The following is a 72,089-nucleotide window of genomic DNA, read 5'->3' as shown; positions in this document are numbered from 1 at the left end:
GTTGCGTCTGTCCGGCTCACGCCCGTCCTCCCCGCCGTCCCCTAGGAGCGTCGTCCCCGCGGTGCCCCGTGTCGCCTTCCGCCCTCCCACGCCCTATCCTAGGGGTGTGGCGCCTGTGGACTCGCCGGCCTCCGACGCGCACCGCTCGACCACAGCCTTTGGTGGCTCTGGAGCCGGCGACGGTGCGCCCATGGCGGCCCGCCGTGATCCCCCTGCGACGCTGCAGCCGCAGCTCCCTCTTGGTGGGCATGACGTTGCCGAGATCTTCATGCCGCCCGCTTCCAACGTCTCCATCAGTCGTCGCCTCGCCTATGCCTTGTTTGAGCCTGCTGCCACGTCCCCCGGCTTCCTCCTGCGTCGAGCTTTCGAGGAGATCGGTGGCAACCCGCACATTGGGCTCGCGGCTAGCGATTACGGCGCACTCATGGTGCTCTTCGCGTCGGAGCAGGAACGGGCCGCTGCCATGTCCCGGTTTCCCCTCCCCTTCGAAGGCCACACCATCAGGCTGGAGCGCCCGGAGGAGGGGGGCAACCGGTTCTTTTGGCGCTTCGAGCGCCTCGCGCTCGTCACCGCCACCGGCTTCCCCGTTGAGCACTGGGACGAGGGCGGCATCCGCAATGCTTTCCGCTCGATTGGCAGCGTGTGCTGCATCGACCCGCTTTGCCTCGCGGAAATCGATTTTTCCGCGGTTAGGCTCGTCCTCAAGCTGGCTGAGGGCGGCGAGGTGCCGAACACGCTGATCATGCGTGACTGCCATGGCCAGAGCTCGGCGGAGGTGCACCTTCGTGTCGTGCGATGCTGGCCGTTCGAGGAGGACCTGTCCACCAGGCCTTTTAGCCACTTCGACGACCTGGCCGGGGGCGGCGGGCGTGGCGACGGAGCTCGGACGACGCGCATGGATGACATCGATGAGGACTCTGTCCACGGCTCGCCTCCGGCGGAGCGTGGGCGCGGCGAGAACTCTTCGGTTGCCTCTCTGTGGCGGCGTATCGTGGAGCGTCGTCAAGCCAGCTTCGCGCGCGCTGCGGCGCTCGAGGACATCGACGACGTGCCTCCTGCGTTCGAGCTTGGCCACTTCTCCCCTGCGGCCCAGAGCACACCTGTGGCGATATGGGACCGCATCCTGGCCCGTCGGCTTGCAGACCAATTCCCCGAGTCTGGGCTTGATGCTGACCAGGTGAATCCTGTCCCCCCTCTCTCTGTTGATCACCTCGTTAAAACCTGTGAAACCCTGCCTAACCCTCCCGTGCTCCTCATCCAGTGGTATGATACCCTGGCCATCCCGGCCACGCCTCTGGACAACGCCGTCGTCGATGACGGGCATGGAGTTACCCCCCTGTCTGCTACTCGCGCGCCGGCTGCTCCATGCCACGCGGAGGCCGATTTTCCCGATGGCGGCGATGACCATGAAGATGCGGCGCGCAAGCAAAGGGTTCGCTCCAAGCGCGCGGCCGACTCGGCGTTCAAAGCCCGCCGTAGCTCTAGGTTGGCTGCCAAAGAGCCTCCCATGTTCACCAACATGCTGTCCAAAGCCAAAGCCGTGAAGGCCTCCCGCTTCGACCTCACCGGTGGCTCCCCTCAGCTGCGAGCTGCGGCTAAGGCTGCTGGCTTCGTGGGTGATGGGGTTCCTGATGCTATCCCTGCCCCGCGCCTCCGTGCCCTTGCTGCTGCTTGCGGCGTCGACCCCGACGCTCTTGACAGCGCTGCCCCGGTGTCCTCCGGTTCTGGATGATGCCGCTCCGTCGTCGTGTTCTTCGGGAGCTTTCTCGCGTGAGGGCCGCCCGTGCTCCCCGATCTCTGATCATCTACCTTAGCTTAAGCAGCAGTCCTTGCTTCCGTCAGTCGGATGGAGCATCGCCCCCTTTTTTCCTTTATTTGTTTCATCTTAAACCTGTAACGGTGTTTACCTCTAATTGGACTGAGCTGCCTACCTATGATCGTATGTGTTCCAATCGGTGTCCCTATGTTACGATATGAGTACGCTTTGCTTTGCTGTTGAGACCTGGAACGTTCGCGGGCTGGGTGAGGACGACAAGTGTACCTCGGTTTGTGCTGACCTTGCCGCCGCCAGGCCCGGCCTGGTTGCTCTACAGGAAACCAAACTGAGCTCTCTTTCGGCCCAAAAAATTGCTTCCCTCCTTCCTCCCAATCTCCGCGACAACCGTGCCGTCGATGCGGTGGGATCCTCTGGTGGTCTCCTCTCGGCTTGGGACCATAATATTTTTGCTTTCGTAGACTCTTTCTCCTCCCGCCACACTCTCTCGCTCGACCTTGTGTTTAACTGCGACGCCTCGAGTTTTCGTTTCACCAACGTCTATGCCCCCCGTGATCGCGCTGAAAAAGAAAATTTGCTGACGCACCTCGCTACTCACGAGCCTAGCGATAATGTCCCGTGGATCATCGTTGGTGACTTCAATCTCACCAGGGATCCCTCCGACCGCAACAACGAAAATTTTGCCCTCTCGGAGGCTACCATGTTTAATGATGCTATTCACGACCTCTGCCTGATTGAGCTTCCCCTGTCTGACCGCAGCTATACCTGGTCAAACCGTCGTGAAAACCCTACCCTTATTCGCCTCGATCGGGTTTTCATCAATCAGGCTTGGAATGACCGCTTCCCCTCCTCCTCTCTCTCTTCCCTCACCAGAGACACCTCTGACCATGTTCCGTTAATCGCCACAATTTCCACCGCTATCCCCAAGCGTGGCATCTTTCGGTACGACGTTGCCTGGGGGCTCCATGCCAGTTTCCGCAGCATCATTGCTTGCAACTGGCGGGGAACCTCCAGAACCGACCCCACCTCCCAGCTTGTTGCCCGTCTACGCCAATGCAGATTTCGCTGTAAGGCTTGGGCAAAACGGCGTTCCCCTTCTCTCCTCAGAGAACAGGACTGCAGGCTTCTTATTAATATCCTGGACATTATGGAGGAATCGCGCCCCCTGTCCTTTCTTGAGAACCGTCTGTGCACTCTCACCATGGACTCGCTCCACCTGGCGGTTAAGGAGAGGTCTCTCTACTGGAGGATGAGGGCGAAGATTCGCTATGCCCTCGAAGGGGACGAGAACACCAAGTTTTTCCACACCTCGGCCACCTGTCGCCTTTGCCGCAACTCCATCGCTTCTCTCGTGGTGGATGGTGTGACAACCATGTCCCACCCTGGTAAAGCGGTCATTCTTAAGGCCTACTACTCTGAGCTCCTAGGTGCCGTTAGCCCTACCTCCTGGCGTTTCGACCTTAGGTCGCTCTATCCCGCCGGTCCCTCGCTTCCTGTGTCCCTCAGCGCCCCTTTTACCCACGATGAGATTAAGTTGGCCTTCCTCTCCATGAACAGGCTGTCTAGTCCGGGTCCTGATGGTTTTGGTCCATCCTTTTTCTCCTCCTTTTGGGATACGGTAGCCCCGGATGTTTTTGCTGTCTTTGACTCCTTCTACAAGGGCGACATCGACCTCACCCGCATAAACCGAGCCTTCCTCGTCCTCCTCCCAAAAATCGACGGTGCAAATAACCCTTCCCTTTTTCGCCCTATCTCCCTCCAAAACTGCATTATGAAAGCCATCACAAAGGTCCTGACCACAAGGTTACAGGTAGCCATCCACTCCCTGGTTGACGCTGACCAGACTGGTTTCCTCTCCGGGCGCCGGATCTCAGAAAACATCGTCTATGCGGCTGACATCATCAGATGCTGCCACCTGCGCAAAGCCCCAACCCTTGTGTTCAAAATCGACTTTAAAAAGGCCTTCGACTCGGTCAACTGGGATAGCCTCCTGACCATCCTTCGGGCTCGGGGGTTTGACGACCTCTGGTGCGATTGGATGGAACGTATTCTCCGTACCGGCCATACTGCGGTGCTCCTCACCGGGGTTCCCGGGGATTGGATCCGCTGTAAAAATGGCCTCCGTCAGGGGGACCCGCTCTCCCCCTACCTCTTCATCATCGTTGCGGATGTCCTCCAGCGCCTGATTCGCAACGCGTTTACCCTCGGCCTGCTGTCACACCCCCTATCCCCCACCACCCCCTGCCCCGTCCTCCAGTATGCTGAAGACACGCTTATCATCTGCAGAGCGGATGTTGGGGCCGCGTCGCATCTCAAGCTTGTTCTCGACGATTTCGCTGCGGCCACCGGGCTCGCGATTAACTTCCACAAATCCTGTTTTATCCCTATGAACGTCCCTCCTCAGGATGAGACTCTCATGGCATCCTCCCTCGGGTGTCCCGTCTCCTCCTTCCCCCAGCCCTACCTCGGTCTCCCGCTTTCCCCTACCAAACTCCCCATCTCGGCCTACGCCCCGCTTATTCTTTCTTTTGACCGCCGCCTTTCGGGGTGGCGTGCTCTCCTCCTCTCTTCTGGTGGGCGCCTTGTGTTATGCAATGCCGTGCTGAACAACCTTGCTACCTACTATATGTGCTCGTTTTTGCTTCCACAGGGTGTGCTCGAAAGTATAGATAAGAGGAGGCGCGCCTTCTTCTGGACCGGCAAGGATTCTTGCTCGGGTGCTCGTTGTCTAATTGCTTGGGATAAAGTTTTGTTGTCTAAACAGGAGGGTGGCTTCAGCGTTAAGAATCTCCACCGGCAGAACAGGTGCCTTCTCTTAAACTGTGTCCATAAACTCCACCAGACTGACTTGCTTCCTTGGAAAGATTGGTATCGGCAACACTCAGGGCGCGACCTCGGCGACACGACTTCTACCCCGTCCTTCCTCGACGGCATTGTGCGGGAATGCCTCCCGCTCTACCGTGCCATTACACGCGCCGACGTTGTGAGTGGCACCACCACCTCCTTCTGGCTTGACAGGTGGCTCCCCGGTGGGCCGCTTGCCGAGCGTTACGCGGCGCTCTTCTCCCACGTCACCAGGCCACATGCGACTGTGGCCACGGTCGTCACCTTGGGCTTCTCGCTGCAGCCCCGGCTATCCTCCGCCGCCGTGCGGGAGCTGGCCATTGTCCAGGGCTACGTGGACACCGTCACCCTCCTCGACGGGCAGGATCTCCGCTTCATCGGCTCCCCCTCGACCCCTCCGTTCAGCTCTCGCGAGGCCTACCGCATGCTCTCTCCGCGTCGTGTTCCTGATGCGTCGGCATGCAAGGCTTGGGAGCTGAAGCTTCCCGCGAAGATCAGCATCTTCGCGTACCTCGCCGACATCGACAGGCTCAGCACGAGAGCCAACCTCTTCTACAAGAACTGCGCGCCTACCGACTCCTGCGCGGATGTTCTCACACTGAGACCCGGAGGCATCTCTTCTTCGACTGCCCCATCTCCGTGGAGGTCTGGGCCAGGCTTGGGGTGTCCATCCCTCGCGACGACTTCTCCATTTGGGACCTCCCTTCCCCGACTGCCGTTGACTCTTCTACTTGGCGCGCTGGCATCGCAGCGATTTTATGGTCGATTTGGAAGGCGAGGAATGACCTCGTTTTCAACGCCAAGCCCTCCACTGCACGCCTTGTGCTCCGTCGGGCCGGTGATGATCTTGCGATTTGGCGCTGGCGGTACAAGATCGAGGACCGTGGAAGCTTAGATAGTCTTCGGAACTCTATCCTCGTTGCTGCTGTTTAGTTTTTGTATGCCATGCTCCAAAAATCCCCCTGTACCCCCCCCCCCCCCCCCCTTCTCTCTCTCTGTATGTAAGCTGTGACCGCTAAAGTCAACTCGAGTAATATAACAAGCGGTGGGGAATTATCCCCCCGTAATTCTTGAAAAAAAAATCTCAATGCCGAGGCACTGCACGAGTTCTTCCTCGCACGAGAGAGGACTTTTATAGTGCACCAGACCCAACTCAGGAGCATGCTATGATTTGGAGATGAGAGAATTGTTGGCCTATTCTTTGCGCTCGGCGTACAATGCCTTCTTCGCCAAAACGAGTTGTAGGGAGTCTCTTGCCCCACAGAGATGCCGGTTCTTTGTCTGGTTAGCACCGAGGAAAAGATGTTGGACTGGTTTTCGGCTTCTGAATGTTGGACTACCCACACCTATCTGCGTGCCCACTATGTGATTAGCCGGAGACACCATGCAACACCTCTTGCCGGAGTGTGTGGTGGTGCATTGGGGAAAGCCGGAGTGGGAGCCCGAGGCGGACACACCACTTAGGGCATGTCCGGTTTGAGCGGGTTTGACATGGATCGGAAAATATTAAAAGGAAATTGACCTGCGTTCCCTGCATTCCATGCCAACTAGGATGCAATGTTGGGTGGGCCGAACAACATCGAGGAAGGGAAGACGAGACCTATGGTCAGCGATCACCTTGTGTTTCTGGTTTCTGTAGAAACGCCTGAATAATATGTATTCTAGAAGAAGAAGAAAAAAAGGCACATTTCGGCCGACCCCTACGGCCACCAGTTTCGTCAACGTCTTGCTCTGAACATTAAGAATTGCAATTTCTCTGACTCACTCCTCGCTATCTTCTTAACAATGATCAGCTTTTTTCGATAAAGGATGCTTTATTACTTTTGGGAAAGCAATTACATCCAGCCTCTGCATAACCAGGATGCACACAGCCGTTTATGAATGTCAAGTCCAAAAAAAATGCCAAACTAAAAATAACTAGGCGAGATACATATCGGAACGATGAATCGCAAAACGCCTAAGGTGTGGGTGGGGCTTCAATCCGTAGACTATGCTGCCACCTATGTAGGGAAAAAGTATCCCTCGCCGTAGCCTCCAATCGTGTACAGACCTCCGTAAATAGGTCTCGGTTCTCCATACGATGAAGAGGTAACCATGAACGAAGAATCTCTGTACATCTGTAGATGACCTGCAACAAAGAGGAATTAATGTCATTAAAAATCTTGTCATTTCTACCCAGCCATAGCGCCCAGATAACTGCTAGCGCCCCCACCCTAAGAAGCAACTTGAACCTTGAATCTATACTATGAAGCCAATTACCGAAGACATTGGCCACACTAGTGGGAGGATACAAGGTAGATGCTACTTGGATGATAGACCAAATAGATCTCGCAAACTAGCACTGAAAGAAGAGGTGTTTAATAGTTTCATCATGATGAAAAAAAACACATCGAGAACTTCCTTGCCAATTCCGCTTAACAAGATTGTCTTTAGTGAGGATGACTCCTCGACGAAGATACCAATTTATTTTTAATGGTATCTTCATCTTCCAAATTTTCTTATTATTATCAACCGGTAAATCAGAATGAATTATGGCGCTGTATAAGGATTTTACCAAAAAAGAGCCATCTACATGTAAATTCCACCTAAATTCATCTGGCTCAGGCGATAGGTTAACATCCCCCAACCTATGAATTAAAGTGTTCCATGTCACTAGCCTTTGTCCAAGCAAAACACGTCGGAACGTCACATTCGGTGGAGAGGTAGCCATTACTATGGCAATGGTATCTCCTTTGCGACGAACGATACTATATAATGCAGGATACTGTTCACTTAGAGGTGCATTGTCTAACCAAGCATCTTCCCAGAAACGTATTTGTGCCCCATTCTTAATTGAGAAAGTACCATGACGAAAAACGACATTTTTTGACGCCATTAGACCAGCCCAGAAGTGTGAATCTCCAGGTTTCCAAACCACCTGAGATAACGTCTTGGAGCCGATATACTTTCTCCGGAGAATAGTTTGCCAAATCCCATCCTCGGTAAGGAGCTTAAAAAGCCATTTACCCACCAGGGTTGTATTCTTGACTTCCAGGTCATGAACACCAAACCCGCCTTGATCTTTGGAACTACAAACTACACTCCATTTAACCATTCGATATTTATTTTTCTCGCTATCCCCTTGCCAAAAGAATCTGGATCGATAATAATCGAGTTTATGCAGAACTCCTTTTGGCAAAAGGAAGAATGATAACATATACAGTACCATATTTGTCAGTACTGAATTAATGAGTACCAATCTTCCTCCCAGGGATAGCAATTTGCCTTTCCAGCTACTAAGGCGCTTCTGTAATCTTTCTTCTACTATTTTCCATTCAGCGATCGTGAGTCTCCGGTAATGAATCGGAATACCCAAATAGCGAATAGGAAAATGGCCTTGCCCGCAACCGAACAACTCTGTATAGAGAGCTGTATCATCTTGGGTATCACCGAAACAGAACAATTCACTTTTATGGAAATTGATTTTCAATCCCGGCAACTGCTCAAAAGCCACCAAAATTAATTTCAGGTTTTGGGCTTTTTCGAGATCATGATCCATAAACAGAATTGTATCATCGGCATATTGAAGGATAGATAAACCACCATCAACCAGATGAGGAATCACCCCTTCAATTTGACCATCAGACTTGGCCCGCTCTATGAGTATAGCCAGCATATCCGCCACAATGTTAAATAACATCGGTGATAACGGATCCCCTTGGCGTAACCCTTTTCGTGTTTGGAAATAATGGCCGGTGTCATCATTAACCCGAATTTCCACACTACCTCCATACACAAAATCATTTATTAAAGCACGCCATTCAGGAGAAAAACCTTTCATCCTGAGTGTCTGTTGTAGGAAAGACCACTTGACCTTGTCATAAGCCTTTTCAAAATCTAATTTTAAAATAACCCCATTTAATTTCTTAGTATGCATATCATGTACCGTCTCATGCAAAACCGCCACTCCATCAAGGATATTTCTTCCTTGCATGAAAGCGGTTTGAGATGGCCGAACTACATGATCCGCAACCGTATTAAGTCTAATGGTGGCCACTTTCGTGAAAATATTGAAACTTACGTTTAAAAGGCAAATAGGTCTATATTGTTGAATCCTTTCTGCCTCATTAACTTTTGGTAACAAGATTACTTCACCAAAATTTAGACGAAATAATTCTAGTTGTCCAATATGCAAAGCACTGAACAAATCTAGAAGATCCACTTTAATAGTATCCCGGAAGGTTTGGTAAAACTCCGCTGGACAACCATCAGGACCCGGTGCTTTGTTGCATTCCATTTGGAAAATAGCCTTCTGCACCTCTTCCTCTGAATAAGGTGCAGTAAGTAAGCCATTTTCCTCAATAGAAACTTGGGGTATGTCGGCTGTTAAGTCCTCATCTAGAGAAAAAGAGCTTTCATCTGGAGGACCAAACAAGCCTTTATAATAATTAGTAATGTAAGATTTGAGTTGCTCATGACCTTCAATCAACCCTTCATCTTGAATAAGAGAGTGAATACGTTTTTTCCGATGTCTCCCATTGTCTATACCATGGAAATATCGCGTATTTGAGTCTCCTTCCAAAATGAATTGGGCCTTGGAACGTTGGTACCATTTGAGTTCCTCCTCGCGAAGTAGACTCGCCATCTGCGCATTGGACTGATTCTTAATTTGAATCTCGTGCGCAGTCAACGGTCTTACCTCAGCAAAAGCCTCAAGCTCATCAATCAAGGTTGATAAGCGAGCCTTTTCTTTCTTAAGAATGTCTGTCATATGGGTAGCCCAACCAGAAAGATGTCTGCACATTGCACGCATCTTATTATTCCATCTCAAGATTGGAGTACTACCACCAACTGGCCTTTCCCAAACCGACTTAACCATCTCATGAAACCCTTCTCTCTGTAACCAGCCAAGTTCAAATTTGAAAGGCCGCTTACAAACAGGTCTAGGGTTCCCAGTAGTTAAGAGGATAGGAGCATGGTCAGACAATTTTTCAATACGTTCTAGTGCACGGACAGACACCATGGGGTATTTATTTTCCCATTCGGTATTCATCAACACGCGATCTAGTTTTTCATATGTGGGCTCAGGCAAGCTATTGGCCCAAGTAAACTGTCGACCGGACATAAACACCTCTCTCAAGTCAAGACTATCAATGACAGCGTTAAACAAGAAAGGCCAATGTCCAACAAAAAGACCTTTACTTTTTTCATGAGGAAATCTTAGTAAATTAAAATCACCACCGATCAAAATCGGGTATGGATTATCTTTAGTAAGATTTACCAAATCACGTAAAAAGTCAGCCTTAAAAGCGTCTTGGGCAGCACCATACACAGCAACCAGACTCCACATGAACCCATCAGCCTTATTCTGAATGTCGAGCTTAATGTGATACTCGCCATCAGAACTAGCTAGAACAGTCATGGTGTCTATGTGGACGCCAAGTAAAATGCCCCCAGACCTACCACGAGGTGGGCGAGAAAACCACTGATAGTTAATCCCGCCCGATAAACGGTCGAGAAAACTCTGGGAGAAATTCCGCCTACCCGTCTCCGATATTGCAATAAAATATAAATCATAATCTCTACAACCATCGGCAATGTGAGAATGCTTAGCCAAGTCACCAAGACCTCTGCTATTCTGAAACATGCCATTCATTGAGAAACTATTTTAGATTTAGACCTCTTGCAATATCTACGAGACTTCTTACCAGGTGAAGACCTAGAACCTCGTGCTGACGCTTTTAGGTCATAAACTGAACTAAGCTCCGAGTGTTCTAAGTCGACCTCTGAGATATTACCAATGATAGCCGAGAGAAGCTGACCATCTAGGATGTCATCCTCTTCATCATCGGCTATGACGGAAGTTTCAGGCCCAGTGGAAACGTTCGAAACAACCGTTAAACGGTCAAGTTCCGTCAGTCTCAACACATTAGCCGAAACCGAGATCTCATCAGATGTAGTACCCAATGAGACCCTGATGCGTGTAGTTGACACGTCCGTTGGGAACCCCAAGAGGAAGGTGTGATGCGCACAGCGGCAAGTTTCCCTCAGTAAGAAACCAAGGTTTAATCGAACCAGTAGGAGTCAAGAAGCACGTTGAAGGTTGATGGCGGCGGGATGTAGTGCGGCGCAACACCAGAGATTCCGGCGCCAACGTGGAACCTGCACAACACAACCAAAGTACTTTGCCCCAACGAAACAGTGAGGTTGTCAATCTCACCAGCTTGCTGTAACAAAGGATTAACCGTATTGTGTGGAAGATGAATGTTTGCAGAAAACAGTAAAACAAGTATTGCAGTAGATTGTATGCGATGTAAAGAATAGGACCGGGGTCCACAGTTCACTAGAGGTGTCTCTCCCATAAGATAAACAGCATGTTGGGTGAACAAATTACAGTTGGGCAATTGACAAATAGAGAGGGCATGACCATGCACAAACATATTATGATGAGTACTGTGAGATTTAATTGGGCATTACGACAAAGTACATAGACCGCTATCCAGCATGCATCTATGCCTAAAAAGTCCACCTTCAGGTTATCATCCGAACCCCCTCCAGTATTAAGTTGAAAACAACAGACAATTGCATTAAGTATTGCGCGTAATGTAATCAGTAACTACATCCTCGAACATAGCACCAATGTTTTATCCCTAGTGGCAACAGCACATCCATAATCTTAGAGGTTCTTGTCACTCCTCCAGATTCACGGAGACATGAACCCACTATCGAGCATAAATACTCCCTCTTGGAGTTACTAGCATCAACTTGGCCAGAGAATCTACTAATAACGGAGAGCATGCAAGATCATAAACAACACATAGACATAACTTTGATAATCAACATAACAAGTATTCTCTATTCATCGGATCCCAACAAACGCAACATATAGTATTACAGATAGATGATCTTGATCATGTTCGGCAGCTCACAAGACCCAACAATTAAGCACAATGGGGAGAAGACAACCATCTAGCTACTGCTATGGACCCATAGTCCAGGGGTGAACTACTCACTCATCACTCCGGAGGCGACCATGGCGGTGAAGAGTCCTCCGGGAGATGAATCTCCTCTCCGGCAGGGTGCCGGAGGAGATCTCCAGAATCCCCCGAGATGGGATGGGCGGTGGCGGCGTCTCAAGAAGGTTTTCCGTATCGTGGCTCTCTGCACCGGGGGTTTCGCGACGGAGGCTATTTGTAGGCGGAAGGGCAGGTAAAGAGGCGGCACGAGGGGCCCACACCATAGGTCGGCGCGGCCAGGGCCTGGGCCGCGCCGCCCTAGGGTGTGGCCACCTCGTGGCCCCACTTCGTCTCCTCTTCGGTCTTCTGGAAGCTTCGTGGCAAAATAGGACCCTGGGCGTTGATTTCGTCCAATTCCGAGAATATTTCTTTACTAGGATTTCTGAAACCAAAAACAGCAGTAAAACAAAGAATCGGCACTTCGGCATCTTGTTAATAGGTCAGTTCCAGAAAATGCACGAATATGACATAAAGTGTGCATAAAACATGTAGATATTATCAATAATGTGGCATGGAACACAAGAAATTATCGATACGTCGGAGACGTATCAGCATCCCCAAGCTTAGTTCTGCTCGTCCCGAGCAGGTAAAACGATAACAAAGATAATTTCTGGAGTGACATGCCATCATAACCTTGATCATACTATTTGTAAACATATGTAATGAATGCAGCGATCAAAACAATGGTAATGACATGAGTAAACAAGTGAATCATAAAGCAAAGACTTTTCATGAATAGTACTTCAAGACAAGCATCAATAAGTCTTGCATAAGAGTTAACTCATAAAGCAATAAATCAAAGTAAAGGTATTGAAGCAACACAAAGGAAGATTAAGTTTCAGCGGTTGCTTTCAACTTATAACATGTATATCTCATGGATAATTGTCAACATAGAGTAATATAATAAGTGCAATATGCAAGTATGTAGGAATCAATGCACAGTTCACACAAGTGTTTGCTTCTTGAGGTGGAGAGAAATAGGTGAACTGACTCAACATAAAAGTAAAAGAATGGTTCTTCAAAGAGGAAAGCATCGATTGCTATATTTGTGCTAGAGCTTTTATTTTGAAAACATGAAACAATTTTGTCAACGGTAGTAATAAAGCATATGAGTTATGTAAATTATATCTTACAAGTTGCAAGCCTCATGCATAGTATACTAATAGTGCCCGCACCTTGTCCTAATTAGCTTGGACTACCGGATCATCGCAATACACATGTTTTAACCAAGTGTCACAATGGGGTACCTCCATGCCGCCTGTACAAAGGTCTAAGGAGAAAGCTCGCATTTTGGATTTCTCGCTTTTGATTATTCTCAACTTAGACATCCATACCGGGACAGATAACGGACTCCTCTTTAATGCATAAGCATGTGGCAACAATTATTATTCTCATATGAGATTGAGGATATATGTCCAAAACTGAAACTTCCACCATGAATCATGGCTTTAGTTAGCGGCCCAATGTTCTTCTCTAACAATATGTATGCTCCAACCATTAAGGTGGTAGATCTCTCTTACTTCAGACAAGACGGACATGCATAGCAACTCACATGATATTCAACAAAGAATAGTTGATGGCGTCCCCAGAAACATGGTTATCGCACAACAAGCAACTTAATAAGAGATAAAGTGCATAAGTACATATTCAATACCACAATAGTTTTTAAGCTATTTGTCCCATGAGCTATATATTGCAAAGGTGAATGATGGAATTTTAAAGGTAGCACTCAAGCAATTTACTTTGGAATGGCGGAGAAATACCATGTAGTAGGTAGGTATGGTGGACACAAATGGCATAGTGGTTGGCTCAAGGATTTTGGATGCATGATAAGTATTCCCTCTCGATACAAGGTTTAGGCTAGCAAAGTTATTTGAAACAAACACAAGGATGAACGGTGCAGCAAAACTCACATAAAAGACATATTGTAAACATTATAAGACTCTACACCGTCTTCCTTGTTGTTCAAACTCAATACTAGAAATTATCTAGACTTTAGAGAGACCAAATATGCAAACCAAATTTTAGCATGCTCTATGTATTTCTTCATTAATGGGTGCAAAGCATATGATGCAAGAGCTTAAACATGAGAACAACAATTGCCAAGTATCAAATTATTCAAGACATTTTAGAATTACTACATGTAGCATTTTCCAATTCCAACCATATAACAATTTAACGAAGAAGAAACTTCGCCATGAATACTATGAGTAAAGCCTAAGGACATACTTGTCCATATGCAACAGCGGAGCGTGTCTCTCTCCCATACAGTGAATGCTAGGATCCATTTATTCAAGCAAAAACAAAAACAAAAACAAACCGACGCTCCAAGCAAAGCACATAAGATGTGACGGAATAAAAATATAGTTTCAGGGGAGGAACCTGATAATGTTGTCGATGAAGAAGGGGACGCCTTGGGAATCCCCAAGCTTAGACGCTTGAGTCTTCTTAGAATATGCAGGGGTGAACCACCGGGGCATCCCCAAGCTTAGAGCTTTCACTCTCCTTGATCATGTTGCATCATACTCCTCTCTTGATCCTTGAAAACTTCCTCCACACCAAACTCGAAACAACTCATTAGAGGGTTAGTGGACAATAAAAATTAACATGTTCAGAGGTGACACAATCATTCTTAACACTTCTGGACATTGCATAAAGCTACTGGACATTAATGGATCAAAGAAATTCATCCAACATAGCAAAAGAGGCAATGCGAAATAAAAGGCAGAATCTGTCAAAAACAGAACAGTTCGTATTGACGAATTTTATCGACGCACCAGACTTGCTCAAATGAAAATGCTCAAATTGAATGAAAGTTGCGTACATATCTGAGGATCACTCACGTAAATTGGCATAATTTTCTGAGTTACCTAAAGAGAATTTTGCCCAGATTCGTGACAGCAAAGAAATCTGAAACTGCGCAGTAATCCAAATCTAGTATGAACTTTACTATCAAAGACTTTACTTGGCACAACAAAACACAAAACTAAGATAAGGAGAGGTTGCTACAGTAGTAAACAACTTCCAAGACTCAAATATAAAATAAAAATACTGTAGTAAAAACATGGGTTGTCTCCCATAAGCGCTTTTCTTTAACGCCTTTCAGCTAGGCGCAGAAAGTGTATATCAAGTATTATCGAGAGACGAAGCATCGACATTACCTTGGGCTTTACCCTTACCTTTCTTGTCCTTTTTCTTACTCTTTGGCTTAGGGAATATATGGCTACCCCCGGGTGTAGAGGTGAATTTTAGGGTGCCTTCTCTCATGTCTATAACTGCTCCCAATAGTTTCAGCAGGGATCTTCCGAGTGTGATTTGTCCTGTTCCTGCGCATTCAATGACAAGATAATCAATGGATATTGTTCTCCCAAGAATGGTTGTATGCACACCCGCAGCTATCCCTTTAGGAATTATAACAGAGTTATCAATAAGAGTTATTCCTTCTCCCCCTTCAGCGAATTCCCAAAGTTTCAAAGATTTATGAATACTCTTAGGCATTAGGCAAAATTCAGTCATAATATCACAATTAGCATGAAGAGTTTGGTCACCTATGACAATTTTAATAGTTGGATCCCACAATGAAGGTTCAGAGTTCACTAAAACTTGATCAAGACGGTTACGAATATATCCATAATTTTCATTTAAGCGAGGTGCACTTGTCTCAAGAGTGTTTAATCTATTATAAATGCTAATAAGGGCTGAATCAAAGTTATTAGCTGAATCATGTGATGCAACTAACTTCTTTATGGCATTAAAAGCTTGATCCCCATTACAATGAAGGAAATCTCCTCCCACTAGAGCATCCAAAGCATATCTATAGCGAATCATAAGACCAAAATAAAAATTACTAAGGAGCAAACTTAGAGTCATTTGAGGTTCAGTTTTACGATAAGAAGTAAAAATCCTAGACCAAGCATCTTTAAAACTTTCCTCATCCCCTTGTTTAAAAGTAAAAACTAATTCCTCAGGTGAAGAAGTAACAGGTACAGAGCTAGACATGATAACAAAAGTAAACTAAATGCAAGTAACTAATTTTTTTTATGTTTTTGATATAGAGTGCAAGACAGTAAATAAAGTAAAGCTAGCAACTAATTTTTTTTGTGTTTTGATATAATGCAGCAAACAAAGTAGTAAATAAAATAAAGCAAGACAAAAACAAAGTAAAGATATTGGGAAGTGGAGACTCCCCTTGCAGCGTGTCTTGATCTCCCCGGCAACGGCGCCAGAAATTTGCTTGATGCGTGTAGTTGACACGTCCGTTGGGAACCCCAAGAGGAAGGTGTGATGCGCACAGCGGCAAGTTTCCCTCAGTAAGAAACCAAGGTTTAATCGAACCAGTAGGAGTCAAGAAGCACGTTGAAGGTTGATGGCGGTGGGATGTAGTGCGGCGCAACACCAGAGATTCCGGCGCCAACGTGGAACCTGCACAACACAACCAAAGTACTTTGCCCCAACGAAACAGTGAGGTTGTCAATCTCACCAGCTTGCTGTAACAAAGGATTAACCGTATTGTGTGGAAGATGATTGTTTGCAGAAAACAGTAAAACAAGTATTGCAGTAGATTGTATGCGATGTAAAGAATAGGACCGGGGTCTACAGTTCACTAGAGGTGTCTCTCCCATAAGATAAACAGCATGTTGGGTGAACAAATTACAGTTGGGCAATTGACAAATAGAGAGGACATGACCATGCACATACATATTATGATGAGTACTGTGAGATTTAATTGGGCATTACGACAAAGTACATAGACCGCTATCCAGCATGCATCTATGCCTAAAAAGTCCACCTTCAGGTTATCATCCGAACCCCCTCCAGTATTAAGTTGAAAACAACAGACAATTGCATTAAGTATTGCACGTAATGTAATCGCAACTACATCCTCGAACATAGCACCAATGTTTTATCCCTAGTGGCAACAAAGACATCCATAATCTTAGAGGTTCTTGTCACTCCTCCAGATTCACGGAGACATGAACCCACTATCGAGCATAAATACTCCCTCTTGGAGTTACTAGCATCAACTTGGCCAGAGCATCTACTAATAACGGAGAGCATGCAAGATCATAAACAACACATAGACATAACTTTGATAATCAACATAACAAGTATTCTCTATTCATCGGATCCCAACAAACGCAACATATAGTATTACAGATAGATGATCTTGATCATGTTCGGCAGCTCACAAGACCCGACAATTAAGCACAATGGGGAGAAGACAACCATCTAGCTACTGCTATGGACCCATAGTCCAGGGGTGAACTACTCACTCATCACTCCGGAGGCGACCATGGCGGTGAAGAGTCCTCCGGGAGATGAATCCCCTCGTCGGCAGGTGCCGGAGGAGATCTCCGTAATCCCCCGAGATGGGATTGGCGGCGGCGGCGTCTCAGTAAGGTTTTCCGTATCGTGGCTCTCGGTACTGGGGGTTTCGCGACGGAGGCTATTTGTAGGCGGAAGGGCAGGTAAAGAGGCGGCACGAGGGGCCCACACCATAGGTCGGCGCGGCCAGGGCCTGGGCCGCGCCGCCCTAGGGTGTGGCCACCTCGTGGCCCCACTTCGTCTCCTCTTCGGTCTTCTGGAAGCTTCGTGGCAAAATAGGACCCTGGGCGTTGATTTCGTCCAATTCCGAGAATATTTCTTTACTAGAATTTCTGAAACCAAAAACAGCAGAAACAAAGAATCGGCACTTCGGCATCTTGTTAATAGGTTAGTTCCAGAAAATGCACGAATATGACATAAAGTGTGCATAAAACATGTAGATATTATCAATAATATGGCATGGAACACAAGAAATTATCGATACGTCGGAGACGTATCAGACCCCAAGACTACTCAAATTAGACGAAATACGTGAATCTGAAAAAGAAGTAAAAGACTTGGAAGGTTGTTTTGTACCAGCCGTATCAAGGTTCATCTCCGCCTTGCGTCTCATGGCTCGCTGCATGACGTCCTCGTCCGTAGCCCCCGATCCATCCTCCGCAAGTGCATGCCTCCCACTCCGTCTCACCATCGGCTGAACGACAGGAGGAGGAGGAGGAGGCTGCTGCAAGGTAGGTACCGGCGACGATGAAGTCGATCTCGACGAAGAGGCCGTCGAAGCGGGTGAAGAGCTCGGCGCAACAGGGGGAGGTGTCGGTGAAGCCCCCTGAACCGACTCCACCCGCGGCGAACCCCTCTCCAGAGGCGACAACGGTGTAGACGAAAGCTCCTCCTCCGCCCGTGGGGCGGCATCAACGCCCCGAGCAGACCATCCACCCGAGGTGGCAGAGCCATTGGCTCAGGCATCGCCTCCTCGAGGTCCTCGCTGGGCCGTCGCTGCAGTGAGCCGGAGCCCGCAGCGGCCGACTGCTGCATGGACGACGAAGTGCCGTCGCCAGGGCGCTGCGACCATGACGTCGCCTGGGCATGCTGCGGCGTGGCCGCCTGGGCGTGTTGGGTGTGCTGCGGCATGGCCACCTGGGCATGCTGCATCGTGGCCGCCTGGGCGTGCTGCGTCGTGGCCGCCTGGGCGTGCTACGTCGTGGCCGCCTGGGCGTGCTGCGGCGTGGCCGCCTGGACGAGCGGCGCCTTGGCCGCCTGGGCATGCAGCGACATGACCGCCGGGGCGCACTGCAACATAGACGAAGCCGGCTGCTGCCCCTGCTGGGGTCCCGTACCCATCACCGTGGCCGACTGCGGCGGAATCACCACAGGCGCCTGCGCCGGTTCCGTCTGAGTCGGAGAAGAAGACGAAACCGGCACTCCCTGCGGCGAGCGTGGCGCCGTAGTCGTAGTAGAAGAAGATGAAACTGGACGAGTGCGACCTTGCATGAAAGTCCGTACCCTAGACGGAGAAGACGAACGAGAGAACACAGGCGGCGAGGCTACAAGGTGCGGAGACTCCAACCTCGCACGCTCCACAATCTGGCGCCCCCTAACCGTCACCGGCGAGTGGTTAAATGGAGTCAGAGCCACCTGCGCCATCGGCACCGCTGAAGAACCATGTGACTGTGTCGATGGATGTCCATCTACCTCCATATTGGCCGCATCCGGCAGCATCCGCCGCAGCATCATCCATACGCTCCTCCTCAAAACCATGGGAGCCGTCATCATCACCACCGTCCTTCCAGAAATAAGGACGAAACCTAGCGTCTGGCTTAAACCCAGCTGCTTCGAAATCTGTACCCATTAAGCTGTAGAAGTGCGATCACTTGCAAGCATCCATTATCTTTCTCCAACGCCGAAGGGTCACGCATAGCCACAAGAATACGAATAATCCCCATACTCCGAAGGGAAACTAGATCAACATCCAAAGTGGTGCCAATAAGAGACCCCACAGCCCAAAGACCTAAAAAGTGACGCACAGAATCAGGTACACCGTCGACATGCACCCAAACAGGCTCCATAACAAACTCCGGAGTAACATCCTGGTGCACCCAAGAAGAGACTAGAGCCTGTGCACTAATCTTGGGCACACTCATCTGCATCCCATCTATCCTCGACAGATCCTCGGCTGTAGGTATACCAACAAGAAAAGCATCAACCCCATGTGGCACCGCCTCCCACTTCCATGAAGGATTCCCCGGACACATACGGGCCATAAGACTCTGAATATCAGCAGCTGAAACTACACCCTCTCTAGACACCTGCACCAAAGTTGTAGGTGCTCCAGACGCAATCAACTGAGGCTTAAAAACTGAGTCCGGGAGCTGAAGATCAAGCGTGGCGTCATTGCCACAACCGACAAAAAAGCTCGTAGGTCTCGGCAGCTTCAGGATTGGACATCTAATGGTCGGGTGCGCCCCAGAATCACACACCAGACAATAATGAATAGCCTTACAATTCTTGGTCGCATGCGTATCAACGGCGCACTTCCAACAGCGCCCCGCCTTCTTTTGCTTCACCACTGGTGCATCAGGAACTGTAGGCGCCTGCAAGGGAGCCATAAGAGCATCAGAATTTGCCACCAAAGGTGGCTGTACCATAGGCAGTGTCGCAGACTGTCCCAATGGAGGTATCGGCTGTCCCATAGGAGGCCCAGACTCTCCCACCGAAGGTACCGGCTGCGCCACCGTAGTGACACTTTTCTTCTTCCTTCTCTTCTTCACTTGTCCAGGCTGCGGCGGTGTCTGCTGATAAATAGGTGGTTGTACAAGCGGCTGCACCATACTCTGCTGACCAGGAATCGGATACTGAAATTGCCCTTGGTACTGCGGATACGACGGATGTGGCATGAATGGCATCTGGGGCATAGGCGGTCAAAACCCGAAAGGCGGCCGCGATGCAGGTGCAGCCGGCCGAGACACAGGTGCAGCCGGCCGAGGAGGAGGCGCAGCCTGTGGCATGGGCATCCCTGCCGGCCAACCTTGGAAACCTGGGGGTCCCACATATGGGCCGGTAGACGGAGCAGCTGCAGCCGAAGGTGGAGCCGACCCCGGCAAGGTTGAAGTAGAGCCAGGCACCGGCACCCCAGGCGGAGCGGACGACCTCGAAGGTCCGGCCATCTCCGCGATCGCGGAGACCCCGGCAACCACCTATACGAAGGAGCGGCCCTGCAGTAAACTCTTTGAGGAAGCTGGGAGGAAGGACGAAGCGGCACAGGGCGAGATGGACGGAGTAGGAGCGGCAGAGGCGAAGGAACCAGGAAGAGGAGGCAGAGTGCGTTGATCGATCAAACGTGATCGTATGCGATCCTTGTACGCCCTCTGCATGGCCGACATGGCCCGCCCCAGTCCGGCCCAACGCCGAAGCGGCCCACCAACAGCTGCCGAAAATCCCGCCTCGCCCTCCGCCCTCGTTCGAACTCGCGGCTAGGAGATCGACTGCGTCAACGGCGGCGAGCTCGCCGCAGAGACCACCGCCGCCACCCTATCCGCCGACCTTGGCGACCGTAGACCCTCCCCCGCCGTACGAGCCGACAAAACGGCTTCCCCAGCAGGAAAGAAGTCGGCACGCACGGCCGGCGGTGTGATCCGCTTGGGAGGGAGCGGGCCTTTCCAAGCCTTCATCTTCACCGGCTGTTTAGGGAGGCGGAAAACCGGCGGTGTTGATGCCGTTCTTCCACCCTCCGCCGCCTTGGTCGATCTAGCAGGAGACGAAGACCTGGCTCGCTGCTCAAATGCTCCGTCGATCGGCTTCTTCTCCCACGTGCGGGACTCCGGCGTAGGGTATCCGATCTTGGTCCAGAACTCGTCGAGACGCTCGTCGTCTCCCCTATCGCCGGCAACGTCGAGAGGCAACACACGTGGGATATCATCGAGCCCACGCCAAGCGACTTCCTCGGCCACCGAGATCTCTTCTTCACCTTCGGGATCATCCTCGAAAGGGGCAAAACACGATCCCGGGCCTTGGGGAACCTCGACTGGCATGAGCACAGAGCCAACCGGCGAGAGAATCCGCCGCCGTCTCCGGCGACTAGGCGCCGGCGTGACCCACGGCGGCTCGGTCGCCTTGGTCGCCTCAGCCATCTCGCGCGGTTTTCCTATTCTCAGAAAATGATCGCCATGGCCATTCGCCGAGAGACAGCGATGGGTCCGTCCAGATCGGGAACCCAACTCAAAGGGGCGATGGGCCAAGGAGAAGCGCCAACAATGATCAGCTTCTTGTATCCTTTCGTCTCTCTTTTGTGCGTGTGTCGCTTGGTAGTGGCTAATGATGTCCATTTCTCCATCACCTGGTTTCCAGTTTTGCTCGCTCGATTCGATGAACCGAATCGCGGTCAGCACCGTCGGCCGGATGGTGCTTGCTGCTTGGGACTGACTCTCTTTTAGAATTCATTTTATTTTTCTTGCAGCGGGAAGAGCAAGCTTGGAAGCTACCTTTTTTTTTAGACTGATTGGAAGCTACCTGGGAGGGGTTGTTTAGGTGGTGAATCTTTTTCGGACCTGCTCTTGCTGTCGGGCCCGCAGGTGCATCCTGGAAAGCTATCCGGCCCATCACGCCTTCACGTGACCTCCCTACCCCTACCCTGCCCCATCATTCCAGCCACAAGTTCTTCCTCTCTCGCCTTTCCTTTGTTCTTCTCTTCTATCCAACCTTTTTCTTTCGAGAAGAGTTTTCAACCTTGTTCTCAGCCTATTCTTACGAGAAAGAAAAACTTGTACGAGTTCAACCTCGGTCGTTGCGTGGCCAGTGCTTCTTCCTTTGCCTGCCGTCGTTTTCCCTCTATTCTTCCTTTTTTTTTTTGGTGAACATAATAACATGTGGCTGCACCTTCGTGCATCTCCCGGATGGCCCCACTTCGATCTGGAAGTTCCGGTGGAATATATATCTCCCCGCGCGGTGCAGAGATAGATATGCATGTATGTCATTGTCGAAAAAAATAGATATGTACGTACATGTGTAACTATCTTGCCTTCTTCGTCTCATCACAGTGGCGGTTCTTCATTCAGCAGCCCACAGTTTTTTTTTTTTGAACAAAAAAAACAGGGGCCAGTCTCAAAGGACTGATAGCTTCGTGGCTTGTTTGACTCACACCAATGCTCTAGAAATTTTGTAGCAGGAATTGATAGTCCTATATGATTGCACTGCACTATGTTTTGTTATAATTTCTATGTTTTTCTGTGAGTCGAACGCTACTTAAAAAAATATCCTGTGGGTCACAAATCATGTCGGATTCAACCACATATGACATTTGTTATCACGGGCGGAAATACATTTGTCAGCAGAGTTGATTGGATAGATGTTACTGCAATTTTGAGCTACTTAAGAAACGACATTACAATTTTCATTTTTTTTAAACACACCTCAATTCTTCGTAAATTTCATTACGCCCACTTAGACGACACAATTTGAGAAACGCAGTAGCAACTTTTAAAAAAGAATTGAAAAAAAAACCCACTTCAGTTTTGACCACCTCTAACTGATAGTTGATGCTCCATCTGGCGAAGTATTCAGCAAATCGTCACACCACAACTCCATATTTTCTTTTCATGCCTTCCTTACACTCTTCTAAGGTTTTCAGGAAATAGCAACTCTCGAATGGCACCACGTATACAAGTGTATGTACGACATGAAATTTGGGTGTATATTGTTTCGCGTAAAAGTTGTGGATCCAGTTGTAATTTTTCATATGAGTGTAAAAATGTACCCAGTCCATGGTAGGGGACGAATGTTAGGACGTGGTCAAGCTGTCGATCGATTCCATTTCTTCATCCGCGTGTTACTCTAAAAGAAAAGGTGTGGTCTCAGAGTTGAGCGAGTTGTTTGAGCCCGTGGAGAGCTCGACACCTCATCAATCGAGTAAATTACGTAGAAACGTAAAGCAGGCGTCTCGCTTCCACTGAAGCTAAGAGCGTCTCCACTCCTTTGCCCTCCCCACGCCGAAATCCGGATTGGACGTAAATTTGGCGTGGGGAGGAGTAGTTTTCCAGCCACGATCTCAGGCGAAGACGGCGATCTAAATTTGAAAAAACGGAAACTTGACAAACTACGGCATAAAACGGTCGAATTTAGACTAAATTTAATAATATTTACTATATAGAGGGCGAAGTTCATACATAGAGACCGAATTCGACTATATTTCAAATTCGGCTAGGGGAATACAACTGTAAGTATAAAAACACGGCGCTCTACATGCCGAAATGGCGGTAGAACACCGTGTAGTCGCCGCCATCGTCGTCGGAGCCGTCGTCGTCGAACTGCGGCGGCGCCGAAGCCGCCTGGCTGCTGCCTTGGCCGGCGTCTCCCCACCGGCCACTGGTGCGAGGCGGGGACGGCGATGGCTTGTACAGGTCGTCGTCGGAGGCTTCGAGGTCGACGACGGGGACGGCGGCGCCGGATGGAGGAGTCGCAGGCCGGCGGTAGCGAGCGACGTCCTGGAGGAGCCTCGCCTGCAGCTCCGCCTCCTCCTTCTCCGACTGCTCCCGGCCTGGTCGAGCGGCATGGCGTTCTCATCGAGGACGAGGTCCTGGAGGGACCTCGCGATGACGGCCTCGAGGATGGCGGCGTCCTCGGCGCTTTCGGCCTCTTCCACCTTCACCTTCGCCGGCTTGCGCTTCCGCTCGCCGGAGGTCTCCTGTTCGCGCTTCGGGCGGAGCCGTCCTTGTGCCGTCGAGGGCTCGCGGATGGCGATGCCGCCGCGCGTGCGGTGGCTCGGCGGGGAAGCCGGGTCCTTTTTCACCGGCGCCAAGGATGGCGCCGACCTGGAGAGCGACCTCGACGCCGTGTCGGAAGACGACGAGCTGGCGGCCATGCGCCGTGGCTGCCAGCTGTTTCCCCGGCGGCGGCTGGTCGATGCCCTCGATGGAGGGGGCATCGTGAGCACCGGGGAGTTGCCGCCCTCGATGTGCTCGAGGACGTTATGGAGCGTCCTATTCGGCGCGCTCCACCAACGCTGGCGACCCGTGGTGTTGTTGCGCGGAGGCGGAGGCGGCGGGCCGTCGTAGGACGCCAGTTCCCGCTCCCACCGCCGGAGGAAGAAGGAGTTCCACCGCGTGTAGTTCTCGGGGTGGTGGCGCGGGTCAGCGCGTTCTTCCTCCGTCATCGCCATCCGAGCCTCCTCGATGGCGGCGTCGAGGGCGTGGCCCTGGGGCGGCGACGGGATTGGCACGCCACCAGCACTTAGCCGCCACCCGCCGCCGGGAGGCCTCGTGTCCGGCGGGCAGGGGTACCCCGCCTGGTGGAGGAGGTGCCCCTCCCACGCGTGGAGCGACCGGCGGGGGAAGCCGTTGTTGGCTGCGACGTCATCGTCGTAGAACGCCATCGGGAGAGTGGAGGAAGAGAGGAGGGAGAGTGGAGCAGGGATACGTGCCGCGGCGAGCGGAGCGGTGTATATAGGCGCGGCTGGCGCCGGCGATTAATGCCGCGTGGAATGCGACGCGTCCGCGGCGAACTGACCGGCGGAAGCCTTTACTGCGTGCGGAAGACGATGCGTGCGCGGAAGACGATGCACGTGTCGCTGACCGGTCGGGGCCACCTCCGCGGCGAAGACGAAACGAAAGCGCGGGAGAGATTTCTCGGCGTTTCGCGCGCTTTCGCTTCGTCCGGAGTCCCCGAGCGCTCCCCGGTATGGCGGGGTTGGCGTGGGCTCGCCGGATGGATGAAAGCCCAAATCCGGCAAAAAACGAGGAAACGGGGGCGCGACTGGGCCATTTTTCACCGTCCGGATGAAAAAATGGCACGCCGGGACCTGTTCGGGGAGACGAGTGGAGATGCTCTAAGAGCATCCCCACTCGTTGGCGCTCCCCACGCCCAAATCCGGCGAAATTTTTGTCCGGATTGGAGGAAGATTTGGCCTGGGGAGCGCCGAAGTTCCAGCCGTCCCCCCCGGCAGGAAACCCCCAACCTCGACCATTTGACATATTTCAAACAAATTTAACATAAAATTTAACAAGTTCGGCGACCAAGAGTACGAAAATGCTGAAACAAATTCGGCGATAGTCAGTACTATGTTTAACAAGTGCTAAAACAAATGAAGCACACAATTTCACAATTTTTCAAACAAATTAAGACAGACTAGTTGGCGTCGGCGTTGGCGTTGCCTCGGAGCCTCCATATGTGCTCCACCAGATCATCTTGCAGCAGCTGATGCATTGTAGAGTCTCGAATCTCCTGGCGCATAGCAATGAAGGCGGCCCATGATGGAGGCACCTGGTGATTAGGCTGTGCAAGAGGACCCTCTCTCTCATATGGTGCTTCTTGCTCAGCCAGAAGAACCGGATGCTTTCGCTCATTTTCAATAATCATATTGTGTAGGCACACACAGCAGTTCATCACCTCCCACATCTGATCTTTGGACCAAGTCATAGCGGGGAACCGCACGACAAAGAAATCTCTCATTGGAGGACACCAAATGCACGCTCGACGTCTTTTCGGCAAGCTTCTTGTTTCTTGACAAACTCGCAAAGTTTGGGGGTGCTAGGGTTCGAGATAGTCTTCACAAATGTTGCCCACTTTGGATAGATATCGTCTGCAAGGTAGTATCCTTTGTTGTAGTGCCGACCATTGATCACATAGTCCACCGGGGGAGCATGACCCTCAACAAGCTTGGAAAAGACCGGGGAGCAGTTTAGGACGTTGATGTCATTGTTGGATCCAGGCATACCAAAGAAAGAGTGCCAAATCCAGAGATCATGGGTAGCCACTTCTTCAAGTATCACAATGCAGCCTTTTTTGTGACCCTTGTACATTCCCTGCCACGCAAACAGACAGTTCTTCCATTGCCAATGCATGCAGTCAATGCTTCCAAGCATCCCTGGAAAACCCCTAGTTTCATTTGTTGCAAGGATCCTCTGAGTGTCTTCGACAGCGGGTGATCTCAAGTAATAGTCCCCGAACACTGCTATGACGGCCATGCAGAACCGGTAGAAACAATCAAGGGCGGTGGACTCCGCCATCCGAAGATAGTCATCTGTACTATCACCGGGAGCTCCATACGCCAGCATCCTCATAGCCACTATGCACTTCTGCAGTGACGAAAATCCAACCAAACCAGTGCAATCCACCTTGCATCTGAAGTAGGGATCAAAGTCTCGGATGGCATACACAATTTGCAGAAATAGCTTTCTGCTCATCATGAAACGACGCCGGAAAACACTCTCACCGTGCAATGGATTGTCGGCGAAGTAGTCGGCGTACAACATGCAGTAGCCCTCCATTCGCTGTCTCGGCTTGCACTTCCGGCGACCTGGTGCCGACCCACCACGTCGACCAGTTGTCAGTCCTGCGTACATGCTTGCCAAGCAACCGAGGATCATCATGTGCTCGTCGTCTTGGGCGGCTGCTGCCATCTCTTCTTGCATAAGCTCGACGAACATCTGCTCCTCCTCTTCGTCTGAGTCCATGGCCGGCGAGGCAAGTGGACGAACACCTTACGGGCGTGGTCGAGGCGACCTGACGAGGAGCAGGCCAAAGTCGGAAAACAGGCCGGCGGAAGAGCAGCCAGATAGGCCGTCGTCGAAAGACGGCGGAATATAGGCAGGTGGGGAAGGAGGGACGGCGGAATCTGGGCAACAAGCCGGCGGGGTGGTGCCGGCGGCGAGAGAGATACGAGGGGTGGGAGAGATTTTGAGCGAGGTGGCGGTGGGGTTCGTGTGTCGAGTCACCGACAGATCGGGCCCTTCCCCGCTTTTCACTCGTCCGGAGTCCCCGATAGGTCCCCGGGGGGCCGGGGATGGCGTGGGCTCACCGGATGGATGAAGGGTCAAATCCGGACGAAAACGAGGAACCGGGGGCGCGACTAGACCGAATTTCGTCGTCCGGATGGGAAAAACGTCGCTCGGGGGCCTCGTCTGAGGGACGAGTGGAGATGCTCTAAACAGACTCGGTTGGTGGCACGGCTACTCGGGCGGGAAACAGGTGAGAACGGATGGAAAGGTGCACTAGGAGAAAAATAAAATAAATTCAAAACAAAGCAGTACGCATGCAACGGACTTGCCTGGTCCCACAACGCGGCGGGCGGCCAGCCGCCGTGGAGCGTGGGCGCGCGCGGCCGTCACGTGGGCCATGGATGTCGCGCGTAATTCGCCTCCGCAGCCACATGTCCTTCCTCGCGGCCCTCACGGCTGACGCATCCACGGCCACTACTCCGGCAGCGACCCTTCCAGCCGTTCGTTCAGCGATCTGACGGTCAGCGAGGTGATCGCTGAGACGACCTGTGCGGCCACCAGCGACCGCGAATGGGACGTCGCTACCTAGGTACTGTGTACCTGGCTAGGCGCCATGGATACGTCTACCAGCTGGACCCAAACTGCAAGCATTATCTCGGTACGTATATATCTACGAGCTACGACAAAATAGTTTTTATTTATTTTTGAGAAACGTGCAACGACAAAAAGTTGTGGGCGAAGACGACGGACAACGTTCGTTTCTACTATTAGTTCCATTCCCAGATACGGAGTAAGTACATATAATCCTTTTAATACTACCATAGTGAATTAATTTGTACTATGCTACAACAAACGTACACACGCATTTCTACTACGTACTAGTAGTAGTTGTCAACAAACTTAACTCCCACCAAAAATCATGAAACAGCACACAAACGTGCCCCCTTAAGAGCTAGTACAGTAAGGTCTAGTCAGCTGACTACAATGATTAAAATAATATATTTATGTCTAGTTGGAGGAGAGAGAAGAGGAGAGAGAATGTGAGTGGGCTCTTATGCAAGAGCTAGCTCTAGCACGTGCTCCTAGGCAAGGTGTGAATGAAAGGTGGGCCATCTATTGAAAAAGTAGTACATTCTAATAGCCAACTATTGTACTTGTTGGCTACATGTTGGCTATAGATGACATAGCATCTTGCTTATAGCTAACAACCGGCTACACTATTGGAGTTGCTCTAATTCGTTCTGGTAATAAATAAACAGGCCATTGGGGGGTTCAAACCCTGCCTCTCGCGACCAACGCCACCATCGATCCGCCTCGTCTCTTGTGGCATTAGGACCTTGAAGGCGCGGTGGATCCCGATCCCTCTCAACGGGAGGGTTTCGTTTTGTTGTTGCTTTACTTAGCATGTTTATGGTTCGTATTCTACTCAGAATGGTGTGGTGGTGGCGACTCCCTGGAGATGGAGTAAAGTCCTCCCTGTGTAGCCTCCGTATCGGTGATGTGTCTAGCGTCATTGGAGGGCACGTGGAGGGTTGTCTCGGAGGATCTAGCTAGATTTGATCGGTGTTCCTTCTAATCTATGCTTCTCTTCGACGGCCATGGTTGTTGCTCTCGTGCGTTGGTCCTTTGGGGACTTAGCATGACGACGTTCCGTTTATCTACTACAACAAGCTCTACTGTGATAAGTTTTATCTTACTCCAACGAGGGAGAGGGGAGGACGGTGGTGCGCCTTCTGCTCATTTTGGAGCTTGTAGTCGTTGTTAGGTGGTTCGGACCTTTCTGTACTTTTTTTATTACTTTTGGATTCCTTTTACTGCTCTTGACGATTGTGAATAGATTGGTGGACTTCTCGCAAGCAAAAAGCTCCCGCCATGAGTCGTAACTAGTCAAGATTGCCTGTATATGACGATGGTTGAAGATGACTACGTACGCACGCGGCACGCCAGTGTGGTTTGATAAGTGTACAACTATGCAACTCTACCACCATATCTGACTAAATCCCGACGTGATCGATCACTGACAACATATCCGACATCGCCATCTTTCTATCTACCACCACGAACAGTCAAGCAGGCTCCTCCTCGTATCCACTTGGTTGCGCCTTTGGAGTTTTGGCTGGCTCACACAGTGTGGAGGCCGGGAGTTCCCGGGCCACCGCGCGGAGCTACTCCGTTGATGAAGAGAAGTCCACACGATGGCCAGAAGATCCTCTCGGAGGCCGCGCAGAAACACGACACCCTTCGCCGTCCCTCGACGCTCTCTCAGAGGTGTGGCGAGGCTGGGACGTCCTCACCGGACTTTTCCTACATGCGGTCCTTCATGGTCGTGCATCCAGCACCGACGAAGGTGCGGCAATGGAGGCGGCGATGGAGGAGCACAACTGAAAGCTTCAGCGCGGGAGTGGATGCTAGCAAAACATATTTTGATCCTTAAACTAGTCTTTCGATGCAGCTTGTATGACCGATAAGGTTCCGATACATAAGGGATCTACTCGATATGCTCTAAACTCCACGGTCTCTTCGAAGTATGTCACCTATGTGCCGCCGTTAGGGTTGGAAGGGACGCCCCTCATAAGCCAGCTAAAACATCAAATAGATTAAATCAAGCTAATTTGCTAAAAAGAAGGATGCTACAAGCATGATTGTCAATATCTCGATACATAGCCTAGTATCTTAGGATACTAAGATCCTACCAGACTGGAACGATACGTATCGCACGGTGTATCCTAATCGGGTGGTATCGTTGTAAGAATGTGATACTGATGACCCACAAGTATAGGGGATCGCAACAGTCTTCGCGGGAAGTAAAACCCAATTTATTGATTCAACACAAGGGGAGGTAAAGAATACTTATAAGCCTTAACAACTGAGTTGTCAATTCAGCTGCACCTGGAAAAGCACTAGTAACAGGGGTGATGTGAAAGTAGCAGTGATATGAGAGCAATAGTAACAGTAACACATCAGCAGTAATAGTAACACAGTGGCAATGACACCAGAAAATAGTTGATACTACTTCCAATGACATGTAGAAACAAGTATATGATGATGAGAGATGGACCGAGGTTCCCAGCTATCTTCACTAGTGGTAACTCTCCAATAACAAGTGTTGGGTGAACAAATTACAGTTGGGCAATTGATAGGATTGAAAGCATTAAGACAGAACATCAAGATTATTAATTATGTAGGGCATGTTTTCCATATATAGTCATACGTGTTCGCGATGAGAAACTTGTACAACATCTTTTGTCCTACCAGCCGGTGGCAGCCGGGCCTCAAGGGAATCTACTGGCTATTAAGGTACTTCTTTTAATAGAGCACCGGAGCAAAGCATTAACACTTGGTGAAAACATGTGATCTTCATACCTACGCCTTCCCCTCCAGTTGTCCCAGTTGCTGTCACTCTGGGGCCTTTGGTTCCGGACATAGATATGTGCATACAACTTGTAGATACAATCTAAGCAATAAGTATAGAACTTAAATCTAAGATCATGCCACTCGGGCCCTAGTGACAAGCATTAAACACAACAAGATTGCAGCAACAATAACTTCACAAACTTTATAGATAGACTAATCATAATGTAACAATCCATCGGATCCCAACAAACACAACACCGATTACATCAGATGAATCTCAATCATGTAAGGCAGCTCATGAGATCATTGTATTGAAGTACATGGGGGAGAGAATACCAACTAGCTACAGCTAGAACCCGTAGTCCATGGGGGAACTACTCACGGAGCATGATGGAGGCGATGGCGTTGATGGAGATGGCTTCCGGGGGCACTTCCCCGTCCCGGCAGGGTGCCGGAACAGAGACTTCTGTCCCCTGAAACGGAGTTTCGCGATGGTGGCGGCGCCCCTGGAGTCTTTCTGGAGTTTCGTCAATTGGTGTCGAGTTTTTAGGTCGAAAGGGCTTATATAGGTGAAGAGACGGAGTCGGAGGGGTTACGGAGGCGCCACACAACAGGGCGGCGCGCCCCCCTCCTGGGCCGCGCCAGCCACCTGTGTGGGCCCCCTGTGGCCCTCCTCTGGTCCCCCTTTGACTTTCTGGAAGGTTTCGGGAAAAATAAGATGTTGGGTCTTTATTTCGTCGAATTCCGAGAATATTGTCCAAACAGCCTTTCTGGAACCAAAAACAACAGAAAACAGGAACTGACGCTGTGATATCTTGTTAATAGGTTAGTTCCGAAAAACGCATAAAAACATTATAAAGTATGAGCAAAACATGTAGGTATTGTCATAAAACAAGCATGGAACATCAGAAATTATAGATACGTTGGAGAAGTATCAGATACCATGCCTTATATCGGTAGTATCTCGATACTTCCGACATGTGATACCACACATTAGTTAAAACTAATCAAAGAATTAGTGAACCTAGTGACAGCAGCAAGCCTTATAAGCAGGTAATCACTTTACTAGTTTCATTTTCTGGACTAAACATACCATCCGCCGCCTTTTCATTCCTCATGTGGTGTTGGGCTGCATGCTTCAAGTCTAGAATATGATATACCACTCTTACGAGAATATGACATAGCACTATGTTTTTCCAGAAATATATGCTAGGTAACTAATTTATTTAATACATAAATTGATTATATTTTGAAAAATGGAAATCTCATAGTATGGTGATACTACGATACCATTCTCCGATACTATACTGTTGAAGGACCTCGATACTGAAAATCTTGGCTACATGTAAGTGAACCATTTTTCTGACAACTGGGCCCCACTGTGAGTACCATACATTTTCATTTTCAACGGTACATTTTTTTTTGCAAAACAATTTTCAACGATACCTGGATCGTCCAGTCGAAAGCCAACACAGCTGCTAACGTAGAGATATTCGATCGGCCTGTTGAGACACGCATATATAGCTTCTCTGTTATTTTCTTTCTGAAAGCAGTTTTGTAGGATGCTCACCATCCGTCTGCATCATGATCGAATCAGATATCAAAGTGGAATGATCTAAAATATACTCACTTTCCAAACAGAGGGAGTACATACATAGCAACATGGAGATAAAACCATAAACGGACCTTGGCCGTTCCCCTCTCCCATCTACAGTAGAGAGAGGCGATTTTGTGAGCGCTCCCGGTCTTCTCACCTTGCTCGCCGGCGATTCGTGGTCTCCTCCTCCTCCGGCGGCCGCTCCGGCGGCGGGAGGGTGGGGAAACCACGGATCTCGGCTTGTATATAGTGTAGAGTTAGGTTGGGTCCCGGCCGGCGGCGTCTGGAGGCGGTGGTGCTGTCGGCGGGGTGTTTGGTGTCGCGGCGCTTCCTCTCCGGCGACGGCGCTCCTCGGGGCTTCTTCGTCAAGCGCTCGACTTCCCCGAGCTCGGCGGTGCAGGACGCGGCGAGTTCCTCGTGCCCCGTCCGGATCCGTGTAGGTGGAGGATCCGGTGTCTGAAGTTGAAGACGATGGTGATTTCAAGATGCTCCGCGTCGTCGGCGGCGATTCCAGGCGTAGGATCCATGGATCCGGTGCTCGGCGACTTCCCAGCTGCCATGGGGCTGGCTCCGATCCAAGGCGAAGAGGGAGCAGCGGCAGCGGCGCGCCACCGACAGCTCCTGGGCGTCGGCGTTGACGGGATCCAGAAGGACTTCTCTGTAATTTTGCCTTTGTTTCTGGACCTTTCTGTAAGAACGGAGTATTAATATCACTATCTTCTTCCGCAAAAAAAAAAAAAAAAACATGGAGATAAAACCAAAAGCCAGGACGAGCGTGGCGAGAAGTGAGTTTTCAATTTTTCATCCGTGAAACATGTACGTATGGCCCTCCCCTGCGTCCACCCTCTGCGTGGCTGTAAAGATGAGTCGGTGTCGCCAACTTGCAGCGAGCGAATCCGGATGAGGATGGATCAAACCCCTCCTAGCCAGGAAAAGATTGCGTTCGCTACTTAATTCGATGACGCGGAAGAGGATGGGGTGTAGAAGCTGGCAAAGCTAAACAAGAGCCACCGAATAACATACTGAAAGCGCTATGTGCACCAAAAGCAAAGTTCTCGCCTAAATTTGTGACAAGTGGGCTGCATCTGAATGTGAAGTCGGAAACTTAAAACTAATCGAGAGTGCATATGCATCCGATATGTACAAAATATATTTCAAAACGTTAAAAATTTAGTAATTTTTTTTGCATTTAGAGGGACATGTTATATGTGTACACGTGAAGCTTCACATAACGACATTTTTTGTGTCCCCGTGTAAAATGGCAAAATATGTCTCGAGAAATGGATTATTTTATCACCAAAATTTGACTTTTTTTACACAGGCCACAAAACCTGTCGGTTTTTGCTGAAACAACGTTGTGAGCATGTAGCATTATAAGATATACAAGGAACATTTTTCTTTGTATTTATTTGACATTTTTAAATATATTTAAAATGCATTTCAAATAAAGGGTGCATATTAGGGGTTATATAAAATAAAACTCAAAAGTCATGAGTTCAACGAGCACTCGAAAACTCGGTTTGACTCGATCGAACTCGGACCGTAAAACGTCGAGTAAAAATTGGCCTTTTTTTATCTCACTATCATCAAGTCAAGCTAGGAGTACTCGATGTTCGTTAATATAACAACACTAAATAAATCCTAGGACATGTACACCTAATATGCATGAACACTTGGAGCAAAGTTTGCATCGATGAGTCATCCTTCTTGTACTCTTGACTCATGATGAATCCATTATGTTGTTTAGTTTTTTTTAATGAGCTTATCCATAAGCTAACTCGAGTATTTGACTCGAGCCACGCTAGTGGTTTTTAACCTTGTTAAGCTAATGCGTTGAGTCGAGAAAACTTGTTAACTAGCGAGTATTTACGAGCCAAGTTAAGTCGAGCCGAGGTGGCTTGATATCCCCGCCCCTAGTCCTAGCAGATGTGATTTCGAATGTTAATCGTTATCAACTAAACTAAAAGAAATGAGAGCATGAGTACATTAAATTAGCAATTTTCGTAGCAGAATGTTTTACATGTTAGAGTATCCGTTGTTTTGTCTGGAGGAGATAATGGTCTACTATTTGCTAGTACTTGAGAAATACTTGGTACGTTTGGGAGTACTCGGAGCAGTGACCATAGAAGAAAACCATCAAGTGGATGAGAGAAGAGGATGGGGACAGCAGGAGAGAGAGGGGACTCTGAAAATATCTGGAGGGAGATGATGTGGTGTGGGGTGGAGAACGAGGAATACGAGGTGCGGGGGTGGTGGGGGTGGATCTCTTGGCCAGCGCCCAGCGGCAGCATATCCCGCTTGTGGCTCTCCTTCGCTCGCTTCACCAGCACTCCCCTCATTTCCAGCCTCACGTTTCCTCCCCCTCACTCCCTCTCTCTCTCATGCTACTGATTTACTATTATTTTTTTAGCAGTTTTAAGCACTGCTAGTACTACTACTCAACGGTAAATAAAAAGCATATTATTATTTCCATTTCCAAGTATTTTTCTCCTTGTCATACACGTTTTTTTTCTTCAAATTTTAGGTGTTGTCACTGTCATTTGCTGGTGGTATAGCGCTTCTCGACGAACCATCTCTTGGCTCATGCGTGGCCAACTATCACATTCACCGTCACATTGTCTTAACAACCCATCTCTCTGCACAGTCGATTTTGCTTTCTGAGAGTGATTTTGGACAACGACTACTCATTTAGTTTTACATCAATCCTTTCAGCTATGATAGTCGTACATGCCTAGTTTCTACAAGTTAGTTCAAGGCATATGCGTTAGAACTTCCCACAGTATTGATTATGAATTCACCAAAGCGCTTAAATTAGACACATTAATATCATGTATGAGTACATACAATTTTTTTATAAGAAAATAGTCCCACAAAACAAGTTTGTAAGTAAAATACATTTCAATATTAATAATGTGGTTGGAATGAATATGCAAACAAGTGGACCTTTCATATGTGGAGATACTAGAAAACAATAGCTAGATGGCATCTTAACCTAAGTATAAGCATGCATTGTAGCTAAGTATAAACTTTTCCTGAATTTCTATCCCTATTTGTGAGTTCCAATTTATTTTGGGCCAAAAAATCTATTGGGGCGAGACAATTGGGATTGCCAATGTGGGAAACCCCTACATATATCAAGGGAGCTAGTGCCGATGTCTCCAGTAGCATTGTGCTAGCGATGCTCCCGACGCCTATTTGGAACACGCCGATGAAGATGCTCTTAGTATGAATTCACAAGAGTGGTTACATCTGTTACGTGGAAATTGACATTTGTCTATGGAAATAACCTCGCAACATAAGTTTTTACATAAATACATTCCAATGATTATGTGGGCATCTTGAGCGACGGCATTAGTGAATACAATTTCCAGAAGTTATTTTTAGACATTTATGCATTAAAACTTCCCACAATATTAATTATGAATTCACCATAGTGCTTAAATTGGACACATTGATATCACATACATACTTTTTTTTTTAGAAAATAGTCCCACCAAACATGTTTGTAAGTAAAATACATTTCAATTATAATAATGTGGTTGTAATGAATATCCAAATAAGTGGACCTTTCGTATGGGAAGATGCTACAAAACAATAGCTACATGGCTTCTTAAGCTAAGTATAAGCATGCATTGTAAGTTCTGTTAGTTTAATTAGGATTATATTTTTCAATAAAACTTTAGAAAAAATATTTAAACTAACGGATATTCAATTTATAATTAACCAGTGTTAGATAGAACTAAGATCAACTCCAACGGTCGCTCTATATCGCGCGGGCGCGGGAGGTGCTCCAGTACTGGCAGCAAAATGCGTGCGCTAAATTTTTTCCCGCGCATGGCCGGGTGCCGTTGCGTCCTCCCCTAGCCGGAAGATCCGCGCACGCTGACGTATCACATTTGTAATGTTTATTGCATTTACTATTTTATGTGTCGTATGTTTTATCACATTTGTAATATATCAACCTTGTAATTTTATTTTGTTAGCTCTGTTTGGTCTTATTTTGAGCAACTTTATCACCGGATCATGTTTATGACACGCTATTTTACAGTGCCCACAGTCAGGTTTCGCTACTTTTCACGCGCTGCACTACATCGTCTCCGATGAAACACGTCGGTGATGCGCGCTAAATCCTATTACATCGCGCTATAAACACGATTTATAGCGCCGGATTTTAGAACGGCTGCTGGAGCTCTAGAAAAAATAGAGTTTAGAGAATGACAGAATGTGAGGCATGAAACGAGAGGCCACAAAATCGGCGAATGTCCACATGGAGGCGTGAGAGCCCGTAGTAGCGTCGGAGCATCCACAGAGGATCCTTGGTTGGAGGCTGAGAACCTCTCGAATGAAAATACGGACCCAACGAACAGCAGCCTCAGAAGCTACTCACCACACAACACAACGCAGGAAAAAAATTCTCTCTCTCTTCCCAGTTCCTCTCTCTACAAGTACTCGCGGCCCAGAGAAAAAGAAAGAAAGAAGCCAACAAAAAACAACCCCAGCCGAGACCCAGAGAGAAAAAGATCTTGTGGCGACGAGCGAGCGAGCGAGTAGAGAGATAGCGAGGTCGACCGGGACAAGGTTGGTGAGACGAGCAGAGCGGACCAGCGCGATCATGTCGTCAGCGGCGGCGGCGGCCGGAGGGGACGGCAAGGTTAAGAACGCGTGCGAGCTCTGCGGGGCGGCGGCGCGGGTGTACTGCGGCGCCGACGACGCCACGCTCTGCTGGGGCTGCGACGCGCAGGTGCACGGCGCCAACTTCCTCGTCGCCAGGCACGCGCGCGCGCTGCTCTGCCGCGGGTGCGCGCGGCCCACGCCGTGGCGCGCCGCGGGGCCCCGCCTCGGCCCGACGGCCTCCATCTGCGAGCTCTGCGTCGGCCGGGGCCGCGGCCGCGCCGCCCACGGGGTGGCCGGAGATGGCTACGGCGAGCAGGACGAGGAGGAGATGATCGAGGACGAGGACGAGGACGAGGAGGAGGAGGAGGGGGAGGGGGAGAACCAGGTCGTGCCGTGGGCGGACGACGCGGAGGCCACGCCGCCGCCCGTCGCCAGCTCCACGTCCAGCAGCAGCCGGGAGGCCGCCCCTAACGCAAAGGTGCCGCTTTTACCTCAGCCCCTGTTTCTTGATTTGCTTTCTCTACCATTGCGCCTCTCTTTATGTTGGCAATAAATTGCTTAAATTTGCGAGTCAAATTAACGAGATTCGCTCACAATCACGATCGACCCACTCTTACATATAGATTTTACAAGGAAAATATCGTTTTCTTGCAATTCTTTTGTCCAAGCACGTCGTCTGATGCAAATGCCGATCTGTCTATTCCAGGAGGACCCGCCGTGCTCTACGTCCCAGCGGAGCCTGTGTAACCACGCCTCGCCCGCACGCCGCGCCGGCCGGAGCGACGAAGCAACCTCATCCCGGAACGGCGGCCCCTTGTTCGCCTCCCGGCAGAGGAAGAGATCGACCTCGGATTTCCTCAGCTCAGGGCCGGCGCAGTCGGTCAGCGGCACGCCAGCGAGGAATCGCTCTAGCGCGGCCTTTGGTCGGAACGAGTAAGTTTGGGAACCCTTTTTTTCCCCGTTATGCTTCTGTTTGAACACTGAAGAACTGCAAGTACTGACGTCTTGTTACTTCTAAAAAACAAAACAAAAAAATAACTTTTAAACAATGTTAAAACAACACATCTTTGCCAAATGATGTAGAAGTGCCAGATTACTGTAATTTTCTTGTACTGATATGCAAATGATTAAGTTGCGACACAAGGGAAGAAGAGCGGAATGGGATGGGACTGAAGTCACGATCTGATACAGTATAAAAGTTTGTGTGAATGATCTTCTAGGTTTAGTGTTGTGAAATTTCTATTGGCGAAAAACAACTGCTACATCATAACGAGATAGCTTCGCATTTTTACATAATTCATCCGAGTATAGCAGCATTTAGACAACGAAGGCGGCAATTTACGTCGGACATCATAAATCAATAATTATGGTTTTGTCTATGAAGCTTGAAAATGTTTGACATACATGTGTATTGAATCAAGATGTCTCTGATAGTTTTTTAAGGCTGGAGCTTGAAAGATTTTTGTGAAAATTACGGATCATACCAGATAACACTCAGTTGATTAACAAATTACTTTTGGATACTCGCACAGTTGTTGATCATACCCTTTTTTGTTATGCAGCTTTTCATGAGGCAAGTGGAGATGATGATGTAGATTATGGTGCTAACTACATTAGAAGGTCGTCAGTTTTATATGAGAGCATGGTAGGGATGTGTCCTGCTGCGAGATCCAACTTCCACCGAAACACATCCTTTTGGTCGTCGGCTCCACGAATCAAGTTTATGGGCACCCTTCCCAGAACATGATAGCATGATAGTATTCGTAACTGTGACGGCTTGCCGTAGCTTTGTATATGCCCCAACCCTACCTCCTTGTGTTTGATTCCTTTTCTCCATCCCTTTTGTGGAGGCATGTCGGCTAACTTAAGAAATGATATAGCTTTGCATTTGCAGTGACATTGTTCCCAGTTGTGATATCATCACTGCCTGAAATGACCTTTCTGCCTTATGCCTAGTTCTGATATGCATGCTGAATTGCTAATTCTTCTCTTGTGGTCAAGAGAGAGTGCAATTAGTTAGAATGCTTTGGCTACCAATGTTGCATGTTCTCTGATGCAAGTTCGGCGAGTTGTCCACTGCTAGCTTGTCACTGAATGGATTCTTGTGTGCAATGGATGATTATGTGATGGAAATGTCGACGGGATTTGTTCAATTGGAAGTCTAGCTTGGTTAGAAACATGAGAGAAATAACCTCATTTGAGAGGTTGGAAAGGTTAAGATTATCAGGCAAGTAACAAACTAGATATTGAAAGTGTTATACATATGTTAGTTCAATCTTGTCCTTTGGTTTCATAAAAAATTTCATTGCAAATATATTTTTAATCACTCAAACGTATGGCTTACAAAATATTTAAGAGCTTGACTGATGCCATACAAAGAAGCAGTAGAAGCACAAAACACAGTAGAATCTCGTGCCGGTACGATGCTATGCAGTAGAACAGAGCAGTATAGAAAATACAACACAGTAGTAAGATGATGTGGTACAAAAGATACAATGCAGACATGCAGCACAAAAAGGGGTAAAAAATAAAACATAAGAAAAAAAAGATGTAAGAGCATATCAAATCAGGATGTGGTTATGAAGATCTTGTCAAAACAAATACATCAACCTTAACAAATATTATTTCGGTGCCGTTTGAGAGCAACGAAATTTTGGTTTTGAAGTTGGGTTTAAATAGCCGACCATCATCTATTTTGGAATCTAGCTTTTGCCACCCGCTAAACCTAGTACGGCAAGACTTTAGGACACCAAAAAATGCGGAAGTAGTATGTGTTGACACACAAAATTAGAAACACATTGAAAATAAAAATATTGTGCCTTATAAATTAGCGTGCACCCATCATGAAAGCGCCTTATTTACATGGAAACTCTCGTAACATACAATTTTGTATTTCATAATAAGTAGGAAAAATAATGTTGCACAACACCACATTGTGATTTCTAGTCTTTGCCAATTTTATTTCATTTTCCTCACCGAGTCCGAGGGGTATTAAAAAAGAATCTTCATGTGACTTTATTATCTAAAATGGAGGCACAATATTTGCTTCATTTTATTAATCAAGAGAGGTTTATGAGAAACACCTACATTACAAGAGTTTAGATATAAAGATGGAAGAAAAAGGACAAAAAACAAGGTAATGCTACTTTGCGACATAATGCATCCCAAGCGCTCTGCCCCGGTCCTCACCCCATTTACAACCCCACTCTTGATGCTAGCGAGGATTATCATGTGGATGTACCTAAAATATGCCTACATTTCTTTCCATAAGCCTAATGGACGAGCATGGTCACTGATGCCATGGCTTTTCATTGATGATTTTCCCTCGTGGTCGCTCTAGCGCACTAAATTTGTTACTCGCATTGGATCATGTTTATAACATAGGTGAGTATCCCTCGCAAATGCTTACAATATAGTGGCATTGGAAAATTAGATGGATTGTGGTCTCGGGCTCCCGCTTGCAAAGCGACATAGGCCGGGGCCAGCCATTCTCTCCTTAAAAATCAGGCTTGTTGTCCACACTTTATTTTAGTAGTGTTAATTAGTGGAACAAAGTTGGTACAATTGGCACAATACTTCAGCACTATAATGTTCACACACAAGGATCTTTAATCAAGGGCAGTCCAAAAGGCTCAACCAAGCAAGGTCATTCCTCAAAAAATGTAGTGCAATAGACACATGAGGAGGACTATTCTATAGGCTACAACTACACTACACTTTCTTTGTTTTAGGATACTTATGTTGAAGATGACATCCTTTCGCTGTTCAGGGTGAACCACTCCGTGTGAACCATTGGTTCTCAATCTCATATTCAACAGCGGGGACATTTTGAATTTGATCGCGGTGAGGGTTATTCTGTACAGTTCAGATCTTCCCAACCTCAAGTGCATATGTCGGATAGACCGTCAGGAGACCCACTCGCGGGGCATCGACCGGTATGGAGCATGGAAGTGGTCTTCAGAGATTGCAATTGCCGCATATTCAATCCAAGTCGTCGATGGGTGATCTATCGCCGTTTGGCTCTACTTGCAGTCTTGGGGTCTTGTTCAGGAGTTATCATCAATTTGTTGTTGGTTTGTGCTATGAAGCTCAACTGTTTCTTGCTCTGTTCTAAAGAACCATTACTTGCACTCTCATCTTCAATGTTGTTATGTAAAAAAAAAAAGGCATACACACGCACGCCTGCTTGCTTTGTGGTGGGAAAGTAGCAGCTAAGTACTGAAAGCGTCTAATCGGGAGCATCACGCTCGCCACATGGTGATGATCAGCAGTCTTCTTGGAGATGGTACGCTTGCACGATAAGTTAATATGGTTTGAGTCAACGGAGGAGCTCGTGTTCAGGCAAGGCCCAACCCCTCTCTCCCCTTATTAAAGACCGTCAAGTCCGAAGAGACAGAGAAAGCAATTGGAAGTAAGAGTGTAAGACAAGGGTATGCTGAATTGCTGATCACAGATCACCTCAGTTTTACATGCTTAAGTCTAATTGAGCTGCCCTTAGAGAAAAACGCCATGCCTTGGTTGTCATACGAAACAATGGTTTTGGTTGGACTCTATGTTGCCAGAAGGCTAGGAGGAACTTCACGAAATGGCCCCTTGATAGAAAAGGATTGACCTAGGACCGGCCATCCAATTTGGATAGCTTGCTTGAACATGTGGCTGCGATGAGTTATCACGTGGCCACCCTGACTTTCATCGTTCGATGTAGTTTGTTCAACACTTGTCATCACGTTGCTGTCAACCGCTGGAGTACACACTGAGTAAGAAAGCTAGATGTATCATATTGTGATTGAACGCAGAGAATGCAACAACTGCCACGCCATCTTTAGGACTCCTTTGGTTTGCCGTTTATAGAAGTATTTTTTTGTAGGTGCTCTGGTACGTAGTTCATATTTGAACCAAGTACCAGAGCACACAGAAGAAAGTATTTAAGGGCAAGGGCCTGAAACTCATATAATATTAGAAGTTAGAAGTTGTGTTTGGTTCACCATGTTCGTTCTCCTTTTTCCGGGTTTGAGAGCACTCTTCACATTAGGTCATCTCCGGCTGTCTGACGCATTTTTAACATGATTTGTGTCCGTTTGCATTGGGCATGGACACGAAAATAGGTAACATGTCTGTATGCGTCTGTACCTTTCCAGTGGCAGTGCCTTTTTTTTTGTCCGCAAGGGCTTCTCATGCATTAATTAGGAAGGAAAGAGAGAAAGATGCCATTTATGTGGCTAGGAGTAGCCAACACAAGAATTTGTCATGCATTAAAGAAAGAGAGAGGGAGCCAAGCAGGCCAAATAGGGCTCCGGATTATCTAACTTGGCTAAGGCAAGTCAGAGAGCTACATTATCCCTAACTTGGACAGATTTGTAACTGCTGGATTGAAAATGAACACCCCAAATCTCATGCTACAGTGCATCTACAGGATCCTAGCCATAGTACCTAGCTATAGGGCCGACTGCTACAACACCAACGCGACAATACCGGGCTACAGTGTTTAGCTACAGTGCCTAGATCCTGCCTTTCATTTGTGATCCAACGACTCACGTTCCAAGTCAGGGCACTGTACATGTATAACTTGGTGAAGCCAAGTCACAGAAGCTGCGCCGGCCAAATAGATACGTCCGCGCAAACGCATTCACGACACAAATTTGGTTCCCAAATGCGTCCCCGCGGAAAGCACGGCCAGAAAACAAACGCATTTTTCGACCGCGCGGACACAGACGACCATTTTACTTCTATTTACGTTTGGACCGCTGGAGATGCTCTTAATGAGATAAGCCTAGTCTGCTCAATAAGTTGCTGGGTCAGATCTGTCCAACAAAAGAAAATGGCTGCCCTTTTTAATATAAGAGAAGGTATGCATTTCTACAGAAATCACAAGTGTAGTTTGAGCTACACGAGTAGCTCATTTTTGAAAAAAATTGAAAACAATATTTATTTATTTTTTTAAAAAAATCAGAAATTAAATCTACATGTTGACAATATTGTGATCTACAAACGTGAAAATTTTCAACTGAAAATACCTTATATTTGGAGCTGTGCAAAAATGACAAATTCCGATATCAATAGTAGTGAATAGTGTGAGATTTCAAAATTTCAAAATCTGTCATATTTTGTCATTTTTCTAGAGCCAAGAATATGAGGTATCTCGAGTTCAGATGTTACAGGATTGGTAGATTACATCATTGTCCACGTCTATATTTTTTCTCAGATTTTGTTAAAACTTTAAAATTCTATCTTCAATTTTGCAAAAAAACAAGGGCTAAAAAAAATCCACTCTCTGCATTTCTACGACTCTAAGGCAGCATAGGAGAGCATGTATTATGATGTTTCTGAATTGTGATAACCTTTTTTTAATGATATTATGTACTTCCTCCATCCACAAAAAGATGTTAGAGATTTGTTTAAATTTGGATATATCTATACGCTAAGAAGTATCTAAATACAACTCAATTTAGACAAACTTCTGACATTAGTTTATGAACAAAGGTAGTGTATTATTTGTCAAGTCGAAGTAGTAGTGTATTTTTTGAGTTGAAATAGAGAAAACATCATAGAGAGAGAAAAAAATGTATTTGTCCTTGTAAACAGATGATCTATTTACCTCAGGAGGTTGTCACTTCTCCAATTTACTAGACATCACAGAAAACAAAAATCCCACTGCAGTGATTTGTTTCTTGTAGCAGCGGGCCAAACACTATCAAGATAGCACCATAAAATCATCTTTCTTAAAAAAAACACTTTCAAGAAGGAAACCGTGTACAAGCACCATCATCACCATGATCATAGATCATAGGTTTTCACCCAGGAGAAAATACGCTCACAAAACAATCCTTTAACAAGGTCATTGTCAAGCACAAACAATTAAGACGAGACCTTAGGTTTTCACCGTGCAAGTTTAGATTCTGAATTTATCCTGTCTTGTCGCCCCCACTTGGCGTTGCCGCTGCTCCAAGCCAAAATCTCATCGATAGTAGAACTCGAACAACCATTACTAGTCCTCAGATGTCGGCTTCTGTGCCATTCTCCATGACTGACTTCACCATGAACTAAAGATATGACACACGATGGCAATAAACTGCAGAGCTTCACATCGCTTTCTCTGAAACCAAACGGTCAGAAAAAACATGATTTCACGCGACCGAATACCATCCGACCAGGCAATCTACGACATGTCGTCCATTGGAGTTTGCCGATGAAGCCTTCCGAAACTCAACACTCCGGTCAGATCAACAAAAGCCGACAACAAGCAGTTCTTTATCATGGTGTGAGAAGGAACCTAGGACCGCATCCCTCATTCAAACCGAGCCAATAGCCCCCACGCCACCGACCAGTTCCCAACAGGGCAAGTCAACACACTGGCCATGGCCGCCATCGCCATGGCAACAGGTGAATCCCGATAGTTCCACGAGGCTGGGAGACTAAGCCACCGCTACTGTGGTGACCCGGCATACCACTGCATGGTGTAGTATGCAAGTCTGATATAACACCAATGAAACACCGTTTCACTAGTATTATATCGCTCAGAGTGGTACAACAGAAACATATGCGGGTCCAAGGCATGTCTATAGAATTACATACAGACTCTGTTACATAAGATCAGCACAGCCTCCTACTTTACAATGAGGTAAATCTGCAACTAAACTCCAGAAGAACGACTCGTAGTCTAATCCTAACACGAACTCTATTTATAGAGTATTTAACTAACTACAGAGGCTAAGAATAGATTCTAGCTAAATAGGAGCTAGGTCGAGGAAGCTAGTTCCCTTCTATGGCTAAACTAGGTCTTCTCCTTGTTGGATGTGGTATATGACTCCTCTGACAGTGTCCTGTCTCTTGAAGTAGTTGTTAACTCCTCGGTCTTCGAGTTGCTCTGTAGATCCTCCTTCGATGCCTCCATATCTAAGCAGGGGATTTAAGAGTGGGATGAGTACGAGCGTACTCAACAAGTTCATTATAGGAAAGAGGTGTTTAATGCACTAGCTACGGCATTAGACCAGAAAGCCTAATACCAATGCAAGTTTTCATAACCATTTCTTCAAAAGGTTGCTTTTATTCAGAAGAACTATGTCCGTCAGCCTTCACCGGTTTACTAGAACTTCATGGAGCTCCTTTCCGGCCGCTGTCATAGCGATTCCATATCCTGCAACAGGGAGTGACAGTCACGGCTTCTTTACACTCTGCAGAGGTGTGTTGCTTTACCCATAAGAGATCTTAACCTTGGTGCCAACCGGGTGATCTTCCCGTCCACACTTCCTATGGTGTGAGGCCCGGTATAAGGTCTAGCCAATCATGTTCCTCCGCTACCTCGAACACCCACCCTTTGTTGCATGCGCCGACCCTGGGTCCACGTCGGTCCCATTATTCCTATAGATTTCAAGGTGGACCCCGACCACGACAACGATCTTTGGGCTCTACCATACACTCCGCCGCCGGTGGCTGCAACCCATCATAGACCGCAATACCGTGGGGACTTAAGGCTTCCCCAGCCTACCGCTTGTTCTTCGAACGACAAGTGTCTACGGACTGTGCCGTGGGGACTTAAGGCTTCCCCAGCCTACCGCTTGCCGCCGACAGATACAAGTGTCTACGGTAAAGCGCATCCGTTGATGAACGAGAGGTGGAAACACTTTTGACTACTCCGTCCCACTCTGGATCTTATGGTTAACACGGGTATTACGGCACAAGAATCACTGGCGACATTTGTTGTTTAATCCTAGATGGATATAAGCCCGTGCAATGGAACCTCCACCATATCAACACAATCCATGGTTCCATTGCCCACCACATAGTCATATTCATAGTTATGAAAGTAGTGGTTTTGATTTTTATGCAATAGTGATAACCATAATACTTTGCAAGTAATTTGATAGAAATACACAAATGACATGAGCAAGTGATGAACTTGCCTTTCTTGACTGCAAGATTATGCAGGCAAGGTCTTCGATACGTAATAACTCCAAATTCTGAAATAGCATCATCGTCCGGTAAGGACGATGTTTAAAAGATTGGCAAGGATGCAATAATGCATAAGAATGAGATGCAATCGCTCTAAGCGTGATCTAACCCCGATGATTTAGGATCAGTGAGTTGTAATGATTGGTTTAGGGTGTGTTGCACTTTTAGAGTGATTCACATACAAGGTTCTTATTCAAGTGTGATTTACTTGGTATTATAAACAGGTAGATAATAGAGCATAATAATTAATTGAGCACACAAAGAATGATAATTGGCATAATGTTAACAAGTAAAGAACAGTGGTCAGTTTTAGTACTATATGGCATGGTTAATGATTAATTATCATATATTTCAAAAGAATTACTTTTGAAGAACATGTTCTTTAATAAAGAACAAGTATGATAATTAGGTTGATGGAGTTCTATGGTTGACTATGGTTTCATTTAGTTTCTGGAGTAAGTATTAGATGTATCCCAACAATGTTGGATTCATCAACACCTAGGGTTGGTAAGGTTGAGTTAAGCCTAGGCATCCTAAGCAATTATTCATACAAGGGTGCTATCAGGACTGTTTCATCTTATTGGTGATGGCTAGCTAGGGTTTATATTTCCTATAAGGCAGGGTTGATGATGATTCCTTATTTACTTCAAACGAATAACTTTTGAAGAACATACTTCTTAAGTAATAAGAAGTATATCAATTAAGGTTGAGGTGGCCTAGGTTTTACTGTTGGTTCTGTTAAGTAAGGAATAATTGGCTCCTAAATAGGAAGGTTGATAATTAGTATCCAACACTAGTAGGGTTTAGTGGACTATAGTGATGTAATGGTAAATAATTGGTGTGGTTGCTACTAGGGTTCATCACAATGGTGTGATGCTAAATCAGGATGAGTAAGGATATGATTCTTGATAATAAGGACTAAGGTTGATCCTATTTGATCATCTAGGTAGGATAGGTGTGCATATATGAAATACTGAATTATGGATAAAAGGGCCCCTACATTTTATGTGAACATGGCAAGTGTTTAATTCCTGTTATCATATTATGGATGAAAAATAGAATACCATGATTACATGTGAGGATCTAGGGTTTAGGTTTTAGAAGTAATTTAGGGTTCACATGTAATAATGGAACTAGGGTTCCTAATTAATTTAGGGTTTTAGGAGTCACATGAAATGATGAGTTCCTGGTTCTATTACTTATGAAATTAGGGTTTTCTAAATACCCTAAAGTTCTTGAATTAATAACTTCAATTTAAGGTTGAAGTTATTAATAACTTTGAAATAAAATTAATATTGGATTTGGCATTTTTTTCTATTTTTAAAGATTTTAATATTTAGGGTAATTACTAATCAGGGTTTAATTCTTATTAATATAGATTTAATAAGTTCCAAATAAAGAAAATTAGTTTTAATGTTTTCTTTATTTACTTTACTGGTTTTTATTTATTTTCTAATCTTTTCCTAATTATTGGATTTTTTTAATTCAATTAAGAATAAAAGTAAAGGCTTAAATAACCATTATTAAACAATTAAATTTTTATTAAAAATAAAAATTTCATATTATATTTTTATTGGATAGAATTTATTTTTAGGATCATTTTAATATCTCATTTGTATTTTTCTGATTTATATTGAATTTTCTATTTTTCCTACAAACTTTCAGTTATTTTCTGTAATTTAAAATGACTTAAGAATTGCTAGTTGTACCCGGTACAGACCTACCTACATTGACTGACTGGTGGGTCCAGGTTCCACATCAGTGGCCACGCGGGCGGAGACCAAGTCAAAATCCACGACGTGGCAGAGAACTCTCTCTGCCGGCGGGATGCCGGTGACGGCGCCGCCGTTTCTGGGGTCGGGCGGACGGGCTCCTCACACCACTCGACGCAGCACACCGCGGGGATTCAAACGGTACCAACCTCGCCCCTAAATGGTTGCCGGAGTTTGCTCGCCGGCGAGGTTCTGTGGCGGCGGGGACTGGTTCACGGTACGGTGATGCTACGGCACGCGATTGAGCTAAACGAGCATGCGATGGGTATCAGAGACTCACCAGGAGTACGCAGGGCTTGACGGCAAGGCGAACGGTGGTCCGAGTCACCGGAATTAACAGCTCCGGTCGTCGAAGAAATCGAGCTCGACGGAGATGCTCCAGGGTGATTCGGTTCGATTCCTCGAGCTGGTGGAGCAAGTCGAGAACGGCGGTCATCATGGCGGTCACGGCGATGGTCGGGGAGGCTCCAAACGTTGGCGACAGGGGGTGGCCGGGCGAGCTAGGTTTTGTCCTTTTTTTTCGGAATTGAAACAGAGAGGCAGAACTGGGAGCTTCCATGCCTTTTATACCGCCACCGACGTGCGCTGGCAGTCAAAAACGGCGATGGCGACCACAGAACGTGTCCCTCCCCATCGTGGTGTCGCTCCCAGGGCGTGCGAGTGAGGCAGAGGTGACGAAGACGAAGACGATATCGTCCTCCTCGTATTTATCTGCAACGAAGGGGTATTGGGCTGGTTCTGGTGGGCTTGGCCACGGTGGTGGGCTGCTTACTGGGCTGTGGTAGAGGCTGCTGCTGGGCTCCTTCGGTTGGCAGGGTACAGGTAAGGTTTTTCTCCCATTTTCTCTTTTATTTATTTGTTTTCAATTTCCAATTTTCAATTCTGGTTTTATAATTCAAATTTGAATCTTCTTATTTTGCAGGTGTTTAACAATTGGAGTTTACTGAGTATTTAGTGCAATGACTATTACACCACTCTCCCAATTGAGGAAAGTATTTTATAGTTGATTAAATTTCACATATGTGGGCTTATTAAACATGAGTTGGTGTTCTCATTTTAATTTCTTTTTTCTATATGAACCAAATCCATTTGGAATTAATAGAGTTGATAATCTCAACTCAAGGTATTTCAGAGTTAGTTGTTGGGATTTGGTTTCTATTTGAGAAGTTAGTTGTTCACATATGATTTTATGTGAGTATTAATTCTATTAGGGTTTTATGATTTCTATCACAATCCCCTTGTAAAGTTAACATTTTTATTATCTTTGAAAGGACTTAAGGTAGGTATTGTTCCATCATGGTTGATCTTGGTTACCAAGAGAAATAGTTGATTACTCCACATATGGTTTGAACCATATTATGTAGCACAAGGTTTTTCTTATGTTCTAGAATTGAAGCATAAGATTTATTTGATGTGCAAATCTAGGGTTCAAATGTTGTTTACCTAATTACACATGGGTTGAATCTTAATTGTGGTTTAGGGCTTATTTGTGATCACCCAAGTGATACTCAACTAGGGTTGAGATTTAATTCTAGGGTGTAGATATGGGATGACACCATAGTGCATTGGCTAGGATTTAATCTCCCCTAACCATGGTAATATGGTTACTTGCTTGATATTTCATGAGCTTCTCTAATTACTAAGGATTTGAGAATTGGTTTTATCTTCTACCAATTTAACTTCTATTATTATCCCCAATTTATCATTAAAGTAACTACATTGGTAATACTTATTTTATAGTTAACTTTGGTCAAATGGATTGTTGGTTTCTCACCATATAAAGTATGGAGTTTTACACTAAGGTTTTCTTAGGTTCTTTAATTTATGAAACATAGATATGGTAGGATTCTTCTTATGATCACCAAGTGATTCACAAGTTAAGGTTGGAATATAAGTTTAGGGTTGCTTATTAATTACCTCCCTATGATTTCATGTGGTGAAGGATATCTACTTATCCTTTTAGGGTTTATCCTCAATACCTCAAGAGCATGATCATGGATTAGGCATGATCATCTTGTTCTTAACATTTTTACCTCAAGTTCTTAGGGTTTATGATCATCACTCAATTTATAATGATCAAGGTTTGGATTCCTAGGGATCACTCATTAAATGGGTTCTCACTTCCATGATCAAGCATTGTCTAGATCAATCAAGGTATAGCACTTATGTTTCACTTTCTAGGCTAGCCTACTATGGTTGCCTCTAAAGTTTATATCCCAGGAAAATGTCTGAGATATTATGTTAGGGTTCTACTTAAATAATGTTGATATTATCATCTTGGTATAAGGATAGTTCTCTTCCCCAAGTCCAAGTGTTGCCTTATTAACTTGAGTGTAACACCATGGCTTGAGCTCTCTTATATAAGAATGGATTATTCTAGATTATGGGGTACTCCTAATTCTCTAGTTCAATGGTTGTCCTTTATTCTTAAATAGATAAAGCTATGATTTGTATGATTGGTCTCTCTCATTTGGAAAGGTCTTTTAATACTAACCTAAGGTTAGGCTCCATAGAGAATGATGTGGTCATCAATATCTATGTTTAATATAATTGGGTCCTCTCCCTAGGAATGGTCTGGAATAATATCTTAGGGTTCTTCTTCAAAGTGATGTTTGGAATACATGGATGTATATCCAAGGTTTAACTCCAGGTTTGTTCTTACTTCTCTGATAAATAATATAGAACTCTTACCTCTCTGGGTTTGATGTACAATAATTTGATGTAGAGAAGAATTATCTTCCTTAGTTGGATCTCCTTGTCTTGCTCCCAAGATTAAAGTAGAATGAATACCATGAGGTTCATGGTAAGGTCAAGGATTAGTTTAAAACATGGAAAAGACTAGTCAAGAATGGTTTCTCCATTTTATTGTTACTTGGTTTGTAATTTAGCAGATGTTCTTATGTTATGGCAATGATTACCATATTATGATCTGTTATAAGATCAAATAATTGATCATTGTGTAAAGTGTTGTTGTGTTGATTATTAGTTCCATTTGATCTAACCCCTTAGTTCAAACTATCTCTACCCAAAACAAAGTTTTAGCAAAGTCACATTGAGGTTTATAGCGCTTGACTTGATGAGCTACTTCAATTCCACCAAGGTCAAGTGAAACTTCAGTTACTGTGACTGTTTTACTTTAAAGCGCGAAAATTCCCCAGATTTTCTATGCATGAATGCAATGCACACATCTGTTTCCTCTATTTTTGTAACCCCATTACCTGGGATATTACAGCTACCAAGGCCAACGACAGCGGCATCATCACGTTTCCAACCCATCGCCGCAGTCCGGCGCCCATAACCGCGGTACCACACCCACAACACCGCCAAGGCCCAAGACACCGAGCGGACCTAGATTTGGCAGCCGCAGCCATGGGAGCACCACCACCAGACGGAGGAGCTCCACCTCCACCATCGACACGTTGGGATCGTCGATGGAAGGCCGCAGCCCGCAGCCACTGCCACACACGGGAAAAATTCCCGCTGCCGATGACATCGCACGGGCTTTGCCCGACTGTGTCTCCTGATGACTGTGAGAGGAGAAGGAGGGATGGGGAGTTGCTGACGGCTACGGTTTTTTTTAGGGCAACCTTGTATTTCATTAATAAAAAAAAAGTTACATGAAGCAACACACGATGGAAACTAAAAGATAAACTAGGATAAAATGATTACCCAGAATTTGCAGATAAAAGCCTAAAAGATCAAGAAATACAAAACGATCCCTAGGGTTTCACTGACATATGCATCCCCAATGGGCCTGCCGGAGGTGGTACCCGGGGTTTTACTGAAGGCCCACGGCCCGAAGATTATAAAGCCCGGAAGCCTAGTCAGAAGTTATTTTGGAAAGATAGAATTGTATTAGGAATATTGACTTGTAACTATTACGGGACAGACTCGAATAGTCTCCCGAACTTTGTAACTTGTGTATCACGAAACCCTCAACTCCACCTCCTATATAAGGGGGAGTCGAGGGACAAAGAAAGGATCGAATCTATTGTTAACACAACCCTAGCTTTTAGCAGTCGAGTACTTTTCCGGCTGAAACCTTCGAGATCTACTTGCCCTCTACTTCCAACTAAACCCTAGTCTACAATCCGTAGGCATTGATAAGTTAATACCTTGTCAATTGGCGCTGTTTGTGGGGACTGCTGGCGTGCAGTTGACGTGGGAGTTAGAAATCTCTGTGGAGTAATTTCCTTCACGTCCCCGGCAACGGCGCCAGAAAAAGAGCTTGATACGCGTACAGCACGCGTCCGTTGGGAACCCCAAGAGGAAGGTGTGATGCGTACAGCGACAAGTTTTCCCTCAGTAAGAAACCAAGGTTTATCGAACCAGTAGGAGCCAAGAAGCACGTTGAAGGTTGATGGTGGCGGAGTGTAGTGCGGCGCAACACCAGGGATTCCGGCGCCAACGTGGAACCTGCACAACACAACCAAGATACTTTGCCCCAACGTAACAGTGAGGTTGTCAATCTCACTGGCTTGCTGTAACAAAGGATTAGATGTATAGTGTGGATGATGATGTTTGCAGAAAACAGTAGAACGAGTATTGCAGTAGATTGTATTCGATGTAAAAGAATGGACCGGGGTCCACAGTTCACTAGTGGTGTCTCTCCCATAAGAAATAGCATGTTGGGTGAACAAATTACAGTTGGGCAATTGACAAAAAAAGAGGGCATGACCATGCACATACATGTTATGATGAGTAGTGTGAGATTCAATTGGGCATTACGACAAAGTACATAGACCGCTATCCAGCATGCATCTATGCCTAAAAAGTCCACCTTCAGGTTATCATCCGAACCCCTTCCAGTATTAAGTTGCAAACAACAGACAATTGCATTAAGTATGGTGCGTAATGTAATCAACAAATACATCCTTAGACATAGCATTGATGTTTTATCCCTAGTGGCAACAGCACATCCACAACCTTAGAACTTTCTCACACTGTCCTGCATTTAATGGAGGCATGAACCCACTATCGAGCATAAATACTCCCTCTTGGAGTTACAAGTAACAACTTGGCCAGAGCCTCTACTAATAACGGAGAGCATGCAAGATCATAAACAACACATAGATGATAGATTGATAATCAACATAACATAGCATTCTATATTCATCGGATCCCAACAAACGCAACATGTATCATTACAAATAGATGATCTTGTCATGTTAGGCAGCTCACAAGATCCGACAATGATAGCACAATGAGGAGAAGACGACCATCTAGCTACTGCTATGGACCCATAGTCCAGGGGTGAACTACTCACACATCACTCAGGAGGCGACCATGGCGGTGAAGAGTCCTCCGGGAGATGATTCCCCTCTCCGGCAGGGTGCCGGAGGCGATCTCATGAATTCCCCGAGATGGGATTGGCGGCGGCGGCGTCTCTGGAAGGTTTTTCGTATCGTGGCTCTCGGTACTGGGGTATTCGCGATGAAGACTTTAAGTAGGCGGAAGGGCGGAGTCGGAGGGCTGACGAGGGGGCCACACGCTAGGGCCACGTGGGCCCCCTTGGGCCGCGCCGCCCTAGTGTGGCGGCGCCTCGTCGCCCCACTTCGTTTCCCTTTCGGTGTTCTGGAAGCTTCGTGGAAAAATAAGCCCCTGGGCGTTGATTTCGTCCAATTCCGAGAATATTTCCTTACTAGGATTTCTGAAACCAAAAACAGCAGAAAACAGCAACTGGCTCTTCGGCATCTCGTTAATAGGTTAGTGCCGGAAAATGCATAAATTTGACATAAAGTGTATATAAAACATGTGTGTATCATCATAAAACAAGCATGGAACATAAGAAATTATCGATACGGTGGAGACGTATCAGCATCCCCAAGCTTAGTTCCTACTCGTCCCGAGTAGGTAAACGATAACAAAGATAATTTCTGAAGTGACATGCTATCATAATCTTGATCAATACTATTGTAAGCACACGTAATGAATGCAGCGATCCGAAGCAATGGTAAAGAAAATGAGTAAACAATTGAATCATATAGCAAAGACTTTTCATGAATAGTACTTTCAAGACAAGCATCAATAAGTCTTGCATAAGAGTTAACTCATAAAGCAATAAATTCAAAGTAAAGGCATTGAAGCAACACAAAGGAAGATTAAGTTTCAGCGGTTGCTTTCAACTTGTAACATGTATATCTCATGGATATTTTCAACATAAAGTAATATAATAAGTGCAATATGCAAGTATGTAAGAATCAATGCACAGTTAACACAAGTGTTTGCTTCTTAAGACAGAAGAAGTGGGTAAACTGACTCAACATAAAAGTAGAAGAATGGCCCTTCGCAGAGGGAAGCATTGATTGCTATGTTTGTGCTAGAGTTTTTTTTTTAAACAAGAAACAATTTTGTCAACGGTAGTAATAAAGCATATGCATTATGTAAATTATATCCTACAAGTTGCAAGCCTCATGCATATATTACCAATAGTGCCCGCACCTTGTCCTAATTAGCTCGGATTTTCATGGATTATCATCGCAATACATATGTTTTAACCAAGTATCACAAAGGGGTACCTCTATGCCGCCTGTACAAAGGTCTAAGGAGAAAGCTCGCATTGGATTTCTCGCTTTTGATTATTCTAAACTTAGACATCCATACCGGGACAACATAGACAACAGATAATGGACTCCTCTTTAATGCATAAGCATTCAACAAAAAATAATATTCTCATAAGAGATTGATTGTTGTCCAAAACTGAAACTTCCACCATGGATCATGGCTTTAGTTAGCGGCCCAATGCTCTTCTCTAACAATATGCATACTCAAACCATTCAACACATGATAAATCACCCTTACTTCAGACAAGACGAACATGCATAGCAACTCACATGATATTCAACAAAGACAGTTGATGGCGTCCCCAGGAACATGGTTATCGCTCAACAAGCAACTTAATAAGAAATAAAATACATAAGTACATATTCAATACCACAATAGTTTTTAGGCTATTTGTCTCATGAGCTATATATTGCAAGGATAAAGGATAGAAATTTAAAGGTAGCACTCAAGCAATTTACTTTGGAATGGCGGAGAAATACCATGTAGTAGGTAGGTATGGTGGACACAAGTGGCATAGTTTTTGGCTCAAGGATTTGGATGCACGAGAAGTAATCCCTCTCAATACAAGGCTTAGGCTAGCAAGGTTATTTGAAACAAACACAAGTATGAACCGGTACAGCAAAACTCACATAAGAACATATTGCAAGCATTATAAGACTCTACACTGTCTTCCTTGTTGTTCAAACCCTTACTAGAAAATATCTAGACCTTAGAGAGACCAATCATGCAAACCAAATTTTAGCAAGCTCTATGTATTTCTTCACTAATAGGTGCAAAGTATATGATGCAAGAGCTTAAACATGATCCTTATGAGCACAAAAATTGCCAAGTATCAAATTATTCAAGACATTCTACCAATTACCACATGTAGCATTTCCCGTTTCCAACAATATAACAATTAACGAAGCAGATTCAACCTTCGCCATGAACATTATGAGTAAAGCTAAGGACATATTTGTCCATATGCAACAGCGGAGCATGTCTCTCTCCCACACAATGAATGCTAGGATCCATTTTATTCAAACAAAAACAAAAACATACAGACGCTCCAAGTAAAGCACATAAGATGTGATGGAATAAAAATATAGTTTCACTAGAGGAACCTAATAATGTTGTCGATGAAGAAGGGGATGCCTTGGGCATCCCCAAGCTTAGATGCTTGAGTCTTCTTGAAATATGCAGGGATGAACCACCGGGGCATCCCCAAGCTTAGAGCTTTCACTCTCCTTGATCATATTGTATCATTGACAAGGTATTAACTTGTCAATGCCTACGGATTGTAGACTAGGGTTTAGTTGGAAGTAGAGGGCAAGTAGATCTCGAAGGTTTCAGTCGAAAAGTACTCGACGATTATGAAACTAGGGTTTGTAAACAATGATTCGATGATTTCTGCGTCCCTCGACTCCCCCTTATATAAGAGGCGGAGCCGAGGGATTCGTGTCATACAAGTTACAGAGTCCGGGAAGGTTTCTAACTCATCCCGTAAGATTACAAATAACACTTTCTATTACAACTCTAGCTTTCCTTAATTATATCTTGGGCTTCCGAATCTTCTTATTCTTCGGGTAGTGGGCCTTCAGTAAACCCCGGGTACTATCTTCGGCAGGCCCATTTGGGATGCCTATGTCAGTAGCCCCCGAGATTTTGCTTGAATCGCAGAGTTAAGGAAAATCTCTACTGTTTATTTTTATTCGACAACTTCAACCTTTCTATATTTCTTCTCATAAACTTCTATATTGTACAGGGATAATGGTAGTTGGGGCTAGTTCATCTGACGGATCAGGTACTAGTTAACTGCTCTAGTGGCAATCCGCAAAAACCTACTTCAAGATCAGGTCCCTGGACATGATCTCGGGATACTGGTGTAAACTTCGACAGGTGCCGCTTTAGGTCTTACCATTCTGTCGAGTCCCAGTTAAATTTATCGGGTACCTAACGCGTCCGTTAGGATTTTTCTTCGTATCTGTTGATACGGATAAAAGTAGCAGAGCGCAGTCTTCGGCGATGCCACGCCCAGCAGAACGGATCTGGGGTCTTACCTTCGCAAATTTGCGGCATTCAGAAATTGATCGCAACTTTGGCGTTCTGAGAATATATTGTCGAGTGCTTTTTCGGCTGTTGGAATGGCACATTTTATCGAGTCAAAGATGACTTATATTGCTCTCCCGATGGGAGTATATGCAGAGTTATTTATAACTCGAAATATACTCTTTTGCTCTACTACCTTTCTTTTTCCTCTTTCATTCTTTTCTCTTTTTTTTTTATGATTTCATCGGGCACACGAGCAGCGTTCCCGATGGGAGTAGCCCCCGAGGCTACAGCCAAGGACTTGTACTTGGTTGTAGGCTCCACGCCTTATGTAGCTATATTTTCTTTTTATCTCCTGACGTTTTATAATTTCTCGGGTGCGCGAACAGCGCTCCCGATGGGAGTAACCCCCGAGGCTATGAACAAATATTTGTATTTGATCATAGGCTCATGCCATTTCTATTTTGCCTTTCTGGATCTTTTTCTTTTTTCCAAAGTAGCCCCCGAGCATTTGATCAAAAACTTGTATTTGATCAAAGGCTCAGCATTATTTTTCCATGTCGCCTTTTACGAAGCTATTGAGTCGAATTTTTTCTTCTGCCAAGGTGACGTTATTGCTGACGATAGCCACGATTGCTAGTCAAAAATTGCGAGAAGTCTTCTCCCGCTGCCTTACGGGCCCAATCGATCCACTATCTTGACACGTCGTGCAAGTGGGGGACACACGTCCTCCGCTTTTTCTGGCGCACGCACCGTAACTCCCCCAATGTTAAAATACTTTTTTACCCTTGCTTCCACGTGGCTATCATCTGCCGCACACTTTTCCCATCCAATGGTCCGCCGCTTCGCCGCACCTCTATATAAACACTCCTTCTTCCTCCTCGAGCACTTCCGCTCGCGCCGTTCCCCTGCTCTCATCTGCGAAATTTCCTCCTGCGAGCCACAGCCTCCTAAGCTCCTCATCTCCAAGCTGCGAAACCCTGCGCCATTGTTGATGCCACCACGTCGGCTGACCAGGCACAGTACACCGGAATCCTCCATGGCCGCCGTGGATCTAGGAACGGCGGAGTGGGAAAGGTCGAAGATTTCCACCCAGGACATCAACATGCTGAAGAAATTGGGGATCAGCAAGAAGCCCAAAGCGCTGTGCTTCCCCAGTGAAGAGAGCTACCCAACCCCTCCAATGGGGTACCGGGTAAGTTTCGTCGACCACCTCATCCGCGGTCTTTCCGCCCCCATTCATCCTTTTCTCCGCGGACTGCTCTTTATTTATGGTCTGCAACTCCACCACCTCACGCCAAATTCAATCCTCCACATCTCCATTTTCATCACCCTTTGCGAGGCCTTCCTTGGCGTCCAGCCTAACTGGGCGCTATGGAAGCGCATTTTCTTTTGTCGCCGCAATGGCTCGCCCAATGTCGCCTATAATATAGGCGGTGTTGTAATTTCCGTTCGCCCCACCGTCGATTACTTCGACGTCAAACTCCCTGACTCCGTTCAAGGGTGGCGCAAGAAGTGGTTGTACATTCAGGAGGAAAACCATGGATGTGCTGAAGACAACATCCCTCCTTTTGATGGCGCCGAAAAAATCCTTCGCCGCCGCTCCTGGGACGCAGAGGCTACCGAAGAAGAAAAAGCGTCGACAGAAACCTTGATGGCTCGCATCCACGAGTTGCAAAATACTCGCGACAAAGAGTTATCGGGTATCCAAATCACTGCATACTTTCTTAGGACTAGAGTGCAGCCGCTTCAGGCTCACAAATATCCTCTCTGGAAATATGCTGGCGAGAAGGACGCAGATCGGCTGTCGGTGGATTTAGAGGTCAAGGACTTAGAGAAACTTGTCCGAAAAATCTCCTCTCTCAGCAAAAAAGATCCTGTCCCTTCTTCTTGCCGTGTAAAACCATTCAGCACCGCCAATCCACTTCCCAAGGTAATCCTTGTCGATTAATTTGTTATTGCCTTGCTTATCTTTTTTGTAACTCCTTTTCTGATATCTTTCCTTGTTTGATTTTTGTTTTGTACAGAACCATCCAAACCTTGTCTCGCTTCCTCCTCTTCATGAAGGTGGAGAAGTCGAAGAAAGGGCCGTTGTCACTGATGACAACCAAGAGGCCCCCTCTTTTGTGAATGAACACGTGGATTCTTTAAAATCTGCGGGATCTTCTGAAAAAGATGCTGCCTCCGAAGGCACTGCGTCGGCACTGTCTCCTCCTCCTGCTGTTTCTCCAAGGAACAAAAGGAAAAGGAATGATGTCGAAGATTCCGGCACCTCCAAAGCCGAAGAAGTTGATCCTTCTCGTCAGAAGGCAACTTATGATCCCTATCTTGAATCCCTCGTCAGCTCGTAAGTCACTTTGATTTCCCCTTATTTCTGTACTCGAAGATTTTTGTCGTATCTTGCTTTTTATGATGTCGATCTTTAACCACAGTGATGATGAGGAAGAAATACCAACTCTTGACGTGGCTCCTCGAACGAGCACGTCACATACTTTAATTGTTTCGGAGACGCCAGTTGAGGGAGAAGAATCTTCGCCTCCTCAACAGAACGTTGGCGCCACCACTCCTCCTTCGAGCCCTATTGTCCCTTCACCAAAAAGGACGAGGGTTGAAACAATCCCGGAGCCTACCCTCCAATTGGGTAGCTCCTCCAATTCTCTCTTGGACGATGTAAGTTCTTGGTTTTCCTGTCTATATTTCCTCTGTTTGCTTTTTCCACGCCTTCATATTTTTTCCATACTGACGTTTTCTTTCTTTGTTCTTCTTTGACAGCCTATGATCAAAGAGCTTGTTCGCATCGGTGCCCAATTCATTGGGTACCGTGAGTATGCCAGCAAGACTGATGGTAATAACTTTTTCTACCCCTTGTTTATAACTTCTTGCTCCTGTTTTGTCGCAATTTTGACGATTCTTTTCTATTTTGGTAGAGAAACTTGCAGAGGCCAACAAGCTTGTCGACACTCTTGCTCAGAAACTGGAGCAAAGTGAAACGGCTCGCAAGAAAGCTGAACTTGACGCTAGCCAAGCCAAAGCAGAGGCTGATGAAGCCAAGGCAAAAGCTGCTGGTGTCGAAAATCTGCAAAAGAGACTTGAGGACGCAGAAACTGCTTTAAACGAGCACAAGGCCTCGCAGGCTACTCGTGAAAAGGGGATTCTCAAGCGCTTGAACACGCAAAATCGGCGCTTCCTCGGTAACTTTGTCGATCCCTTCTATTTTTCTTAGGAATTGCTTTTTTTTTTACTCGCTGTCGACCAACATATATTTTCTGTGTCAGGTCAAACAAACCAAGAGTTTGATCTTGAGAATCCCACCAATGATCCTCTCCTTGACGCACTCTCTTATCTGGAGTTTCATGGCCAAGAAATTCGCGAAGGTGTGGTGAATGCTGACGCAGGATTATCGAAGCTGTTCCCCTACTTCTTCCCGAAGAAAGAGGAGCCTAAGACTTTCCTTGCCCTTGCCAAGGACTTCAATCCACCGGAGGATCTTGGACTGAAGATGCGCCAGGAGAACATGAAGATTGCTGTCGAGAACACTGTTGCCTTGGTCGCTGACAGCCAACAAACTGTTGACTGGATGAAGGTTGGCGACACCGAGCAAATAGAACAGACAAAATGGCGATCGTTGATCAAGGCAACCAAGCTCAACACGAAGAAAATCTTGGCCTATCTCGGGATCAAGCCATCTGCAACTCCTAGCTCATCAAGGCCGGAGGTCTAGTTGCATGCCTCTTTTTTTTCTTTTCTTTGCTTTCTGTTTCTTTTGCTCTTGTCGCCACTTTAGCTTTGGCAACAATTATCCTAGTAGTCCTTTTGGAGCACTTCTGTAATATCCATGTAAATTTTCTGGAAATCAATGAAATTCTTCCTGGCACTATCATTGATCCTGGGATTTTCTTTGCCAGTTAATATTTGATAACTACTCGGCCAATCCTTGCTCTGCCGATACTTCACCTGCTTCTTCATTCTCGAAGAAAACCCTTGCCGGAGATTTTTCAAGTGAACACTTGTCGCAAGATTTGCAAGAACTTCGCCAACAACTTCAATCCATGAAGAAACAAACTCTTGCGATGATGGAACAATCTCGACAAGCGTCCGAGAGAGAGAAAATTGCTCTTCAACAGGCAAAAGAAGCCATTGCTGCGAAGGATGCTGCTGTTGCTGAGGCTGCTGAAACTTCTTCTCGCGAGAATTATATGCTTCAGCTAATGACTGACGCCAGTTTGGACATGACATGTATGTTTCCTGCTCATAACCATGTTGGATGTTGTTCTTTGCTATTCGTTCCTTGATATTTTGTTTGCTGTGCCAGGCTCATTTCTGGATACTGCTGCCGAGGACCAACGTGTTGAAGCTCGAACCAATGTTTTGCTGAGACTGGCTGCGCAACATGGATCTAACTTTTGGGTTACTCCTGAGCGCACCCGCCAAATCGTCAGATTTCAAGATCGCGCAGCTCAGGTCCGTGACTTCCTTGACTTCTGTACGAAGACTTTATTCTTAGTTTATGGAACCATGTTCCCTCGGAACAAGATGCCAGAGACCCTTCCAGCTTTAATGGAAAAATTTCGAGATGCTCCTCGAATCCATGGCTTTGTGCAGGCTCAACTTTCTGCTGGTGCAAGATTTGCCATGATGATGATAAAAATTTGCCATCCGAAATTGCCCATATATCAAATTGTTCCTACTTGCCTGGCGAAGATGGCAAAGAAAAAGAGAAATATGGGTAAGATTGATGATTTGGTGACTCCTGTTGCCGAAGATATGATGGATGAACTTCTTCGGATGGATTCTGAGTTCTTTGTGAAAGGAAGCTATGCTGAGCATAGCACTCGTCCTTCTACTGAGCGAATAACCATAGACCATGTGCTAGGTTTCCCTTGAAGACTTTTTTCTCTTCTTGCTGTAGTTCCATCATTGATACATCTTTGTGTATTTGTAAACACAATTTATATTGTAAAGCTGTCAACTCTGTATTTTTTTTATTTTTGATCACCGAGCCCCCGAGCCTCTGGCTGGAGTTTATACTGTTTTGCTATCTCGAAGATTTTTCCTCCTGTCGTAATAAGATATCTTTGTTTTTTCATTGATGGGTTAGAAGCCCCCGAGTGTCGTGGTGTCGAAGTTCTATATTTTTTGTTGCGAGGTTTTCAGACCAAAGCAATAAGATTTTGACGAGTATACTATATTTATAATTTGTTAGCTTCCGATGTTATATTTGGCGAGGTATTAGTGTACCAAGGCGAAATATTTCAGTAAGTCTAGTTTGTCTATATTGTACGTATTTTGAGACTTGAAGGCGTTGAGCCCCCGAGTGTGTCGAAGAATAAGAAGTATATCTCCACTATCTTTATTATATTGCAGCACCACGAGCCCGCCTCATTAAAAACCTTTCCGGCCCCACTCGGTGCCCCGAAAAGGAAAAGAGTGCGTCTGAAAACTCGCGGGCGTTTCAGTACATTGTATTTTTACAGAGGAGGACTATATTTCGACTCTAAGCGTAGAACCGCCTGAGCTGCGCCACGTTCCAGGGGTTTTTCTCGGGAGCCCCTGTCTTCTTGTCCTTGATCCTGTATGCTCCTCCGTCGACGACTTCCGTGACGACGTAAGGGCCTAGCCATGGTGATTCGAGCTTTTCAGTACTTTTTTGATTTAACCGTAAGACCAAATCCCCGACCTGGAAAGATCTGGGCCTTAGCCGTCGACTGTGGTAGTTTTTGAGGTCTTGCTGGTATTTGGTGACTCGTGAAAGTACTTCGTCTCGAGCTTCATCGAGTGCGTCCATATCATCCTCCCGAGCTTTTCGTGATGTTTCTTCGTCATACTCTGTTACTCTTGGAGAATCATGCTCTATTTCAATTAGTAATACTGCTTCGGCTCCGTGGATGAGAAAAAACGGAGTTTCTTGTGTCGCCGTATTTGGTGTTGTTCGGATACTCCACAGAACACTTGGCAATTCCTCTGGCCAGGTATGTCGAGCTTTTTCAAGCGGTCCTAGCAGGCGCTTTTTGATGCCGTTGCAGATGATACCATTGGCTTTCTCGACTTGGCCATTGGTTTGCGGGTGCCCAACTGACGCAAAGTGCAATTTAATGCCTACTTCTGTGCAGTACTCCTTGAATTCCTTGGACGTAAAGTTCGTACCGTTATCTGTGACAATGCTATGAGGCACTCCAAACCGAAAAACGAGCCCTTTCACGAACTTTATTGTTGACGCTGCATCTGGTGAATTTATTGGCTTCGCTTCTACCCACTTGGTGAATTTGTCGACAGCGACCAGGAAGTACTCATATCCTCCTGGCGAAGCTTTGTGCAACTTGCCCACCATATCAAGTCCCCATTGGGCAAAGGGCCACGACAATGGTATTGGTGTCAATTCTGCCGCCGGAGAGTGAGGTTTTGAGGCAAATCTTTGGCACGCGTCGCAGGTTCGTACTATTTCCTTGGCATCCTCGATTGCTGTCAACCAATAGAATCCTGCCCGAAAAACCTTGGCTGCAATAGCTCGACTACTTGCGTGGTGGCCACATATTCCTTCGTTTACATCCTTTAGAATTATTCTTCCTTCTTCGGGTGTGACGCACCTTTGCAAGACGCCTGAAATACTTCGCTTGTATAACTCCCCTTTGACCACTGTGAAAGCTTTGGATCGTCGAATAACTCGCCTTGCCTCGACTGGATCGTCGGGTATTTCTTTCCTGAGGATATATGATATGTATGCTTGCATCCAAGGGACTTCTACCATCATCACAAGCTCTTGGTCCTCTTCATCCTCCGCAGCTTCTTTGAGGGGCACCGAGGTTTTTCCTTCTTTTGCTTTTTTCTGCACCTTTTTCGGCTTCGTGGATCTTTCCGCTATTTCTTCCCAAAATACACCTGGCGGGATTGGGAGGCACTGCGACCCGATGTTTGCGAGAACGTCGGCTTCATCATTGCTCAATCTACTGATGTGATTTACCTCGCATCCATCGAACAGCTTCTCGAGCTCATTGTACACCTCCTTGTATGCTATCATGCTATCATTGACTGCATCACATTGGTTCATAACTTGCTGAGCCACCAATTGTGAGTCGCCAAAGATTTTTAATCGAGTTGCACCGCAAGCTTTCGCCATCTTCATCCCGTGTATGAGGGCTTCATATTCTGCTTCATTGTTGGATGCGTTAGGGAATGTCACCCGGAGGACGTATTTTAACTTGTCGCCTTCAGGTGATATAAGTATCACTCCTGCGCCAGCTCCTTCTACTCTCTTGGATCCATCAAAGTTCATGGTCCAAGTTCTCGACAAATCTGGGGGTCCTGTGTTTTGCAGCTCCATCCACTCAGCGATGAAATCTGGCAAAACTTGTGACTTGATTGCCTTTCTTTTTTCATACGTGATGTCCCGAGGGGAAAGTTCTATTCCCCAAAGGGAGACACGCCCTGTAGCTTCTGGATTGTTCAATATATTTGAGAGAGGTGCTTCATTGACTACTATTATCGGGTGTGCCGAAAAATAATGTCGCAACTTTCTTGCCGTTGCAATTACTCCATATGCTAGCTTCTGGTACTGCGGGTACCTCTGTTTGGAAGGCGATAAAACTTCACTGATGAAATATACTGGCCTTTGCACTCCATGGAGTTTCCCTTCTTCTTCTCTTTCGACAACTAACACCGTGCTAACCACTTGGGGTGTAGCTGCAATGTACAGCAGGAGAGGTTCCTTTTCCTTCGGCGCCACCAAGATTGGTGGTGTCGAGATTGTGCGTTTCAGATCCTCGAAAGCTCTATCGGCTTCTTCGTTCCACTGGAATTTCTCCCCTTGCTTTATTAGAGCGTAAAACGGTAACGCTTTTTCTCCCAACCTAGCGACGAATCTGCTCAAAGCTGCGACTCGCCCAGTTAGTTGTTGTATTTCTTTCAACTTTGTTGGCTTCCTCATTGTTACGATAGCCTGTATTTTGTCGGGATTTGCTTCAATCCCTCTTGCTGAAACTAGAAACCCCAGAAGTTCTCCTGCTGGGACGCCGAAAGAACACTTCGTCGGGTTCAGTTTGAGGCAGAATTTGTCGAGGTTGTCAAAGGTTTCCTTGAGATCCTCGATCAGTGTTGCCCCCTTTTTTGACGTTATGATGACATCGTCGATGTATACTTGCACGTTTTTTCCAATCTGTGTTGCCAAACACTTCTGCATCATCCTCTGATATGTTGCTCCCGCGTTTTTCAGACCAAAGGGCATTGTTCTGTAGCAAAACACGCCATAAGGTGTGATGAACGCTGTCTTTACTTCATCTTCTTCTTTCAATCTGATCTGGTTATAACCAGAATATGCGTCCAGGAAGGATAGACGTTCACATCCAGCCGTGGAATCGATAATTTGATCGATCCTCGGGAGGGAAAAGTGATCCTTTGGACAATGTTTATTGAGGCACGTAAAGTCGACGCACATGCGAAGGACCTTAGTGTTTTTCTTCGGCACCAACACAGGATTTGCTACCCATGTGGCCTCTGTGTGCAGCTCCTTGATAAAACCAGCTTCTCGTAGTCGATCGATTTCTGACAGCATAGCCTTGCGGTTTGGTTCCGAAAAACGCCGCAAAGGTTGTTTGATTGGTCTCGCTAGTGGATCCAAGTTTAGGTGGTGCTCGGCAAGTTCCCTGGGTACTCCTGGCATGTCAGCTGGACACCATGCGAAGATTTTCCAGTTCTCACGGAGGAACTCGACGAGCGCGCTTTCCTATGCGAGGTCCATGTCGTTTGCGATGGACGTCATCTTTTTCGGGTCTGTCGGGTGAATCAGCACCTCCTTAGAATTTTTCTCAGAATTGAAAGTTGATTCTTTATTTGGCCTTCCAACTTCTGGCAGCACGTCGTAGTCAGTCATACTCCTTGACGCCAAATACTCAGCTTGCATCCCGAAAGTTTCTGATATCCGATGAAAATCCTTATCGCACTTATCGGCTAAGGCGAAGCTTCCTTTGACTGTGATTGGTCCCTTAGGTCCAGGCATCCTCCACAACAGGTATGTATAATGTGGTACCGCCATAAATCTAGCATATGTTGGTCGTCCCAACAGAGCGTGATACTGCGACGGAAAATCCACAACTTCAAACTCCAGCTTCTCGATTCTATAATTCTCTCGGGTTCCAAACTGAACGTCGAGATTAATCTTCCCCAATGGATAACTTGGTTTCTCCGGTGTGATACCATGGAACCTCGTGTCTGTTGGCTTCAGGTTTGCTAGGGATATGTTCATCTTCCTCAATGTATCTGCATACATAAGGTTTAAGCTGCTGCCGCCATCTATGAACACTCGAGAGACATCAAATCCCGCAATGACTGCTGGTAGGATAAGTGCTGACTGCCCTGGTCGAGGAACTTGCTGCGGATGATCTGCTATGGTGAAGCAAATATCTTGCCCTGACCAATTAAGATACTCAACTGTGGGTGGAGGCATTTTTTCTGCCATGAACACCTGTCGCGAGATTACTTTCTGAGCCCTATTGGATGGCCTTCCCTTCTGAATCATCGACACCGCTCCGTTGGAGTTAGGATCAACGTAAGGTGGTGGTGGAGGTGCTGCCGCTATTCTGAGCTGATGTCGATTGTCGTCCGTAATCGCGGGAGGAGGTGGCAAGTGAATCTCACTCCTGGGTTCTCGAGGATTTCTCTGTGCTGCTCAAGCGTTAGCATGCTCTGCCCACCTTAACATTGCCTGGAAATTGCGACAATCTTTCTGCAGATGCTCTGACTGTCTTTTCCCGTTGCTATCGAGGAAAAAGTGCATCTGACACGGCCCATTCATCATCTCTTCAGGAGACACGAAAGGCCTCGGGAACCTAGGCCCGCTATTTTGCCTGTTGTTTCGAGAGTCATCTCTATTGTCGCCTCACTGCTCATTGCTTCTCTGATAATCATCTCTGTTGTTTCCTCCGGTGTTTGCTCGAAAGCCTGCCGAAATTTGTCCTGGGGCATCATAGCTTGGGTACTGCCGAGGAAATCGTCGCCTCGGTTGATAATTTCGACCGCGGTCCTCCTCTGGCGACCTGTGCCATTTGTTGTGAACAGCATCTTCTCCATCTGCCCATCTGTTTGCTATTTCCATTAACGCGGATACTGTCTTTGGGTTGGTCCTCCCCAAGTCCTCGACAAAATCTCCACGCCTGATTCCTGCGACAAACGCATCTATCGCTCTCTCGTCAGATATATTTTCTGCCGAGTTTTTGATGATGTTCCACCTTTGGATATATTTTCTCATTGGCTCGTCTGGTTTTTGTCGGCACGCTCTCAACTCCTCTAATGATGCAGGTTTCTTGCACGTAGACCGGAAGTTCTTGACGAACACATCCTCGAAGCTTTCCCAGCTGTCGATAGATCCTGGGGGGAGTTTCTTTATCCAAGATCGTGCGGCTCCACTCAAATGCACCTGGATGCTTTGCATAGCTGTTGCTCTGGTTCCTCCTGTAAGTTTCACTGTCTCGAGATAATCCACTAGCCAATCCTCTGGATCTTGAAGGCCGTCGAATTTCTTGAAGTTATCAGGTAGCTTGAATCCTGAAGGGACTCGAGTTTTTCGAACTCTCCTTGTGAAGCACGGCAAGCCACACATATCCTCGTCATTTAACTCTGGGGACTACCGATGTTCCCTTCTGCTTTGTCGCGCTCTGTCGACTCTTGCTTGTGCTGCCGTGTCCCTTGCTCCACTTGGTCCTTCGGGAGCTGCTGCTGCTGCTGCCGCAGGTCGTGGACTATTTTGCCTTGCCGTTCCTTCGGGAGGTGTTGATACAAACGCTGTCCCCATGGCTCCAACTCCTGCTATCGCCATGTTATATAGTGTTTCCCTTGGATCTCCTGGAGGTGGTTTAGATGCGAGGATAAAAGCTTGTGTCGCCATATACCCAGCCTCTGGCGTCTTAGGGATGATGTTTCCTCTCGTGTCTATCGACATAAAAGACATGTCGAGGTTTTGGACCAAGTGCTCTCTTTCTCCTTCGGGTACGTGTTGTAACCTCGATCTTGCTCTGTTCCGAGCCTCTCTGTGACTATCACCCGAAGTTCTAGAATGTCAACTCAACTCTGCTCTTTGCCTACTTGATGCAGAGGCTGCCTCCTTTCTTCTGTTTAGCTCAGCTGCCTGTTTTTCCAACTCTCTTGCGGCTCGTGCGAGTCTATATTGATATGCTTGTAATTCCTCTGGCGTGGCTGTTGTGGCCATTGGTTCTGTGCCATCCATAGCTCTCGCGGCTCTATCCCATGCTGTTTGTGGGAGTTGGACTCTGTGTCGCGGCTATGGCCCGACGTATTTATTGCCTAGGCCTCGCCGCAGATCAGAGGGGTCGACGTTTGGGTTTCCCAGATCGTCGAAAGCCTCAGATGTTTCCTCTTGGTCATGGCTTGGCTCTCCAATGACATAAATCTGATGATATTTTGTATTCAGATCTATGTTGGGTTTGGTGACACCATCGTTGAGATTGGTGAAGACCTTGCCCACTGTAGTAGATTTGTCGATGAAGTTGTAGCTGTCGACACTGCTTGAGTCATCGCTTATATATGAGTCCGCAGATGACTCAAACGACATGTCGCTGAAGATCTTGGCGAGTTTCTCTCTTGCCCTGGTGCTGATGAAGCGTGATGACGAAGTTTCTTCTTCTCCTGATTCGGTTGACGATGCATAGATTGAAAAATCGGATTCGACCGTCGACGATCCCGACGAAATCGGAATTTCGACACGATACGATCCTTCTTTCTCGACGCGAAAGTGAAACCTTCCGAACGTCATCTCCATAGGCTCCTCCAGATAGGCATATGCATCCAAACGGGAGGGCGGGTGAGGAACAAAATCGACAGGACTAGTAGCAATCTGTTTACCTCGATCCATTGCGTTGCTTGCGGTTGACGAAGTCGAAGATCTTGAACGTGCCATCGAGATCAGATCCTTGACGCCTCTAGTCCCCACGGTCGGCGCCAATTGACAAGGTATTAACTTGTCAATGCCTACGGATTGTAGACTAGGGTTTAGTTGGAAGTAGAGGGCAAGTAGATCTCGAAGGTTTCAGCCGAAAAGTACTCGACGATTATGGAACTAGGGTTTGTAAACAATGATTCGATGATTTCTGCGTCCCTCGACTCCCCCTTATATAAGAGGCGGAGCCGAGGGATTCGTGTCATACAAGTTACAGAGTCCGGGAAGGTTTCTAACTCATCCCGTAAGATTACAAATAACACTTTCTATTACAACTCTAGCTTTCCTTAATTATATCTTGGGCTTCTAAATCTTCTTATTCTTCGGGTAGTGGGCCTTCAGTAAACCCCGGGTACTATCTTCGGCAGGCCCATTTGGGATGCCTATGTCAATCATCCTCCTCTCTTGATCCTTGAAAACTTCCTCCACACCAAACTCAAAACAACTCATTAGAGGGTTAGTGCATAATCAAAATTCACATGTTCAGAGGTGACATAATCATTCTTAACACTTCTGGACATTGCACAAAGCTACTGAAAGTTAATGGAATAAATAAATCCATCAAACATAGCAAAACAGGCAATGAAATAAAAGGCAGAATCTGTCAAAACAGAACAGTCCGTAAAGACGAATTTTTTAGGTGCACCAGACTTGCTCAAATGAAAATGCTCAAATTTAATGAAAGTTGCGTTCATATCTGAGGATTACTCACGAAAATTGGCAGATTTTTCTGAGTTACCTATAGAGACTACTGCTCAAATTCGTGACAGCAAGAAATCTGTTTCTGCGCAGTAATCCAAATCTAGTATGAACCTTACTATCAAAGACTTTACTTGGCACAACAATGCAATAAAATAAAGATAAGGAGAGGTTGCTACAGTAGTAACAACTTCCAAGACTCAAATATAAAACAAAAGTACTGTAGTAAAATCATGCGTTGTCTCCCATAAGCGCTTTTCTTTGACGCCTTTCAGCTAGGCGCCGAAAGTGTGTATCAAGTGTTATCAAGAGATGATGCATCAACAGCGGGGTTTGGAGTTTTCTCAACTATGCATTGTATCTTATCTATGTAAGTTTCAGAGGCTTCCTTTTTATTAGTCTTAGGCTTGCTATTCTCATCAAACAAATTTTCAGGGACAAGTCAAACATAGTTATTTTCTAGTGTCTCGCACATTCCTAAGAGCTTGCAAGGTATTGATGTTTTAATATCCCCCTCATAATTAACTTGATTAGTGTACTTTTGTCTATCTTTTTCCATCTTTTCAAGGGTACTAGCAAAGTTGGTATAAGAGTCAAGCATATTATATTTAGCAAAGACTTTTCTAGCTTCTCTTGCTACACCACCAAATTCTTTAAGAAGGGTTTCTAACACAAAATCTTTCTTTTCTCCTTCTTCCATATCACTGAGTGTAAGAAACATATGTTGAATCACAGGATTGAGATTAACAAATCTAGCTTCTAACGCGTGTACTAAAGAAGCAACAACAATTTCATATGTAGGAGCAAGTTCTACCAAGTATCTATCTTCAAAATCTTCAACCGTACTAATATGAGTGAAAAAATCTTATATATTATCTTTCCCAAGGATAGACCCTCGGCCTACCGGTACATCTTTAAGAATAAACTTAGGAGGAAACATGATGAAGTAAACAAAAAGCAAATAAAGTAAATGCAAGTAGCTAATTTTTTTATGTTTTTAATATATAGAATGCAAACAAGATAGTAAATAAAGTAAAGCTAGCAACTAATTTTTTTGTGTTTTGATATAATGCAGCAAACAAAGAAGTAAATAAAAGTAAAGCAAGACAAAAACAAAGTAAAGAGATTGGAAGTGGAGACTCCCCTTGCAGCGTGTCTTGATTTCCCCGGCAACGGCGCCAGAAAAAGAGCTGCTGGCGTGCGGTTGACGTGGGAGTTAGAAATCTCTGTGGAGTAATTTCCTTCACGTCCCCGGCAACGGCGCCAGAAAAAGAGCTTGATACGCGTACAGCACGCGTCCGTTGGGAACCCCAAGAGGAAGGTGTGATGCGTACAGCGGCAAGTTTTCCCTTAGTAAGAAACCAAGGTTTATCGAACCAGTAGGAGCCAAGAAGCACGTTGAAGGTTGATGGCGGCGGAGTGTAGTGCGGTGCAACACCAGGGATTCCGGCGCCAACTGGAACCTGCACAACACAACCAAGATACTTTGCCCCAACGTAACAGTGAGGTTGTCAATCTCACCGGCTTGCTGTAACAAAGGATTAGATGTATAGTGTGGATGATGATGTTTGCAGAAAACAGTAGAACGAGTATTGTAGTAGATTGTATTCGATGTAAAGAATGGACCGGAGTCCACAGTTCACTAGTGGTGTCTCTCCCATAAGATAAATAGCATGTTGGGTGAACAAATTACAGTTGGGCAATTGACAAATAAAGAGGGCATGATCATGCACATACATGTTATGATGAGTAGTGTGAGATTAAATTGGGCATTACGGCAAAGTACATAGACCGCTATCCAGCATGCATCTATGCCTAAAAAGTCCACCTTCAGGTTATCATCCGAACCCCCTCCAGTATTAAGTTGCAAACAACAGACAATTGCATTAAGTATGGTGCGTAATGTAATCAACAAATACATCCTTAGACATAGCATTGATGTTTTATCCCTAGTGGCAACAGCACATCCACAACCTTAGAACTTTCTATCACTGTCCCAGATTTAATGGAGGCATGAACCCACTATCGAGCATAAATACTCCCTCTTGGAGTTACAAGTAACGACTTGGCCAGAGCCTCTACTAATAACGGAGAGCATGCAAGATCATAAACAACACATAGATGATAGATTGATAATCAACATAGCATAGCATTCTATATTCATCGGATCCCAACAAACGCAACATGTAGCATTACAAATAGATGATCTTGATCATGTTAGGCAGCTCACAAGATCCGACAATGATAGCACAATGAGGAGAAGACGACCATCTAGCTACTGCTATGGACCCATAGTCCAGGGGTGAACTACTCACACATCACTCCGGAGGCGACCATGGCGGTGAAGAGTCCTCCGGGAGATGATTCCCCTCTCCGGCAGGGTGCCGGAGGCGATCTCCTGAATCCCCCGAGATGGGATTGGCGGCGGCGTCTCTGGAAGGTTTCCGTATCGTGGCTCTCGGTGCTGGGGTATTCGCGACGAAGACTTTAAGTAGGCGGAAGGGCGGAGTCGGAGGGCTGACGGGGGCCCCACATGCTAGGGCCGCGCGGGCCCCTCCTGGGCCACGCCGCCCTAGTGTGGCGGCGCCTTGTCGCCCCACTTCGGTTCCCTTTCGGTGTTTTGGAAGCTTCGTGGAAAAATAGGCCCCTGGGCGTTGATTTCGTCCAATTCCGAGAATATTTCCTTACTAGGATTTCTGAAACCAAAAACAGCTGAAAACAGCAACTGGCTCTTCGGCATCTCGTTAATAGGGGCCGGAAATGCATAAATATGACATAAAGTATGTATAAAACATGTGAGTATCATCAATAAAGTAGCATGGAACATAAGAAATTATCGATACGTTGGAGACGTATCAGCATCCCCAAGCTTAGTTCCTACTCGTCCCGAGTAGGTAAACGATAACAAAGATAATTTCTGAAGTGACATGCCATCATAATCTTGATCAATACTATTGTAAGCACATGTAATGAATGCAGCGATTCGAAGCAATGGTAAATACAATGAGTAAACAATTGAATCATATAGCAAAGACTTTTCATGAATAGTACTTTCAAGACAAGCATCAATAAGTCTTGTATAAGAGTTAACTCATAAAGCAATAAATTCAAAGTAAAGGTATTGAAGCAACACAAAGGAAGATTAAGTTTCAGCAGTTGCTTTCAACTTGTAACATGTATATCTCATGGATATTGTCAACATAAAGTAATATAATAAGTGCAATATGCAAGTATGTAGGAATCAATGCACAATTAACACAAGTGTTTGCTTCTGAGATAGAAGGAAGTGGGTAAACTGACTCAACATAGAAGTAGAAGAAAGGTCCTTCGCAGAGGGAAGCATGGATTGCTATATTTGTGATAGAGGTTTTATTTTGAAAACATAAAGAGAGCATAAAAGTAGAGTTTTGAGAGGTGTTTGTTGTTGTCAACGAATGGTAGTGGGCACTCTAACCCCCTTGCCAGACAGACTTTCAAAGAGCGGCTCCCATGAAACATTTATTTTTGGGTGGCACTCCTTCCAACCTTGCTTTCACAAACCATGGCTAACCGAATCCTCGGGTGCCGTCCAACAATCACATACCATGGAGGTGTGTCTATTTTTGTAAAATTATAAAAGTTAATTAATTCGGGGCTGGGAACCCCATTGCCAGCTCTTTTTGCAAATATGTTGGATAAGCGGATGAAGCCACTAGTCCATTGGTGAAAGTTGCCCAACAAGATTGAAAGATAAACACCACATACTTCCTCATGAGCTATAAAACATTGACACAAATAAGAGGTAATAACTTTTGAATTGTTTAAAGATAGCACTCAAGCAATTTACTTTGGAATGGCGGAGAAATACCATGTAGTAGGTAGGTATGGTGGACACAGATGGCATAGTGTTTGGCTCAAGGATTTTGGCTGCATGAGAAGTATTCCCT

At 46.3% G+C, this 72,089-nt stretch overlaps 1 protein-coding gene across 1 annotated transcript; it reads left to right on the top strand.

Annotated features, from left to right (window-relative positions):
• Positions 1–35,981: 35,981 nt before the first annotated feature.
• Positions 35,982–38,107, top strand: LOC127326207 (uncharacterized). Its single transcript, XM_051353070.2, has 3 exons — positions 35,982–36,688; positions 36,917–37,143; positions 37,773–38,107. Exons 1-3 carry the CDS (start codon positions 36,209–36,211, stop codon positions 37,780–37,782), a joined length of 717 nt encoding a protein of 238 aa, XP_051209030.1. The 5' UTR covers positions 35,982–36,208; the 3' UTR covers positions 37,783–38,107.
• The last annotated feature ends 33,982 nt before the right edge of the window (positions 38,108–72,089 follow it).

Source organism: Lolium perenne, chromosome 7, assembly GCF_019359855.2.
Source record: "Lolium perenne isolate Kyuss_39 chromosome 7, Kyuss_2.0, whole genome shotgun sequence".
NCBI lineage: Eukaryota > Viridiplantae > Streptophyta > Magnoliopsida > Poales > Poaceae > Lolium > Lolium perenne.
Note: the sequence above shows the minus strand (reverse complement) of the source record. Positions and strands in the feature narration are given on the sequence as shown.

Excerpts from the sequence above, each read along its gene's own strand:
- LOC127326207 (XM_051353070.2), top strand. The coding sequence starts at position 36,209 with ATGTCGTCAGCGGCGGCGGCGGCCGGAGGGGACGGCAAGGTTAAGAAC. Across the intron at positions 36,689-36,916 it reads AGGCCGCCCCTAACGCAAAG|GAGGACCCGCCGTGCTCTAC; the intron begins GTGCCGCTTTTA and ends TGTCTATTCCAG.